This window comes from Pholis gunnellus, assembly GCF_910591455.1.
Source record: "Pholis gunnellus genome assembly, chromosome: 24".
NCBI lineage: Eukaryota > Metazoa > Chordata > Actinopteri > Perciformes > Pholidae > Pholis > Pholis gunnellus.
The window spans coordinates 5,777,458-5,838,227 of record NC_136551.1 but is presented as its reverse complement, the minus strand read 5'-3'; the positions used below and the strand labels follow the sequence as shown (position 1 = coordinate 5,838,227).

Here is a 60,770-nt window from a genome sequence, read left to right as displayed (position 1 = left end):
AACTAGACCGAAACAGGAAGGGTATTAATGATTATGTAAATACAGCGTATGGCGTTTATGGCAGTTGGCAGTTTATCAGCCTTCGTCCCATCTGTACAGCTGTTATCAGTCAGCCAACAGTCATGTAAAGTCAACTGATACATGGGGCAAAGGCATGACCCGCCTTCAACCGCCTCTGATTGGCTAATACGCATTGTCTTCATTGGTCGGGTTAGTTAGGTTTGGCATGAGCAGTGAAATTGGTTCGCCTAAGGGTGAGACTATCTGGGTAAGCCAATCAGAGAGTTTAGCATGCTAACATGATCAAATAAGCACAAAGAACATTGGACAAACATATTGGACACATTGGAAGTTTGAGCTTTTGATCACAAACTACAATTCATTTAGTGGGGGACATGAATAAATGTCTGGACCTAACTTCTTGCCATTTATTAATTGTTAATTGACACTGAACTCGAATTTGCTAAATGGCTAACGGCAGTGGAGCAGAGATGTAGCCCTTTTGTTTTCCAAATCATGAAGATGGCAATACTGAATACACAAAATAATAGTACTCATAATCTTCTCGTGAAGTACACTGAAGTGGGGAATTCATCACCAAATGTGGTACTCATAAAAGAGAAATTGGCATTAAACTGAGACGGATGAGCAACAATTATGATCTACATCTACAGTATGAATGCTGTGACGTTTTCTATTCATTTGGATATGCGTCCATGTTTTAATTCATCCATTTTTTTGTAAAAATGTTTGCAATAATTCGAATTCAAAAGTGTATTTTATCAATTTGTTGCTGCCTAAATTAATATAAAACATTCAAGTGCATTGAGTTAAAAAATATTCATATCCACCTTTAAAATATGTCTAACTTTAAATTAGCTGACACTGCCATTATTGTATATTATTATATTACTTTATATGAATCTGTTTAACCCTGAACTGGACCAAAGGCATCCCTTATATTCTGCATATTCATTGATTTCCAACGATGTGTTTTCTGTACCCACATAGAATGTTTGTTTTCCTTTGGTCTGCATCTCTTAAGGAGGAATGTGTTTGCCTGTATGACCAGCTGGATTATCATGAGTCACTGTACTGTACCAGGATCTGCTATCAGTGCAACCAATCCAAGCTCTTTACTCAGTAAACATAATTCAAAAAGTCCCTGTTAGACAAGAATAATGCATTTGTTAAAAACGTATGAATGTTGCAGCTTTGAACAGCAAAGCAACTTATTTGAACTGCAGTTTACGAGTAGAATAGTCTGTATTTTGGCCACATTCTCAAATAGATGGCCGTATATGAATGCTTACATGAAGGGAATAGTGGAGAGTTTGGGGGAACGGCCTTAAAAAGCAGCCGCTAACTTCCTCAAACACCACCGGCATGCATTCTGGCGAACTTCGCTCCGCTGCGCATTTATTGTCCCCACCTTTGACACTTCAGTTGAGATAGTATTTACCCGCGTGTCCCATAACTCAAAAGTGCAGGCTGCTCCGCGCGCGCGCGTGCACCGATGGGCTTGTGATTCGGACGGTGATATCGGTCTCACACTTTCACCTCAGCGCAGAAACGATGGTTGGTGGTTTTGTTAATACTCACATATCTGGGGTTAATGTCCGGGGGAGCATTTCTGACTTTTTGGTCCGCTCAACTCTGCGCAGGTTTCCATCGGCCAGGTGCTCCTCGGAGTGTTCGGGGTGGCGGTGGTCGTCATTCTGATAGCGGTACCCACGGCTATATTCTTGAAAGGTGAGTCTTTCTGCTGTTTAAATGATTCACATGTTTGGCACCAGCGCGCTGTTGTTTTTTTGTTGTTGTGGCGCGGCGCGCCGTTTAGTCGCATTACGCGTGCGTCATTACGCATGATCTGTTTGAAATGGCACCGCTTCTAAATAAGCCTATGAGTACATGTAAAGCAATTTATGTTTCCATTTCAAAATAAAACACTAATTCAGGGTGTTTCTCTCATACAACACGTGCGTGCCTTTAAATAGTTTCATTCTCACTCAGCACACATATGACAGTTCCCATAAATTGCCCCAAATACGCAATATTTCTCCTGTCATTATCAGTCACAGCCTTTATGGCACTTGCCTTCCTTTATAATGATGACCGGATATGTGTGTGTATAATATCATATCTGTAACATGTGACCTTCAAGTCCCTGCCAATGTGTTGTCGTTTTTTCAGAGGAGCAGGAGGGGAACAAGAACACGAGATCTTTCACACTGGAGGATGTCTTCAACAGTTCACTGAAACCAAAGTCCTTCGGCATGAGGTGGATCTCAGGTGGGAGGATTACACCCGTGGAAAGGAGTGATAAAGTGGAGCTGGAACATGATGACACTGATACACGGCTATAAATGTGTCCTAAAGGATGCTTTATTATCAGTCAGCTCCAAGATCCTCCTTCATTCTAGTTACTAATTCACTAGATTGATCCCCTCATTCATGTGTGTATTGCTCCACGACTTTATGGTAAATGATAATGGACTTGCATTTATATAGCATCTTTTTTTAGCATTCCGACCTTTCAAAGGGCTTTACACTACATGAGAACATTCACCCATTCACACACTGATGGCAGGGCTCTTGCGGAGCGGAGGAGCCGGGGATCAACTTTCTCGCTTTTGGAGCGAGGTTGTCATTTGATGAACTGCAGTTTTTGGCACTTCCGCGTTGTCCCGCGTTGTCCAGACGGTCCAAAATGCTGAACTTGAGGCTTCAAAAGCAATTCATCCGCTTCTTATATACAGTCTGTGCCTACACCCCCTCCCAGCTCTGTCAGCACCTAGCACTGTTAGCGCCATTAGCTTCTAGCCTGATGAGAGCCGTGTGGAGGCACTGGATATGCTCAGAATCTTTAATTTACCTTTAATGGATCGTCAATTAATGACTGTTCATCTATATGCAAGGGAGAGTGACATTATTCCACTTAATCGTTACATAGCAACTGTATGCTGCTCTATAGATACTCTGCATATGGTATATTGCACTTTTGAGCATGTGTTTCAAACCAATATGATAAAGTGTAACTGTTTAGCTGATGTCTTTTGGGATTTGCATGCTTGTCCTCCATTTTAAATCAAATATTCAATTCTATTTTACTTTTTTTTCCATCTTTCACAGATCACGAGTATCTGAATCAGTCCCAGGGCTCAGTCTTCCTCCAGAACGTGGTCACGGGAGTGTCCTCTGAGTTCTTGAGCAGAGACAAGTTCGTAAGTCGTCCTCCCCGAGTGCATCTGTGCGCTTCTTTTGTGTAACAACATGAAGTCGGCATGAAAACTACATACCCGTCCGAAACAGTCGCAGTCGTGTCTGTGAAGTCATGAGCAGGGGTCTGTGAAACTCTCACAAAAGTTTTATTTTTCCCGATACAGAGCGAAAAGGGCGCTTATGATTACCAGCTGTCCGCTAACCGCAAATGTGTTGCATTCATGAGCAAACGTTCCAAGGTACAATCAGCTTTTATTCACATAAATTGGACGCATATTTAAACTGCTCACACTACAGTGGTGTTGTTCTTTTGTCTCACTAGCTGTGGCGGCATTCTTTTACTGCTACATATTCACTCTATGACCGGGAATTAGAGTAAGTACCCTAATTCTGAAAGTATGTGGTTACATGTGCATGTTACATTCATGCACTTATAATAATGCAATGCACGTCAGTTAAAAGCATCCACCACATGGTCCATGTTTAACATGCAAAGTACATTATTTTAGAATATTTCTTCTGAAATAAAAAAAAAATGGTACGGCTCGTCACAGTTTCACAAATCTGTTTGTTTTTTTTTCACTTCATCTCAGAACATTTTTACCACCCACTGACATGCCTGAAGAGATCCAGTACTTTGCCTGGGCTCCTGAGGGGAACAAATCGGTAAGCTTGGACACGTAAATGATTGCTGTTATGTGCATAACTTTGAGCGACAGTTCGGCTTTGAAGGTTGGTGATTGATGAGGTGATCGACCTTTCACAAACACTTGAGCAGAGCATAAAAGGTTCAAACTGGCCTTTGTTTAAACCCGCATATTTGTGCTTTTATTTTCAGGCCTATGTTTGGAAAAATAATGTTTATATAAAGACCAGCCCTGAGTCACCCCCGAAGCAGGTCACTGACAATGGCGAGGACAATCTGATTTTGAATGGGATCCCGGACTGGGTGTATGAGGGTAAGTGGCACATGATGTCACACACGAGAATTCATGTCAACACTACAACACCCAATTCCCACCTGGTCTTAACATGTGATCTGTATCTGGATACTTTATAATGACATCTGATCCACAGGTTTTGCCTTGTAGTGTATTTTCCTCCATCTTATGTAACAGCATACTTGCATGAATATGTAAGGAGCAGGTGTATGGAAAAAGGGGGGCCCATGGAGGAGGCATGTCCAGATGTTTATATTATCGAACAGGCATACGAGGGGGGGCCGGAGGCCCATGTCTGAGACAGGTTTTTGCTGGGGATCCTATAGAACGGTATGTCCTTTCCTTCAGAGAGAGAGTAAACATCATCTGTATATAAGGAGGCGAGGAATCGCCGGACGGGAGAGCCATTTTTGAATTGACTGAGGACTCTCCGGGCGTGCTAGCCGTCCGTATGACATGTGTTGCTTGTTTGTAATAAACTTCATTATACCAGCAAGAGCAGTGTCCGCGGATCTTCCTTCATCATCACTTCAACATCACTGTCGCTTGAAATATACGACAAAGTCATACAGACTGCATTTTAATATCAGGTGTAAACAGGGTCTAAATCACCTATATCAACTAACTGGGAAGTACCCTAAGTACAACTATCACAAATAAGACTGGTAGGATACAAACACACAAAACATCAGGAGTGGAAGTGCTACTTTTGTGAAACCTAACGCAGCTTCACACTTTCCCCTGCACAGAGGAGATGTTCTCATCCAATCAGGGCCTCTGGTGGTCCCCTGGAGGAAAGTACGTGGCTTACATTGAGACCAACGACACAGACGTCCACACCATAGAGTACTCCTGGTATGGCGAGAACCAGTACCCCAGCACTGTTTCCATTCCATATCCAAAGGTGGGACGTCCATCCACGCTTGTCTGACTCTAACAAGCTTGTACAGGGATCATTGTATTCAATCAACGTGTGTATCTTACATCCTTTTGTTGTGCAGCCCGGTACTCCCAACCCTACTGTGAGACTGTTTGTTGTGGACACCGACAACACAACAAAAATCACTGAGGTTGTTGTTCCAGCCGCCTTCAGCTCGAGGTAATGAATCAGCCTCTCTATTATTATTATAGGGAAGTAAGTCAGAAACAAAAAAAAAGCTGAAATATTTGTTTGTTCTCCCATAGTGAGCACTACTTGGCGACTGTTACTTGGGCAACAGATGAACGTCTTGCTGTCCAATGGCTGAAGAGAGTACAAAACCACCTCATCCTTCAGATCTACAATTTTAGTGGAGTCAGCTGGGTTCCTGATGAGGTAAAACAAGATATTATGAAGAAGTATTATGGTTTTTCTACATTATATAGCATGCAATTGGACACTGGTGTTACACAGAGATACTATGCAAGCCCAAACCATGTAAACATTTCAATACAAGTTAAACCTTCAGAGCAACATTTTTTACTGAAAGGTTTGAAATACCTGTACTTTGTTTGTTCTGTCTTAATTGCCTTCATGTCAACTGCTAACCATTCGCCAAGCATTGCTAAGTTAAATGAAGCCAAAGGATACAACATTTTTTAAGTCTGTCTTTAAACAATATTCACTTTTGTACATAGAGTAATTGGCAGATGTGAATTTTTCTCTTATTCATACTGGCCCTCGGCTCTGTGAGGCTGTACTTGGACACAGTGGTGTTTTGAATGAAATGCTAATAACAGCATGCTAACATGCTTGTGGTGACAATGCTGATGTTTAGTGGGTGTAATGTTTATCTCATTCACCATCTTAGTTTGGCGTGTTAGCATGCTAACAGTTGCTAATTCGCACTAAACACAAAGTACAGCCGTAGATGCACACGGGGAAGCCCATGAGGCCTCATCCTCTGGGGACCACAGATGTTTGTACAAACTTTTACGAGAATCCATCAGTAGTTCTTGAGATATTTTGGTCTGGACCAAAGTGGTGGACCAACTGACGTTGCTATCTATAGAGCCGCCCTGCTAGCATGACTACAAAATGCATTCCAATGTATGGACAGGAGGGACACTTGCAGCAACCAATAAAACACCGCGTATTGCTTTACGACAGACTTAAACAAGTTATCCTTTTAACTACCTGGAATATAGCAAGACCTACTTATATACTTAACAATACTGAATCATGAGCATTTTGTTTTCTAAGCTCCATGTCACAAACTCTTGCTGTTCACATTGTTCCTTTTATTACTGATCATAGTGAACCCACTGAGAGTCACAGTTGTTGATTGCTGGTTGCAAAAACATGAAGACATTTTTGCTTTTGCTTGCTTAGCCTTGCCACTTGGAAATTTCCCATGTTTATCAAATTTAGTTCTGTGTTGCAACATCTCTTTTAGCGAAGACTGATAAGGCTTGTATGTTGTAATAAAATCTAGCTTAGTGCAGCTATAAAAACTAAGTGTATTTCTTTTTACAGCACCTGGAGGTGAAGAGTCTCAATGGTTGGATTGGAAGGGTATGTCCAGTGCACAGTTAAAGGATATTCTTTATATTTTGTGTGTGTTAAAGCCTGATATTTGTGTCTTAGAGCTCCATAGTTGTCCAAAAACCTACCATGAATACACACACTGTTGTTTATTTTGACTCAATCCCACATTCGCCCCCCTGCTTACCCAAATACTCACTAAAGCACGAAATGTGGATAATTCTGCCGCTGAAAATAGTCCCTAACAACTGCACCACTTCCTGCTGTTTGAGGAATGTGACGATAACAACTACAGTGCCCAGCTACCAAAACCTTTCCTTTTAAATAAAACTGTATATACTATATTTTGTTTTCTAAGATTGACACATCTGTTCTTTTTAGTTCTCTCCACCAGAACCAGTTTTTGACGAAGACAAGAACAGCTATTACCTGTTGACGAGCAACACCGAAGGGTACAAGCACATCCATCATGTGGTTGGCGTAGGTTGAATGATTTATTTTAGTCAGTAGTCCAGTATAACAACGGCAAAATTGCTCTTTTTTGAGAATTGCACAATATCACCCATGTTGTGCAGTATCCACTGTTTTTCTGTAGCATGTTACCACCCACACACATTCTGCTCTGACTCATCATGCAGGGCACAGCTACAGCAATCACCTTTGGAAAATGGGAAGTCATCGACATTCTGAAAGTGACTGCAGACAGTGTGTAAGTTGCTGTGTCATCTGCATACAGCTGTATACACGTGCACACTGCATGACTGTACAGCTTCTTGTATTCTGGAAATGATCGGAAATATATGTGTCTCTAGCGCATAACATTATGCCTATGCTATATTTGGAGTTTAAGAGAAAATTCCTTCTCACTCCTTCATAACATTCATTCCTCAGATATTATTCTAGTAATGAAGAGGGCAACAAGCCAGGTGGAAGGAACGTTTATAAGTAAGGGTCTTTTATTTGACAATTTTAATATTTTTGTTTGTTATTTCATCATTTCTGATACAAAGCATTTCTTCGGACTTAAAGTGTGTGTGCGTGTGTGTCTGTGTGTGTTTGTGTGTCAGGTGGACCAAACAAGGGCCCAAGTGTCTGACTTGTGGGTTCCGCGGAGAAGACTGTCAGTATAACTCAGCCTACTTCAGCCACAATGCCTCCTTCTACCGGATGAGCTGCAGTGGTCAGTTATATGTCATTTTTTTCTATCCCTTTCTGATTTTTCAATAATACATACAGCGGCATATTGCAAAAAACAGAGATATTATTATTATGTATACAGAATATATGATATACAATAATAGCTTATACTATTGTTGTCATTTTTACGCACAGGTCCTGGCATTCCTTACCATTCTCTCATGGATAACAGGAATGATAAAGGTGATCCAGAAATTTGAAATAAAATCAGAAATAATATCAAGAAGGAGAAAATGTTATTCTAATGAGCCATCTATATTTGTTTTAATTTGTAGAGCTCAATGTGTTGGAGGACAATCAAGCATTTAGCAGCCTGATAGCTGACATCCAAATGCCTACTATGCGTCGCCGCTCCATCACACTCGAAGGATACAGTAAGTGAATTCAACAAACACGAATACGAATTAAACGAAGAGTTACTGTTAAACCGGGCCAGGCCAGCTGTTTCCCCCTGTTTCCACTCTGTGATAAGCTAACAACCCAAGAACGCAAAAATGTTCCCAAAATGTACTATTATATAAAAGAGTATGTCTTCCACCACTGTTTTCAACTCACCATTACTGATTATTCACACCTTTCTAATCTGTTTGACAGATCTCTGGTACCAGATGTTTTTGCCCCCAGGTTTTGATGAATCCAAGAAGTACCCTTTACTAATAGATGTGTAAGAATTCATCAAAAATAAAGAACTAACATTTAATTATAAATGCTTTTCAATGGCCAGTTCGTACGCTGATACTAAATGTTGCCCAACCTTCCAGGTATGCCGGTCCCTGCAGTCAGAAAGCAGACTACGTCTACAGAGTCAGCTGGTCCACCTACCTCGCCAGCACCGAGAAGGTCATCGTCGCCAGCTTTGACGGAAGAGGAAGCGGTTACCAAGGCGACAAGTTAATGCACGCAATCTACAAAGCTCTGGGAACCTATGAGGTGGAAGATCAGATAACAGCAGTCAGGTAAGGAAAGCGAGGACCGCTTTAGACAAGTCAATGCGTCCCCCCGCTCGAACAAACAGCTTCGCCCTCCGTTTCCCAGGAAAGCTTGATCAAACTGGATTTGACGTGTTTCTGTGGTTGAATTGCTATCAGGTGTACACAGACATACACACGGGAGTTATCATGAGCATCACGGAGTGACGGTGATGATCAGAAGGCCCGTCGACATCCTTTTTGATTACTGCCCCATGTTGAGATAATTGTCTTTTTTTGTATTTTAGGGAATTCATCAAAATGGGCTACATTGACAAAGACAGAGTTGCTATTTGGGGCTGGGTAAGTTGTCAAGACTTTGTATAGAAACACTTTTCCTAAAACACAAAAGTGATCAAAAATTAAACATGTTAACTTTAACGTATCGCTCTTACGATCTCTATTACAATCGTCCCTGCTGTTCATTTATACCTGCTGATAATGTTTTTTAGTTTTTTAAATACTTATCTATTTATTTATTATTTATTTTACTTTATTTATTAATATGAGTGTATATATTTATGTGAATATATGTGTGCGTATGGATGTGTATATACATTTGTGTGTATATCCCTCTGTATAACACATTGGTCCTTTATGTCTCTGAAGGAAACAATAAAAATCATAATTCCCAAAAAATTAAACACATTTAAAACAAAAAAAAAGTAACTTTTTGTTATACGTGCTCCGGCCGGTGGGCGGTGCTTTGTTTTGACCGGACTGTTTTCAACATGGCTGCCGGGTCATAAACTTTATCATTTTACCGCTGAACAGTAACTAAAATATGTTTCTGAAAACTTTTGAGGCAAGAAATGGGCAATGCAGTAACAGCATCTTGATTGACAGTTGATCGGTATTCAGTTACCGGCTGTAGCTTTAAGAAATATTGAATAGTTCGGGTGGCAATAAAGGGCCATGAACAATGAGTTAATGTTGCATCCTGCCGTCAGTGTGCTTTGACTTTACTAAAGGGTTTAGAACGAGCTACAGTTCTGTCTTTCTGTCACAGTCTTACGGTGGATACGTGACGTCAATGGCCTTGGGATCTGGAAGTGGAGTTTTCAAATGTGGAATGGCGGTCGCTCCAGTGTCCAAATGGGAATATTATGGTACGTCCTTCATGCTTACAACCTCCTCAGACCCAAACACACTCACTATACGACACACAATATCGGCAACAATCTGTCTGTTTATTCCAGATTCCATCTACACGGAGCGCTACATGATGGAGCCCTCACAGAATTCTCTGGCCTACATTGTGAGTTTCCCACTCAGCGATATCACGATCGTCTCTCGTGTCTGACGGTCTTTATTCGTCATGCTGTTGCCTGTGGTCACCAATAACCATAAATCTGATTGTGTGCAGAATTCCACAGTAACTGCCAGGGCCAAGAATTTCCATTCAGTGCAGTATCTTCTGGTTCATGGAACAGCTGACGGTGAGTTATGCAGGGCTACTTTATCTATTAATGATTTAAGTTATATGTTGTACAGTGATGCCAATCAGGCATCTGCTTGTTTGTTAAGGGGTGAAAATAAAGTGTTGAAGCGTTGTATTCTGGATACTCCATGAAGTGCTAGCTAAAACTCCTAATTAGTATTAGTGATACTGAACAAGGTCAAACATGATGACGAAGTAGGAAGTAGAAGAACAAAACCCCGACCCCGAACGATTGCCGAATCGTGGTAGATCATTTTGCGGGGTGAGTTTACTTGATAAATTACAGACATGGCAGATACACAGTTATTCTGTGCCTTTTTATTGGGCATCAACCTCACGTTTAAAAATAGACTTGAAGCTTAAATAAACATTTCCAGTCTTGGTTACAGACATCTGAATCGATTAAAATGAGAGCAAAGCTGTTGTGTATGGCGTATCGATTAAAGTTACCTTTGTTTGTAACCTAATTACATAAAATCCTTCAGTTCAAACTCCCAAAGGCTTCAAGAAGAAACAAAACTGTTTTATTTTCACTGTTACTCTCGACATCATCAGAGTAATATGAGTGTGACATGAGCACAGTTTAAGGTGTAGTGATGGACCGTCTGTCCCAGTAACTCACCGTTCTCTCAGACTATTTTTGCTCCGCTCCAAAATGAGGTTGATCATGTCTTCAGCAGTCACCTGAGATACAAAAACGTACATTGAGAAAACATATACAACAGGCACAGTGAACTGCAATAACCACAGAATGTATTGTATAGAAAGGCACATGCTTTGTGCCACCGGTAGATCAAACTCCCTCTATGACTAACACTTCGGGCCATGACGTCAAGTCCGCGGTCATGTCCCCAGTGACCTTTTCTAGACCAAAATAGGCCCTATGCGTTGAGAACATTGTTAATCATTTCGCGTTGTTGTTTTTCTAGACAATGTTCATTTCCAGCAGGGAGCCGAGATCTCTGAAGCTCTGGTGGATGAGCAGGTGGACTTTGAGGCGATGGTGAGTAATGTGGAAAATCCAATGACTGGAAGAGTGCGGCTTAGTGTCATAAAGTAATACTTTTCTTTTTTTGCGTCTTTTAGTGGTACACGGACAAGGATCATGGGCTCGGCGGCTCGGCCTACCAACACGTCTACACACACATGAGTCACTTCCTACAGAGGTGCTTTGCATTGCCTCATGTGAATAAGTAGTGCTCCAATCGCCAGAAAAGTACAAAATGTCATAATATAGTTCTGTGTCTGAGAGGTTTTGTCTTGCATATATTCAGTCAGAAAAAAAAGCTTCTCTGTAAATTTTAACTTACATTTTTACTTGTAACACAGACATGAAAAATGTGACTTATTTTGTAATTTTTTTTTTTGTTTCGTTGATTTAAGTTTGGAAGAGGTTGTTATTTGACTCAATGAACAACATAGACATGATATGAAAGTGTACTTGTACTTGAAGAGTTCTTACAGTAGGCCTGTTGTATTAGGTTATACACAGAAACCTTCAGCACCACAGTACGTTTATACAGTTTTACCAAATGTATGCCATTGTCTGATTTTGTAAAATAATAAAGAATTAAATAATTACTGTTTGAAATATGTTCTTCATTCAGTTCAAGGGAAAACCAGCATAACAATGATAGCATTTATTGTTTAGTCTATGCTAGCAGGTCGGTGAGTACAATACTTAGCACAGTGGTGCGTTGAGCTAAATGCTAATGTCAGTACGCTAACATGCTCACAGTGACAATGTTAACATGCTAATGTTTAGTTTGTTCACCATCTTAGTTTAGCACGTGAGCATGTGTTCATGACCGAACACCAGCAAAACTATTGCTGTACTTTGTGTTTAGCGGTAATTATTAGCAAATGCTTACAAACAAAACAAAGACGGTCAATATGGAAAGTCTATCTAAAATTAGCATGTTAGCTTTATCCTTGTGATTATGTTAGCATGCTATAGCACTTAGCAATGGACCGGCATATTTTACTTTATTTTAAATCCCTTATTTATAATAAATCCCTTATTATTCCCACAGTGGGGAAATTTGTTCCCATACCTCGTATATAGGGAGCAGTGGGCTACCCCTGAGAAGCGCCCGGGGAGCAGTTAGAGGTTCAGTGTCTTGCTCAGGGACACTTCGGCACAGGACATGTAGTAACCGAGAATCAATCCGCCAACCTTGCAGTTACCGGTCAACTCTCTCTACCCCACGTGCCACGGTCGCCTCTATGTGTGTGTGGCTGATGAGCCAATGAGAGGCAGGTGAGGAGGAAGCTGGGGAGAAGTGATTGCAGGTGTGTAGATGGGTGTGGCAAACAGGCAATGGGGAAAGGAGGGAAGGAAAATGACAATGAGGATGAGGACGAAGAGGAGGGACAAACGGAGACAAAAGACAATTTTGGATGATAACATTTGAGTGTACGGTGGCTCTGAGTGGACAAACAACTCTTGAACGTGTCAACTTGATAGACACAACTTGAGGTCCATTTAAGTCAATTTCTGACAAAAAAAACAGGCTTGGTGTGCAAAGGCCTTTCGTCCTGTGGGAAATAATAGCCTGTTAGACAAAGGAGAAGAGTAAATAAGTTACATTTCTGACAGTCAACCTCAGTACTCTATCTCAATAAAGACGCTATTAAAAAAAACATACACAGAGTGACAAGGGGAAATAAACCATGATAGTCTTGGAAGTCCACGGGGGTATAAAATACAACTTTGGGAAATTTTGGAAATAATAATTGAAAAATATTGTTTTTTTCAGCCTTGCCACTATACTATTATTTCTTTTTCAATGGATAAAATACATGGGGGACTGCAGCCTATGTGAGAGTCTTACAGAAATATGTGAACATTTATTTTTATAGAGCATCACTCTTTATCAAACAATGACCCTTGTAAAATAGAGATAAAAAAAGCTCAATATCCCCCATCTTCTAAATTTGATCGGCAAGAACCCACAAATAACTGACTCACCTCCCAGATATGACAGTACACGTATCACTTCCCATCATGATGACACAGTAGCACATTAAGGCATCTTCCCTACTCTCTGCTTAACAGGATGAGCTGCGTGTGTTTGATCTTGACACCTAAGTACCAGCAGGCAGCACGCATGAGCGGCGTCTTTCCCCTCTGAGCAAACGCTCGGCTTGTTGATTCGGGGCCCGTGTGTCTAATGGGTTGAGAGTAACAGGTGGACCTGGCGGAGTGGCGAAATGGGCCCACCTGAGCAGACCCGTCCTCCTTCCTCCTGTTACAGTATATAAGAGCACAAAGTAAGAGAGGACGGCTAGAGACAGACACCAGGAACAAGCAGAGGAACTACCAGCACCGTTCTTTGGAAAGAGAGAAGAAAAGGTGAGCCGGGTTTTGTTTGCAATGGTTGAAACCACTTTAGCTTTGTGATCCAATATGCAAACTCTTTCTTTATGTGTGTGTGTGTGTGTGCTGTTCTGTGGTGTAGGTCATAACCATGAAAAGCATCCACTCCCTGGCTGGTATTCTTCTGGTCCTCGGCTTTGTCCAGAGCAGCTGGCAGGTTCCTCTGCAGGAAGCTGATGACAGCTCACGGTACAGACATCCCTTTGAAACAGATGAGGTTTTGTTTAAGTCTCATGGACCACAGGTTTTCGCTACTTTTCTTTGCGTTAAAACATCCTACCTATTTCCTGCAGAAATAGAAGAAACCGTGTTCAAATCTGACTGAATCACAATTAAAATTGTGGTTTTATTTTTGATTGCATCCCAAATAGCAACATTCATAAGATAGCCTGAGTGATGTGACCCGTATGAGATCCCAAAGAGGCCAAATCTTTTGTGGTCAAACTGCAGGCACGATGATCCAAAATCTGCAAAATGATTGGGACAGTCGTACTAAAAGACGCATTGTTCAAAGGATCATGGTCATGTGACATGCTCATATGGTGTGTAAACTCAAACTTGCTCCATGCTGTGCTGTAGCTTCGAGGCAGACGAGACGTTAGCGGAGGAGGCGAGGCAGCTGTCGAACACCAAGAGACATTCGGAGGGGACCTTCTCAAACGACTACAGCAAATACCTGGAGGACAGGAAGGCGCAGGACTTCGTTCGGTGGCTGATGAACAACAAGAGGAGCGGGTCAGTGTGGGATCCCTTCCAAAAATCACCACGAGAATTTGTATTGTGAAACGATTTGACTTGTTAAGCCAATGAAACACTGAGATAAATCTTAGGGGTCGTGAGATGATTAATAGGAGAGGAAAGAAGAAAAAAGCGGTTCTGCTATCCACAAATATACATTCTTTTTGTTTTTACTTTTTACCTAATGTTTTGTTTATGTGAAGTATTCAATAGTAGGCAAAAGGCCAATAGCCTATAGACAACAAAGGTTAGAGACGACTGGTTAATTCTTTAAAAGAAATTAGTTTTTTTATGTCAAAACTTAATCAGAAGAGTAACTAGGTGGTCGCAGATAAATGTAGTAGTGGAGTAAAAAGTACAATATGACCCTTGAAAGTGTAGTAGTGTAGTGTGTAAAGTAGCATAAAATTGATATATTTCAGTGAAATATCTTCAAATTGTACTTATTACAGTACTTGATTACTGTAATAATACTTGGTTACTTTTTACCACTGGATAACAGGGATGTGTCCCCCTGATCGAGTTTTTTCTTCAGACTCTGAAAGAACAGCTTTTTAAAATAATATTCAGCATTTCCCCCACTGAGTGTCTCTGTGTGTCCGCAGTGCTGAAGAAAAGCGCCACGCGGATGGGACCTTCACCAGCGACGTGAGCTCGTACCTTACCGACCAGGCCATCAAAGATTTTGTAGCCAAGCTCAAGTCCGGGAAAGTCAGAAGAGAGTAGGCTGACCGACCCTCCCTCCCTCTCCTCCTCCTACAGTACCTAAAAACCCTACCGGCCTGTGTCTGATTCCACCGTGACGAGAGAGACAGAGACAAGAGAGCTAATCAACTGCTTCTTGTGCCTCCTTTTCCTTTTCCTTTCTTTTGTTTTTTCCCCCTTCATGTTCCTTGTGGTTGTGCTCAAATAAATCACATGAACTTCTTGCACTGTGTTGATTGATGTGTTACAACCCGTGTGATGATTGATTGAAATGATTCGTTTTGAAACAAAAAACATCAACTGTGCAAGCGGACGCTGAACGAATCACGGGACGATCAGAGCGACACAATGTATTCACCTCTCGGGAAAAATGATGAGACAAATTTCTTGGTGAAAACTGCACCGGGGGCCAAATATGACAGATGGATTGGCGGGTTTTTTCCACATTGCGGGGCCGCCGGCCCTTATTGGCCAGTGTTTACATTGTGTGCCTGTGTACATACTCAGATCTGAAACGGACAGGCGGGGCGAAGCGTTCAGCAGGAGGCATGTAGATGGGAGCTTCACCAGTGATGTGAACAAGGTGCTGGACTCCATGGCTGCCAAGGAATATTTACTCTGGGTCATGACCTCCAAGCCGTCAGGGGAGAGGTAAAGACCCAGTTGCACGGCTGAGCCGATAACTGCCAGAAATGCTAGACTCGGCGTGATTGTGGTTTTTCTCTCTTTTGCAGTAAGAAAAGACAAGCGGACCAATGAGACACTCCTCAAGGACTCCCCTCTGTGCGCTCCGCACAAAGCCATAAACAGGAGGAATAGAAAGCCATACCGCTTTGCATGTTGTGACGTCAGCACTATATTTAAATTTGTAAGTCTTTTTTTTTTTTTTACTCACCGTTCGTGACGCAAAGATACAAAACTACGACTCTTCCATAGTTTTCACGGTGCACCAGAGAGAAGACAAGGAATCAAGGGCACATTTTTTTCTACAAATTTAAATTATTTTCTATATTTATATAAGAACACAAAAAGTGAAATCTCAGGTAGGCCTATAGAAAAAACGTGTAGCGTAGTTGGTTTTCATTGATTATTTATCCGCTCTGCAAAATAAAGTTCTTCATTGTGCGTTTGTGGGATTATTTTTAGATAGACATTATAATCACTTTTCAATAATTGTGGCTCCCAGACATTGGTTCCTACTGAAGATTTTTTTAAACAGCTCACAGGTATTGAATATCGGTTCCTTTAAATATGTTTTCAACATTTTTTTATATCTTAAGACCACAGAAAGACACCACAGTGACCTTTGACTACCAAGATCAGTTCATCCTGGAGTCCGAGTGGACATTTGTGACAAATTGGATGAAGTTTCCCCCCAGGTGTTCCTGGGATAATGGGCTCACCAGGAAAAAAAACATCACATCAAACATGTATATAAATTATTTCTTCATGACTTATTCATTCTAAATCCGCAGTCGTTTTAAGTAAAACCTAGTCTGTTGCAGTCTCCCACATCTCGTGGCCACACAACACAATTCAAAACAGGCCTTCAGGAAGTGCAAACTTCACAGACTCCTCCCACTATTTCTGGGGGAAAAGGATAGTGATACCGTCGTGACCTTCTGCCATAAGGCTAGATGAGCTTCAGCAACCCCCCCCATCTCCAGTGGAGCCAAAGACGTGGAGCTCGTCCTCAGGTCAGAGTTCGAAACAAGGAAGCATTGAATAGATTAACTCAGGGGCAAAACAGGACGGTGCAATGTTAAGTACATTTACATAAATATATAGCAGTACAGTGAGAATATGTCTCACTAGCTGACCTCTGACCTCCCTGTGGACAAGTAAAAGGATCAATTAAGTACCACATCATCTTAGCAGGGCTTGTTTAAGATCTTTATTTATGCTCTCACTCACCCACACTCTCGTTCTCATGAAACAAATCAGAAAGTGTACAGCTATCACTACCAAATGTAAGGCAGAATTTTGCACAGAAGTGGTCAAAACATTTGATATTGATATAATTCTGACCACTTATTAGTTTCTCTACTCAACTAAGAACCATCACTTAGACAATGGGGAAAAAAGAACATCTACGACAAAAGCCTGCCTTCAACACTGACTTCATATTAGTAATATATTAGTAACATTTTACATGAATAAAATATACTATGTATTGTACATTGTTAAGACTCTTTACCGTTTATTACATGTTGCCCTTCCCAGAAAAAAGGTAGCCTATTATTGCATCTCTAGAAGTAACCATTGGTCCTGCAGCGAGACAGTCAAGTCTGTTCCCCCGTCATGCAGGTCTTTTTGTTTTTAAACAATTAGCTTCAGATGCTAACACAATGAGGGTAATTTGGATAGGAGATCACATGTCCATGGATGACACTTACTGACGAGATGACAGATTGATGCAGGTGGAAAACATAGAAGAGCTTTCTGTGCAGTCACCCTAGTTCAGCGTTGGCAAACTGGATGGGTTTTTAAAAAGCCAAGGCCAAGTAGCTAGAGGTACTGAAAATTGCCGGCCTATTCTGAAATTGCTAGCTTGAAAATGTTTCCCAATAAGTTGCCCACAGAGGAATAGTGTATTTAAGTTAATATGCTTATTGCTGTGAGTTAGATGAGAAGACGAAAACCCCTCTCATGTCCAAATGCTAACAATGAAGCTATCGCTAGCTCCCGGCCAAGAAACGGCAAAACCAAAAAATGGCTTTTTCACATGTCGCCTTTTTTGTACAGATTAGAACACAAGATAAAAAGTACATTATGAGAGTCTGGGGGATTTTGTTACATTTTGGGCAGAGCCAGCCGACCTGTTTCACCGTTTTCATTCTTTATGCTAAGCTAACCTAGCCGGCTGCTAGCTCTAGCTTCATATTTTAGCGTACAGACATGAGAGAGGTGTCGATCTTCTTCGTCTAACAGAAAACTAATAAGTGTATTTCCCAAAATGTCAAACTATTCCTTTAACTGGTTTTTGGGGGAATGCTTGACTGGAGGAGAGACATACGTTTGTAAAATAGCCATAGAGAGGACCCTGGAGTGATATGAGCTGTCACTGTCACAAAAACATTTAGATATACAGAATATAGAAAATGTATATTTAATACTTTCAAAAAATTACTACTAGATTCGCTATATATCCAACTCTTTTGGGTACTAGTGAAATAGATTAGTATTGGCAAATATCTACTTTTTAGGTTTTCTATAGTGAGGTGCATCAAAGTCAATAGCGGCATTAAATGCTGCACACAAATTCCACACATTTGCAGTTTGCTGTGGCAGGTTTCTTAAAGGACAACTCGTTGTTGTTGGAAAAATATAAAAACATACAAAATACAAATAAAGTAGATTTAAAAATTGTTTAAAATTGGTACTTAATTGGCCCATTGAAACAGCAGTTACTGTAAGTGTCATATAATTCCGGCTTCCTTCTGTTGCTGGTATCACCAAACACTGATATACATAGAAAAAGAACACAAAAGTGTCTCAGTTCCTTGTATTAATACTGTTTCTAACAACTTCTTTGTTTTACATAACTTGCACACAGACTTACATGACAAAAACACAGTGTAGCACAGTACAAAGGTGGTTGAGTGTGGCACGGCAAAGTTTTTTTTTTGTGTTTTTTGATTTTCTCATCGACAGCACAGTGACACCGTCAGTATATGTCATCACAAACTTGTCTCCCTGTCCAAGCTCTTGTCATGCCTCCGCCGCTTGTGTCGCTTTTCGCCGCCACAACTGCACGGGGAAAAAAAGAAGAAAATGAAATGAAACCAAGCAAAATACTAAATAGAGAAAATGTATTGGTGTTCATTTCGGACTGGATTTTCAGAAAGTGAAGTGCAGAGTGCAAATGCTTTGTCAACAGGCTGACAATTAACCAATCAATCCAGATCACACAGCATGCAAATAGGTATCTCTAAGCTTAAAGGGACAGTTCACCCAAAAATCCAAAATGTGTCCTACCTTTAGTGCTATCTATCAATCTAGATTGTTTTTGGTGTGAGTGTTGGAGATATCGGCCGTAGGGCTGTCTGCCTTTTCTCCAGTATACTTGAATACTATATGGCAATCGGCGTGTGGTGCACCAAGCTCCAAGAACATTCTCCTTGGTTGAGCTAACTAGCTCTGTGGTGCGCTAGCAGTATCAGGTATAGACGCACGCTTCCCTCTGCACGGTGATATGCTTGGCGGGTGTAGTTCGGTAGAGAGAAAAGAGTTCCTATGAAAGTGCTCACAACGAGGTCTGTGGATTATCTTGGAGACGTTGCTGTTGAGTTTTTTTCAAATGTTTTTTTGCTGTGTCCTATAGTTCCATTATATTGGTGAGAAGTGGTTTTATCTCCAACACTCGGTAACTCACACCAAACCAATATAGATTGATAAACTCTACTATAGGTGGGAGGTGTATTTTTAGTTTTGGGGTGAACTGTCCCTTTATTAGCAGTTTGCTCTACCACTTCAATATCCTGTGACATTGAAATATACAATTGGTCCACGGCTCAGTGACACATAAAGCTACTTATTTTACTACTTTTACAACATGCGAAGGACATCATTAAATGTGTCATTGACGTAACATGCACACTCAGGCCATGCTGCGTAGTCAATCCACCAACATTCATTTGATTGATCTCTCTATTTATTCAGTAATCTTCTCCCCAACATCGAATCGTGACGTACAGCACAGATCTACACCGCTTTCATCATGCAACAAATAGCAGTAAACAGAAGACACAGGACAAGACTCTCCATGCCGACAGCGACTGGGAACAACTCACCTTTGGGATATCAGCTTCTGGGAGGTTAGGAAGGGGAGCTATGGGTTGGAATGGAATAAGAGAAGCAGGCGGGAGACACTATGTTAGTTTACTCTGTGGGACGTCTGTGAGGGCAGGGCTGCTCTTAGATAAACCATTTTTATCTAAACACACTAGTTCCTCAGTTTCCTGGAAAAATAAGAACATTTCAATAATAAACACCTGCCACTGCGTGCTCTTACACCCAAAGACACCATTATAACCTTTTTCTGACCCTTTAAAAATACATTGGAATCCCCTAGTCGGTATCATCAGAGATACTGATCTAGACACGTGAGAGTAATGTGAATAAGGAGGCTAACCTTTTAGCGCTTGGCTCCTTCTTCGCGCTCTCACCAGGGCTGATGGTCTTCCACACACCCCCGAAAGATCCTTTAGACATCTCGTCAGTGATGTTCACTGTGGCCGGGTCACACCTTCAAAATCACACGCAGAGGGACAACAATGATTATTCCACTTTGCATGGGAAGTTTTCTGCAAAGAAACATGCACACTTAAAAGATAAAAAGATAAGATAACTACAGGAGCCGCTTGCATCAAACTACCCGTTCTGGGAACTGTTGACCATTTTGGGAAATACGTTTATCCACTTTCTTGCAAAGAGTTAGAGAAGAAGAGTGATATCACTTTCATATCTTAAAATGAAGCCAGAGCCAGAAGACTGTTAGCTTAGCTTAGCATAAAGACATGAAACGGGTAAACAGCTAGCCTGGCTCTGCCTAAAGGTAACAAAATCAATCTACCAGCTTCTTTAAAGCTCAGTTATTAACATAAAATCACGCGTGTTTAATCCATACACAAACAGAAATGTGAAAAACTATTTGTGATTTCATGAGGTGTTATGTGCTACACTGTTTCATGATTAATTCTCTACTGGGTGTCTCTGTAGCTTCATACTTAACCTACAGAGTGGTATCCTTCTTCTGCTGTGCTACTAACGTACAATTTGTACGTTAGCCGTTTACAGGAATATTTCACTGCTGACAAAATTGCTTTTAAAGGACGCTTGGGCACCTGATTAAACATCAAAATGACTTACTTGTAGTGTCCCTCCAGTGGCACTTGTACAATGCCTTCTTCCTCTGCAATAATACTGTGCTCCTCCTGGAGAAAGAGACAAAAGAGAACATCTGAACCACTGCTTAAATAGCAGCTTTGCCACCACAATGGTGGAAACTTTAAGTCCTGAGAATGGTGGTCTATTACTGCACCTCTTCTTCAGCATCTTCTAGTTTCTTCTTCTTCCACTCTGGCATCAGGTCGTCCAGCCAGCTCAGCTCCCTCTTGGTGAAGATCAAGTCCAGCAGCTTACGAATGAACACCAGGGCCAAGACCTGACGCAGCACACAGAGTTATCAACCAATCATACGCGTTAAGCACATAAGTACTTCACAAGAAAATGCAACCCGGTTACCATCATGGGGAAGACGATGGCGGCCTTGGAGGTCTTGATGACCCAGAGCAGGACCAAGCAGCTGAGCTGGACGATGGTAAAGAGGTGCACCTTCCTCAGCGGGACGTGACGAAGGTAGATGAAGTCCGGCTGATGTTTGGCCGGCATGCTGAACAGCCTCAGACGGTCAAAGAACTGCACAGATACGAACAATTCAAGAATTCCTCCTGCATCTTTTCTCCATTGACTCTTCGAATAAAAATACCAGCAGGCAGTAATCCGAGCTCACCTGGATGCCTCTGAGTGAGGAAGCCCCCATGTACAGAAAGACTCCGTACAGCACAGGCATGGGGATAAACTGGAGACACACAGGTACACATAATGAACAAAAATAGTTAAAATTACTGCGCGGGTGTATATTTTGCCGGTCATCCCCTGACCTTTAGCACGGAGGTCATGAAGACGGAGCAGCCCATCAGGGTGAAGATCATGAGGCCGGTGAAGCGCTGCTCTCGGATGCCCAGGAACTTGGGCTGCTCGCCGGGGGCTGAGCACTCCGACTCCAGCTTCAGGCTGTTCACGTGGGAGATGGAGAGCACCGTGGCCGCCACGAACCACGGCAGGCCCATCACCGAGCACACGCCCAGCATCACCCCCACCACGAACAGGTCCAGGTGGTAGCCGCAGCCTTTCTGCAGGACGAGGAGAGTGGGGTTTAGATACAGCAGAGTTTGGTTATTGGCTGTTATTTTTGTGGCTTTGTGATTTGAAATGAAGGTCTCGGGATACCTTTAGTTTGTGCTCCTTCCTGTTGATGATGACGGCCGTGATCTGCTGGTCCATGAAGATGAGGATGGTGCAGAGCAGAGCGGGGAGGAAGGTGATGATGGTGGTCCACCAGGGGTTGGGCCCCACGGGGTTTATGAGCCAGCCACGATCGTCCCTGGTCGGCTGGGGAGAGAGAGAAGAAAAGGTAGAAATGAGCTTGTGAGCTAAGACGAATATGTTGGATTACATCTACAAACTACTTAAATGGCTTTGACTTAAATTCTTCAAATACTTCTTTGAGCAACAGGAAAGAAACTTTAAGTCCTTTGTTCAACTATTTATGGACTCTAACAACCATGGGATTGACAGAATTTTGAAAGATGTACAGGACATAAAGAACAGTGTGAAATTATCCCAAAAGGATTTAGATGGTTTTAAAAAAAGACTCTCTGGAGAGTTTGAGGAATGTTATCACCCCTGAAGAAAAGAGTGAATCATGGCAAGTCATGAAACAACTGAAAGTTGACAAAGTTGAATATGCACACTGCAAAACTAAAGGCGACAGTAAAACTTTATTAGCATCTGCCAAATTTAAAATAACATGACCATTGGCTGGCTTCAAATCTAAATTACATTCTCATTGTGCATTCCTTTGCCTTTTGGGATTTCAGGATCTAAAGTCAAATGTATCGAACAGATGCACACAGCGGCTTTCGTGTGGACTTACTTTGAACTTGCTGGGGACCTGCAATTTAGGTGAGGGGATCCCCAAGGCGTAATCTACTAAAACCATAGTCAGGATGGTGATGAAGACAGCGAAGTCACTGATGATGGCCCGCACCTGGAGGGAACACAGACACACGCACGCTCTCTTCAGACAACAGTCCATCTTACATTGAAAACTGTAGACCAGAGGTTCACAAACTTTTCAGACCGTGTACCACTAAGTACCAAACCAGATTTCCCAAGGACTGCTTCCCACTGCAGACACCAACTATGTAACAATATAAGAGCCACCTCGTATATATATATAGCTGCCTGCTAACGTCTTTTCATTTTCTTCGTTCGCCAGAGTCTGAACTGTCAGGGCCAGCATAGTCTCTCTTTTGGACCTTGTTCCAGATTTCCATTTTTTCTGCTTTAAACAGACGGGTCCAAATCTGCCCCTCAGTGTTTAGCTAACGCTAATGTTACCAGCTCAAATACTTAAATGTTAATTTTTTTTTATAATGGGATGTGTGGATGTAATAAATAACTGTATGTAGACAAACCTTCAGGTGCACTTTACAGATAGCTCCTAGCTATTCTAAATTTACATATTTTAAGATGAATATATTGTTACTGTGTTGATGCAGCCCCGTTTTTTATATCGTCCTTTTGTTTGTTTTTATTACATTATACATTTAAACAGAAAGTAATATATTCTATTTTATATTTTATATGATCAATGTTTTCTTTCTGTGTAATATTTAGTTCTTCTTCTTTTGTACATCCTCAATTCCTTTCCTCACCTCCTCTTCTCGCATCTTAGTCCCTCAAGGAGAGAGGAGTCGAGGCAACAGGCAATTAATAAAAGACATGACAAGAACGTGTCACGCCTCTTTTCATGTCATGGGTGCCGAAAAGATTTCAGTGAAGGATACAACTGTGCATCCTCGCTCATAGCTCCTCCAGCCAGCCTCCTCTTTTCTCGAGATGCATTTTAGGAATTGAGTAATCCCTTCCAGATGGCGCACTGAGATCAATTTGCAGGACGGAGCGATGAGGAGGCACAATACAGTGAAATAAATAGAGTGCAGTCAATGTCTGACAAAGACCTCTGTTGAATTGAAATATTCCTCATTTAAACTTTTTAATTATCAAAAAAGAAATTGTTGTCGATCTTTTGACATCTAAATATTGCAACCACAGCCAGACTACATTGTAGCATTCATCACCACAAGGTGGCGCTGGTAAACTACAGATTAGTGTGCCAGCATCACGCCACACATTCGCTCACCCAATGATGAATCATAGAAATTGCACACATAGAGCGTAGAGCGGCCACACAGGCTGAAGGATTTTTGCTGCGCCGTGAAACATCCAATAGATGGCAGCATAAACTAAAGCGACACAAGACCGAAGCAGAGCCATGTGAACAAACTGCAGTCCCATAACAAATTGAGAAGTAAATGGAAGACTAAAACCGTGTCAAACAGGAAGCCTTAAAGAGTGTGTACTTCACAAGTGATACAGAGATTTTAAAAGACAATGGTAGTAAAAATCCTCTGTAAGTGTAACACTCACACTGAATCTAAAAATATGTGTATTACGTGTGTTCACATTTGAGTTATTGTTCCAAGAAGGAACTTATGAAGACAATGGGTCCCTGGGCACAGACATGTACAGGGCCCCCATTCGAAGACCCACATTTTTGGTCGTTTTTGCACGTCTTTGTTGACGTTTTGCATTTCTTAGTGGTCCATCTGTGTCTCTTTTTGATTGTTTTGCGTCTCTTTGTGGTCGTTTCTGTTTCTCTTTCTCTACGTACCTTAGTGGGGAAGTAGCGGCTCGTCTTGAACTCCTTGAGGAAGGCGGACATGAAGACGGTGGAGAAGAAGAGGACGACGCACCAGAAGAGGACGTCGGGGACGTAGGGGCCGTGGGGGCCGCAGGCGCTGCCATCGAACTCCCCGTGAAACATCTCGCACTCCTACTGGCACCAGAGGACACGGTGATGATGATGATGATGATGATGAAGATGGTGGTAATAATAATCAGGTTGGTGATAATAAAAATGATTAGAATGTCGGTGGAAATAATGGCGATGATGGATGTCGGTGTCAGTGGTCTGAACAATCTGGTAGGTTCATCTTTGATTTATTCAGCGCTCTATGCTTTAAATATCTAAATAGTGTGATTCATCTATTTCCATACAATCCCAGTGGCCTCCCGTGCCTATCTAACTATTTGCGGCTATTCAAGCGTATGTGGGAGTGTCGCCACTGGCACGACTTATTTGTGTCTGACTGCGAGAGAATCCAGTCTTCACACTTCATCTCCATGCTCATTCTGCACGGCTAAATCCCGTGAAATGCTCTGCCCACACGTTCCTAATCCCCGCCTAGACTTATGACGCTTAATGATGAAGCAAAGTGTGGGAGACACGACGCGGTGCCAGAGACTGCAAGAAATATCCCCAACAAATGTTGATGGTGTGTTAATTGAAGGCTGGCTTTAGAATTACCTTCTCGATCTTCTTTGGATCATTTAACCATGATTAGAAGTCCACTTGAACGCAAGATCGAAGCATCTCAAGGCCTTAGACGACCCTTATTTAAATGCAACTTATGTACAGCTATTTCTCTCCAAATGTCAAGGGTGCCTTACCTTGACCTCCAGCATGGTCCAGTTGACCTGGGAGGCTGTGATGTTCTTCTCCTCCCAGAACCGCAAGGTCTCGTTGCTCGGGTTCATGGGCTCCACACACGCACACCTGAGGTGGATATTCTGTAGTTAGTTTTCTTAAATACTTATAAAAGAACAAGGTGAATATACTAATAGCTAAATAGAAATACATTCATTCATAAAGACACATTTTTGATACAAACAAAAGAAGTTTGACTTTCATGTCCTAAATACTGTATCTAAGGTCTAAGACATCTATCGAGGTACATACTGTTGTACTTCTCAAAAGATCTGAAGCTAAAATTCACTGTTGTCAACTTCTAAAATGTGAACGTTTTCTGGGCTTCTTATTGTTCTAGGATATTAAAATAAATACCTTTGGATTTGGACTGTTGGTGGCACAAAACAAAGAAAGTTCAATATGTCTACTTGGGCTTTTTGAATTAGCTTTTCCAATATTCTGACATTTTAGAGACTAAATTAATTTAATGATCGAGAAAAATAATGGGCATTACACACCACTTTCAACATGTTCAGCCATCAACATGACATCAAAATGACTGATTCTGCTGGTATTTTACAAAACTAAATGTCAGCATAGCCTGCTGTCCACTACACCAGAATAGAAAACCACAGAAGGAGCTCTTGGCCTGACAGCCACCAGCCAGCTTATGTGGATAATGCATGATGCTACTGACACACACTCAACATGGGATTATTCACCATAAAGCAAAACTCTTTGCGAGTCTACTATACCACGGCACCATCTGCTGTTTGATGTTGCAAGCATGTGTGTGCAAATGCTGTGTATGCAACAATGATGATGACATCAGTACAGTGCTTCACGGGTTAGAGTGGATATCAAAAATGTGTAAATCACTTCTATACTGGAGATACTGAATGGTAGTAGTTGTTTTCATCCAACAGTCCAAAACCATAATTAAACAAACAAAAAAATCAGCACTTGTGGATTTGAAAAGAGCACTTACGAGTACTGTGTGAGTTTCTGAAGGTCGTTGTTTTTATTGATGGGGTAGTGCACCCCCAGGTGGAGCAGCTTCTCCAGGGCCTCGTAAATGAAGATGATGCAGATCAGTGCAGCGAAAGCTTCCTCTGTGAAGCGCGTGATGTAACAGACAAGCGAGCTGGCGTCCGTGGCCACCAGCAGTAGACACAAGAAGGCCGTCCACAGGCCAATACAGGCCCTCAGGGAGAGGTAGGAGAGGCCGTACTCCCTGAGAGAGACGGGACACACACATACACGGGAGTGAGGGGGAGAAGCCATTACATATGGCATCCCCACTCACGCAGAAAGCACACACATCCACCATCAACACTGAAATATTCTACTGTAACAAAACACAATTTTTACTGGAGAAAAAGAAGACAACCTACTTGCAGAACTTGAAGAGGATTTTCTCAAAGACAAGAACAGGCCCAGTGCTGCCCAGGATGGTGAGGGGCTGACCGGCAAAAATAGAGTAGGCTATTCCAGTCATGGAAGCCCCAAACAGGGACTCGATAGCACTCTGGGAACACAGGAAACAACATTGTTACTTCTCTCAGTTACACGCTTTGCATGAACACCGTGGCACTTTGAGCTAATTGCTAACGCTAGCATGGCAACGTGCTCACAATGACGATGCAAATTTCTAAAAATCCAAATGGATGTAATTGATGATTAAGCGAGCGACGCTAAGCACATTAATCGCAATTTTGCTCTAAAACGTAAGTAAGATTATAAAATGACGCAACGCGCAACCCTTTAACAAACGCCATTTCACATAAGCCCTAGACAACAGTGGACAATCTGTTCAACCAAACAGTGTCGACGCTTTTAGCCAGCAGAGATTACAACTACAAAGAAATGACCTTTGAAGAGTGTTGGTGAGCTTCATGGCTTCATGACTTGTGACAAAAAACACAAAGAGGACCTGAGGCTGATGGGTATGTCATTAGATTTGCAGGTATTTGGTCATAAACCAAAGTATCATAAACCAAATATGGCAATCCATCCAGTAGTTTTTAGACATTTCACTCAAAACAAACACAAATATTAACCTTATGGTGACGCTTAATCGGGTCAGGGACCATTGCCTTATTAGGATTCTGGGGACCACGAATGTCTGTATTAAATGTAGTGGCAATCCATCTAATAGTTGCTGAGATATTTCAATCTGGACCAAAGTGGTGAAACGACCAACCAACTGACAGACATTGTCATCCCTTAAGCCTCACCGCTAGCACGGGTAAAAAAACACGGCGCAAGCTTATTGTACCATATCAGCTGGTGATGAAAAAAAAGGTTTATGGAGATTAGAGGAGCAACATCGGAAATTCAAGGGAGGCTGTGCGTACGCTTCACTCAGCAACTAGTTTCAAGGTGCCTTTGAGCGAGACGCAGCAACCATTTGATGTAGTTGTACTTATGTTCTGAGTCACATCCTCCCCAGATGCTACAGCTATCTATTTAAAATTGAAGAAAACTTCTGACTTTGGTTGTTTCAAAACTCTCTTCTCACGAATATGACGTCAATGACTGTACAAGGACGGGGTGATGAAGTACACGACTAAAAAATCAGTTACAGACAAATGACGTGCGCTCATGTCTCGGGAGCAGTAAAGATGTCGCCTCTTACCACTCGTCCCTCTGTGGCCTCACCCAGGAGTCCTCCGAAGGTGATGACCGGCGACATGCAGGCGCAGTAGAGGAAGAGGAACGAGGCCAGACACTGCAGGCTGATGGCGTCTGTGAAGTCGGAAATGTAGTGAGGAGCCTTTCGCTTGATGTCCATGAAGAAGCCGCCGAATAACCTGTGGTGAAAAGCCCGCAAAAATAAAGTACACGTGTGCTGTTCTGGGACCACAAACGGCATCTCTGAACAAAACCATTGTAGCGCAGCGTATCGATGCTGTCATCGAACTTACTCAACAAAGCTTTGTGCTTTTATCAATGTAAGTGTGTGCACATTTGTCGACTCATGCTTCCGTCTGAGTGACTCTCAGCCAGAGCGAGCAGGCTTTTTCTGCTGCAGCGGGCCGGGGCCGCGGTGAGCCAGCTGGAGGCGGTTGCTATGGCAACAGCGGGTGGGACGTTATGCATATTTCGGTCTGAGGCACCGATGCCGAGTCCCGGGAGGAGGTGGCGGTGGTTGATAACTGAGACTGAGCTTCTGTACTGCAGCATGCCACAGCATCCACAATCCCCTGCTTGTCATTGGGCAACATGATGTTTAATCCCTTTTACAACTATTAATAATAAAATGTTATTCTTGGCGTCGAGACTTCTTCAAGGAGGTATGAACAGAAATTGCTAGACGTACATTTGGAGTTTAACAAAACAAAGACCTCACACCTTTTGTCTGCATGAATCGTTAGCGTCAATGACACAAAAAGAAGCAAAACAGGAAAACACATCACCGGCTACCTCATACCATGAAAAATACAAAATACAACACATGTATGTACCTCATGTACAGTTAAAAACAACACACAGTGATGTGTGTCATGATTAAACAAACTCCAATACAACAATGTAAATATGCTTCATTACACTTACTGTAAAAGTATTACCAGCTAAATATACTTAAGTATAAACCAGTAAAAGTACTTGTTGTTGCCGAAATGGTCCATGTGACTGATATGTCATTATACGTGACATAATTAGATTGTTAATACTGATGCATCAGCATTTTAATATGTAACTTCTCGTGGTGGAGCTGGTTTGATCTACTTTATATACAGTTAGATAGTTTAGTCCAGTGATCGCCAGCCTAGGGCTCGGGGCCCTCTCAAGGGGCACAAGATAAATCGTTGGGGTCATGACACTTTCTCCAATCATTGCTTTTCTTTTAAATTTGGGATAATTTAACCTCATTGGGCCTCGAAACAGTTATTAAATGAAACCATGTGAGAAATTGAGCTGGGAAATGTCTCTTTGGTGTAAGTGCAAATAACTCATTAGTCAAGTTTCCATCCAAACGTAGAGCAAATTTTGATTGAATTTTCAGAAAAATGCAAATTAATGCAGATAATCTGAAAAGTAACTCGTTACTTCTGCTGTCAGATGAATTTAATGAGGGTGAAATAAAAAAGAGAAAAGAGTTTTTAAGTTAAGTACTTTAGTAAATGTAATAATAATGATAATAAAAATGTTGCAATGTGATTTTATGTTAGTGTGTGCTGGAGTATCTAAACTCATCATGAATTGAAAGTCAACCAACAGGTCTTTGAGGAGTTGAAGTGTGATGTATGATAACGGGACAGCAGGGTAGTCTGCCTCTTCAGAAAGGCTAAATTTATAGTTTGGGGACAGCGAGAGAGCGAACAGGCGACAGGGAGACGGCGTCAAAGACGAGCACTTACCTCCCGGTGCGCTGCAGCTCAGGGCCGCCGTGCCCTCCGTGTTCCTCCGAGTCTCCAAGATCTGTCACTCCGTTGGGAAGGGGGGGGATCTTCCGCTTTTCCTGTGTCGTTAAGATCACTGTCAGTAAACTGTCTGTTACTGGCCATCATCATGACAATAAGCGTCTGAGTCAGACATTTGTCGACACCAGATGTTACAGTCATTCCAACCTAAATACCAAATGATTGTTCTCTTATGCATGAATCGTGCATGTAATTGCACAGCGGTATCGCATTAATTCACCACATGAGCCTAATGACAAAAGGCGGAAAAGACTTTTTGTCATCATCTGGAGCAACTTTCTGATCGGTATCTCTCCCAAACAAGATGACGGAGTTTCAAAGTAGACCGAGATAACTAATGGAGGAAAAATAGAGAATGTTTTGGAGAGGATTGAGAGCAGAGCCCTGGGGAGCGGCATCAAAGCACAGAGTACAACGCAGTCGAGATTAGAGGAGAGCGCAGATGCTTCAATATCTCTCAGCAGGCAGTGTGACGCAGGGGGTGATACAGATACGTCAAACTCTCAAACGGTTTAGCTTAGTGGTTGAGTTTTTTGAGTGGCGGCAGTGGAGAGGATTGAAAAAAAGAAATAGTGTCACTTTTCTGTTCGTTACGTTAACGGTTTACCTGAGACGGCACGTTTTTGGGAGGCTCTATTCTGATGGAGGGGTCCCACTCTCCGGGGGGTAACACTGTCACCTGGTCCAGAAACTCATCGATGCCCGCCACCAGGTCATTCCTGTCTTTGGCCTTGTAAGCGACGTCATGGAAAATCTGTGGAGCAGATGACGGGAGTTACTTTCTTTCATAGTCTGCTACGGGAGCTCTGAGAGGCAAGTGAGAAAAAGAAATTGTAGTGATCCATTTTCTAAGTGTGATCTGAATGTGGTTTGATAAGTCTGATCTAAAGGTGATTCAAAAAGTTGGTAGGTGACAGGATCTTTTTTCTCTCATCCTGTCACATGAGAGAACATTTTTTTTTTTCTCTCACTTCCCTCTCTGGGCTTCCGAACTTCTGCACTGAGTCACAGAGTACATTTCAATAGATTTACAGAAAGTCATATACCAGTGCAACAAAATGTTTATTCAGCAGAGGATTATTACTATCTCCATACATAACATTAACACAACAATGCGAAATAGCCTATTCAGCATTCCATTGTTTTTATGGAACACAGAATACGATTCTTGTTGGCTGAACAACAGATAAGAGTGATGGGTACAATTCATTCCCAATTATGATGAATTAGGCTGACATCCATACACGTCTATTTCCATACATCCCAGAGGAAAAAAGGCAACATCTGGCTCTGATGATGTTCAGTAACATCAGCTCATTGCTGCACTGTGGGAAATCCTGTCACTGTTTTCATGTCTGCGGATCCCCAAAGGCTTCTCCAGCTTTTAACAGAGGTCAAAGGTCGGGTCAGTTACAGAAACGTAGAGTTGGTAGGTGGACTTTTGATTGATGGGATAGTTTTTCGGCTCCATTAACTACATATATAACCATAAAAAACAAATATAGAAAATATATGTACTTTTGACTTTTGTCTTGATGCATTGTTCAGTGTAAAAAACATCTCTTTTATCATTATATATATTACACTTTTCTTATAAAAAGGGAATAAACCTTTCCTTAATAAGATTGAGCTTGTTAGCAGATTACACAATATTTTATAAATTAATCAATTCCATTTTAATAATAATTTTAAATATTTGACAAAAAGGAGCTCTTTAAATACCTTAAAGCAGGAACACATAAATACATGACTTTTATGTCAGAATCACTTGCATGACTGCAGGAAGGAACATTTTGTAAAAGAGGGGAAGCTATTAAACTTCTCATTTATGTGTATCGACAGATTTATGTGATAATAAAAGGTTCATGTTTTTCATCAAAATTTAGAGTTTTCTGGATAATATTCTGGTACCAGCAGCTGCAACTGAAAGAGTGCACTAGGTTATGGAGACGGTAAAATCAAGTAAGTTGCGTCTCACAGTACAAGTCCTCATTTTTGTGATATTTACATTGTTGTATTGGTTTTTTTACTACGTCCTCCACCCCTGCCAGCATCATCATACAGCCAGAATTTGAACCTTAATAATGTTGTACTTCGGCCTCACCTCATCTGTCATCAGGGTAGCAATAGACCGGCCAATTTCATGATACTGTGGACCTTTTCCCAGAGGGCCGAGCAGGATGAAAAGAAACCTGTGTAACACAAAGGAAAGCAGGTTTGAGTAAAAGTCAAATCCATTTCTAATGAAGCATTGAGAGGATTATCAGCTTATCTATCCAGATTTGAAACAGTTGACAGAGAGAAAGAGAGGCAGAGGCAAGCAGGGGGCTTTTCCAGCAGTTCGTGTATGACCTGGTGGTGATGGGAACCTCAGCTAGGCCATTGAGCAGCACAGCAGGAGCCAGGCGGACGAAGGCCACAACGGGGCGGTCTAGGAATTCCAGCTCCCCTACCAGGACGTTAGACGCCTCAGCACCAGGAGGGATCTTCTTCATGAAGTGGAGGTCAATCTGTGAGACAGAGGGAAACCAAAACAGCACAAAAGATTAGTATAAATGTTCTGCTTTTAGCTAAAAGACAGATTGAAAGTGGTTATTGCAGTAAATCATCTATATCCAAAACACTGGCTGGATCTGAATCTGATGGTCCACACAACAAAAGAAAACAAGCTTTATCCTGTTAAATTCCAGTCGGTTTCCCAGGGAAAGGTGACCATTTCACACGTAACCCAACCTTGGTTAAACATACAGCACTAGTTATGTGTCCAGCTATCAGTGCCTGTAGATAAACAGCGGGACCAGCGGTAAGTCCGGTTGCTCACCTTGCTGAAGTCGACGGCGCTGTTTTCTCGGCTGACGTCCTGTTTGCCCTCATTGTTAGCCGGCTGGGACTGGGGTGAGACCGTTTGGCCTGTCGGGCAGAGCAGGAAACATCATGTCAATTTTCACGGAGGCTCGGCCTATCACAACACTACTTTCCCACACAAAGACAAAGGTCTCCAGTGAGTGACTAGAGGGTACAGTTACATTCTCGGAAAAATATGATACAATAGTAGAGCCTTTTGTTTTGGGCGCTGTACCTGAAAAGGTTCAGCCCTCGTGACAAAAGATAATATTGTACCTTGTTTCAGAGTGTACCTGGTGAGTTAGATTAATATTAATCTGAGAGATGCTCAGTGGTGCAGTGGACATAGTGATTTTAGCAAGAACATAAACATTATTTCTCCAAATCAAGTGAAGTAAACTAAATGAGGTACAATCTTTAACTTCAGTGTATCAACAAATAGTTTCCCATTCAAAAAGCTTTTTTAGTTTTAGTTTTGCGGAAAACAAAGTCAAAGATTGCTCCTTTTAAATTTAAATCTCAAGCAGTTTGTGATGTGAATGCACCAGTTGCAGCTGTTTGAGCAAATCCCAGCACGCACAAGGAAACGCAAGAAATGTGGCTTGCTCAAAATGTCACAAGGAGTGTTGCTACTAAAACTAAAGGTGTTGTTCGACATTTAAGGAAATGCTCTTTTACGCTCTCTTGCAGATAGTTAGATGAGAAGATTAAGACCACTCTCAAAGCTGTCGGTTCAATGTGAAGCTACAGTAAAGCCAGCAGCGGGTTAGCTTAGCTTAGCTAACTGGAAACAGCTAGCCTGGCTTGGTAACAAAATCTGGTAACAAATCCTCCTAACAGCATCTCTAAAGCTCCCCATTGGACAGAGCCAGACTAGCTGCTTCCAGCTGTTGCGATAAGCTAAGATAACTTGGGCTGCTGCCTGTAGCTTCATATTTTAGCATGAGAATGATATCAATCTACTTGTCTAACCCAAAATGTAGAAATATTCCTTTGAAGGAATATTTTGGCAAATTCATGTACTCACTTGCCTTAAGTTAGATGAGAAAATCGATTCCACTTGCAAAGTGAAGCCGGTGCCAGTAGCTGGTTAGCTGAGCTTAGCATAAATACTCCAGAACATAACCCCCATTGTCAAACCCCAAATAGTTTTACACTTACCTTATCATATAAATCAAACAAACTAGACTTTAAGTGTTGACCTTATTTTATTACCCGTGGACAAAATCTGTTTCTACCTTTTTCCAGTCGTTATGCTATGCTAAGCTAAGCTAATCAGCTTCATATTTACCATAAAGACACAGGGGTGGTTTAACTAACTCTGTGCAAGAAAGTGAAAACAAATGTAGAACTATTTCTTTGAATAACAATCCTATAGGTAACAAAATGAAGATTAGATTTTGTGTTATGGAGTTACACCATGGATTTTAAGAAGTTAGCTACCGCTATTAGCAATTAGTCACTGTTATGAGTGAAGAACATGAGTCACAGATCTTCTATGGTTTCTAGTCATTGAACACATTGTTGACAATGACAAGAAGTGGAGAGCATAATCATGACAACCAGTACACTGCACATGCCCTGTTTCTGCAGAATTGCTACCACTTACTCAAAGTTGTTAAAAGTACAGAAAAGCTTCTGCATACTTAAAACCATCTACTTTTCTTTTTATTGCCTCACTTGAGAGTTTCAAAAATAGACCAGCTTAAGAAGCATCACGACTGTGAGTAGAATGCAGAGGTTTTTTCTCTCTTCTTGACCGCACATAACCCATTTCTAACCTCTCATAATGATGCTCTCCGCTTTAATTAGTTCCTTTTTATTCTATTGCTACTACTATCTCTGGGCTTTTAGTGTTTAGAGCATCAGCCGAGGCGCTCTGGTTGCCTGTGCAGATTTCCTGCTCTGTGTCGTCATGTGCGATGGGACAGTAGCCTTGCGCAACTGCCTGAAGAACACTAAGGCGTTTAGTGCTGGTATTGTCTGGGGTCATGTGGCCACTGGAGGAGCTCAAAGGTGATGGAGGGGTGGAAAGACATGATGAGCAACACACACACCGCGGCCATGCCGCACGGGAGAGGGCCTCTCTGGGTGGTGTATTCTTGGGGAGCTCGGGCAAACACTTGTGAGGTTTTACGGGTTGATAATAGAGGCCGTTTACTGGTTGAGTGAATGACACACGTGCACACGCGCATGCAAAACCCAGCAGACGAGAACAAACACGTACACAAACACGGAGAAACACAAACGAGAAAGGAGAAAATGAGATATCAAACAGCAGTAAAACAGTAAGTCACAGATGGACAGACTTTGGAAAAATGCATGCAAAGGATTACAACATTATACATAAATGCCCTATATATTCACATACAACAATATTTAGGGTCAAGGATTGGCCCATTTGCTCACCATTCTTGTCCATGGAATGAGGCTCGGACTGCTTCTTGCCAATATCAGCGAAGGAGCGTACGATAGGAATGCGGTTGGCCAGTTTCTTATGGTTTTGGTGGTGGTGCTGTTTGAGCAGGGCCTCGCGGATCCTCTTCCTGGAATCCTGACCTACAGGGCCCGACAACTCGTGCTGATCCAGAACCATGTCTGAGAAGTAAAGACACACATTGGGTGACAAAGAAAAATAGGTTTCCACATTACTCTTTTAACACATGTGAATCTCACAAAGGCTACTCCTGATACTCCTGCGTGGCAGCCAGTGATTTCTAAGCTGATTATTCCGACAAAAAAAATTACCCGCTGCTGCTGATTTAATCGCACCAAACCAGGTTAAGTTCACACAGCACAGATTTTTTCCACAATCAGATAAACACTCTCTTTGGCTGCCCTCAAAAACCAAAGCCCAGTTTTCCTGGGTGGGCTTTTGTTCACACGTTATAATGTCAGCCTAGTTGACCCGGCCTCTGCACTGCTGCAAATTTTGAAAATGTCAACTTTAGTTTGTTTGTATAGCACCATTCAGCAACAAGGCAACTGTGCAATGCTAAGACAAGACATATAAATAACACAAGGATATTTCAAAACACATAGATAAAAGGATTAAGAAATAGTTGATTTGTATGTGTGGAGTCTTTTGTAAAAAGACAAAACCGACATTGTTATCGACTTGCAATGCTAAATCAGTCTTCTTTTAAGTAAATATGTGTGTTGTCTGCATAAGAATGTTAATATATTTAGTTGTTTTCAATAATCTGAGCTAGTAATTGTTGAAAAGAAGAGGCCTGAGAACAGAGCCTTGGGGAACGCCACATCCTTTTTGTTTGCTCAAATGTGGCACAAACAGATTTTAGTTTTAACCAATGAGACCCCAGGATATTGTCCAGCCCCAAGCGGTCACCTGCGATCTCCTCCAGCGAGTTGGCCCTCATGTCCAGCATCACGGTGCCGTTCATGATGCAGCTGCGGAGCTCGAAGAGACTGTGCAGAGACAGAGTGGCTACGTAGGGTTTACTCCACCGCTCACCACCATCCTCGACATCCTCCTCAAACTTAAGCCACCTGCACGGATAATAAACACAAATCGGTGGTTGGTAAACAGTGTATGGCGCCATAACAGCGATAAAAGCTTGCAGTCAGACACAAACAGGATCAAAATCTCAGGTGCAACAGAGGAAAAAAGGCACAGCTGGCCAGACCCAGCTCATGCGGCCGGCCACAGCGGTGTACCTGGCTGTCTCTTTCCATTCGGCGTCCTCACCCTCCCTGAGGCAGATTTCGTCCAACTCGGTGAACAGGGCGTGGGGGATGTGCTCCTCGTCGCCATCCTCTGTCCCCAACAGAAACTGCACCCTCTGAGCTGGTGTGTCTGCTGCAGCCAGTGGGACAGGCGGAGGACAAGTGGAGATGGAGAAAGGAGGAAGGAGAGCATGCGACAAAATTTGAACAAGAAATAAAATATGATGTGCGTTGGCGGAACTGGTTCGGAGTGAACTGAAGCTGGAGTTAGCGTCAGTGCATTTTGAAGACTTACTGTGCGAGGGGGATTCTCTTCCATCATCAGCTGTGGAGTCCCTCTCCTTGGACCTCTTCCTGTGTTTGTGTCCGTGGTGACGGTGGCGTCTGTGCGACCTCCTGCCCAGGGGAACGTGAACCCCGATGTAGAGAGTGCGGTGACCTGGAGACAACATGCAGCACAAGTTAGATTCTTCGGTCTGTCCTTTTGTCCAAAGACTAGTTTGATCTTCCCACCTTTTTACAATGGCATCTAACTCGTGTTTTCTTCGACCTGACTTACTTCACGTTGCAGTGTATATCCATGTCTGTACAAATGCCAGGAAATTGTCATAATTAGCCAAATAATTCTTCATTTATAGCCAAAACCATTGACCACCAAATTTGAGCAGTTCAGGTGGACATTTGTGACAAATTTGAAGAAAAGTTTCAAGGCCTTCCTTGGATGTATCAGTCTTTCACAATGTTCCTCACATTTGGAATCAGTAAAGTAGATAAAAATCCTACTGTGCATTATCCAAGTGTAATTTCTTTCCCAAAACATCTCTCAGAAAAAAAGGGTGTAGCATACCACTGGCTCTCTGGAGCCAGCTCACTGAAAGAAAGAACCAGAGGTAACCCTCATAATTCACACAAGGTATCATGTGGCTAGGAATAAGGTGGGCTTTCAGAGCTTCCAATATTGGCAATGAGAGCAATGAGATTGGGCGTGACTGAGTGACTGAGTCAGTACACTGAAAGTCAACTATGGGAACACCAGGCAGTAGCGTGTAGTCAGATAGAGTGGAACCAGAGAAGCAGCACTTAGCAAATGAACTGCTAGCTCCAGGCCCCGCTGTGCCTGCGCTTGAATAAGGAGCTCTTGTCCTCTCTGATGCTGAAAATCAATTTTGAAATTGGATGACTTTTACAATTAGGGAGTTTATTTTTATTTTTAATCAATATGGGACAAATAAAGAGACTGGGATTGTGAGAGGATATTGTACGATGTGAGCGCTCTCTCTGATGTGTGTGCCTGTGCGTGCATCCACAGGGTCAACGCGGAGATAATGGAAGCTGACTTTCCCCTCCTTCATCACGGTCGAGCCGCCGGGTCCTCGGCTCGGTAGCCGGACACGGACAACTCTTTAGGACACCCTGTTCGCCTGCGCCATATGAGGCGCCACAGCGTCCGGCATAATGCAACTCTGAGGGCAATTCGATGCTTGAGAGCTGCACACTGGGATCCATCAGAAGGCAATAAGTTGGTTCCCTATTTCATCTTTTACCATGAAGAAAGCACAATGAGCGATCATAAAGGGATCTCTGTTAATAATACATTTTGCTCTCTTGTGTCACATTGTACCGAGTTAAAATAACATTCCCAGATGACATTTGTTAAACTGTAATTCAATCAAAAGCGGCATTTCTACTGGTGATTGTGGAAACTACTACCACTACCCATTGGTTTGTGGACTGCCGTTTTGAAGTTTTGAGTTTCCCGAGTTTGCCGTCGCCATTTTGGATCTCAGCCGTCATCATGTTGGGTTTTTTCGCAACCAATGAACGGAAGTTACCATATTTGGAATGCGGAGGAGTGACGTAGAGACGCCGTATACGGCTCTGGAAGTGACCTGTCAATCACAGTAAGCCGGCCTTAAAGCATACCCTGCTTTATGGCCTATTTGACTCTGAATGGACCATAATTTACTAAATGAACATCATGCTGTATAAAAGAAGACTTGAAACTAGCGATTGAGACCATAAACTCATGTTTACAATGTTTACTGAGGTAATAAATCAAGAGAGAAGTAGAGTCATTTTCTCATAGACTTCTATACAATCAGAGGAGTCGCCCCCTGCTGGTCAGTAGAGAGAATGCAAGTTTTAAGACATTTCCGACATCTTTTTTAAGGATATCGGTTTTATTTAGTTTCGGGTAACAACACATTTTTTACTGCTTACTTTCATTTCAGTTTCAGTCTTAGTTTACTGTACGAAAATAACCCTGTGAAGAAGCTCTGACTTCATAGTGTTCCTTCACCAAACCTAAGCCCTTAAATCTTATCTATTATAGAAAAACGTTGGGGAACCCCTTCTGCTTTCAAAGTTAAATCCTAGCTAAAGTTAAGCCATTTATGCAGGTTCAGAAATAAATGAGCTTATTCTGTTTATTATTGCCAGACCCACTGTTTCATTTAGTCTGAGGGGAAAACATCCCACATGAATGCCTTAAAGTTTCACTTGCTTTGCAGACATGACTAATCACATCATAGCGTACAAATCAGATTCAAACAATGCACAGTCATTAAATGAATCACCTACAGTAAGAGCGCACTGACATCCCAGCATTTGAAAAGAGACACTCACTCAATGCCTTCCTCCAACAGGATTTCAGGACAGAGGTAAAGTGAGGTGTGTCAGAGAACGTTAACGGGAAAACTAACTGTATGTCACAACGTGTTTGCAGTTTGAGAGTTCATTTGACTCTGTCAGCATGTCGTCTGAAGGCGCATTCATCCAGAGCAAATCGCTGTTAGCATTGTGTAAATTATGTATGTCAGAAGCAGAGGAAAGACCGACTTTGCACATAAAGCAAATTTCATAATAAAATGCACATTCCAGCAGTCAGAAACAACACAGTATATGAGGAAATCATAAGAACGGAGCACTAAAGCTTTAAGGTTCATGAGTCAAGACTCATGAGTGGAGGACATAAATAGCTTGCGTCCTCTAGGCCTGAACTATTGCTGATGTCAAACAATGTCTTTTCTCTTATTTTTTTCAATCAGTCAAAGCTTGAACTCATGCAGCGGTGTGTGACGTGCTGAGTTTTGGTGTTTTTATATCCTTAAGACGCTGTGTGTGTATTCATGTATGTACTGATGTACTTAGCCACAGAATTTAAGCAGTTCTGAGTGGTTGTGCATTCTCTTTCCCACTGGCTCTGGCTATGCGGCTCTGACGTTGCAGCACAATCGCTGTTCTAAATTTATTCTCGTAGATGCAGTTACTGGGCTATGACTTCTCCCACTTGAAGGGGTTTTAAAGTCAAGTTTATTACAAAATCTACAATATCATATCATACAATACTAATATTTTGATCACAGGAAAGTGGCTGTGATAAAAAACACTTTAATGAATGCAGTTAAAGGTGCAAATTACAAATTCAGAGCACATCTATGATTGAGGGATTGCCTCTACGTGGCTCTCAACATGGTGACGGCTGAGTCGGCGACCAGAAGCTAACCGTACAAACAACGGCAACAGTGCTGACAGAACTAACAGTGTTTGACAGGACAGTGTTATATCAGTGTATCAGTCATTTTTCAATATCAACAAATCCTTTGAAAAGGCCAAAATCGATAATGTGTTAGTGTGTAATTCAATACTTCCCTATCTGGGGCTCTCTAACTTCCTAAAACAGCTGGTCACTGTAGTTTTTAGTAGGGAACGGTGCATTTGTTGGGGGCTACTTTCAGCGGCGGATTAATCCACATTTGGTGCTCTCATGTGTATTTGGGGCAGCAGGTTTTGTTGTTTTCATGGAATTTGTATCTTATATCACCAGACCTATCCTTTAAATCCCTTGCTAAAAACCATCTAATATAATTCAATTTGTAACACGTAAACCAATCTAGGATCCCGTAGAAATTCCAGATGTGAGAGTGTATGAGAATGAGGACGCAGGTGAGTGTTGAGGCTGAGAGGTATCAGTGAGATAACTTCAGAGGATCTCCGTCTCCTCCTGTGTGCTGCTGACGCACAGCATCAGACAGAGAGCTAGTCATCCGAGGATGAGGGTCCTTGAGATGAAAGAACCATCTCACCGGCAGCGTCAGAATCAAAGGGTGACATCTTTGCCGGCTGGCTCAGCAAACGTTGCATGGCAACAACAATACAGTGGATACTGACACTGGAAGCAGTTCTCTGCAATTCTCTAAAAGAAAGATTTTCTCCTTATATATATTCTAGACTATACTTTTTTTGACTTACACAAAAATGCCGTGGTCAAGCTGGCAAAAAGAAGTATCAGTAAAAGTATTAGTGGATGCGTTAGTTGGCTAGCTTGCCAAATGACTTCTCCAGCTAACGTTATCCATGATGCTAAGATTATGACAAGTAGTGGTGATTTTAGTAAAGAAATAACAGATGTAACGGTACAAAGCAAAGGTGTCTAACTAACAATTGCTTTCTACTAGCCAAGACCAATGCAAGGCTAACTAGCTAACTGTAACCTAAGGTTAGCCAGCTAGCTGTTACTTAGCTACGTGGCATGGATCTGGCATTGGTTGGCTCGTAACGTTAATTTGCAAAGGACAAGCTAGTTTGTTTAAAGGAGCCAATATTTAGGAAAATTACAGAGGGTAACATTATTCTAAATATGATATATCATTGTAATGTAATGCCACTGTTTTGGCCGATGCCCAGGATCCTCGCAATGGAGAGTGTGCATGAAAGAAGCAAGGATGCGAACCTTGATGCAGTTCACCTAACGTCCCCTGGTGTCATTATGTGATAACAAAGATTTTTTTAAAGTTGCACATAGTGCCTTTTAAAAACTGTAAACCCTGGTTGGAACAGCTTGTCATCAGTTTACGTTCTAGATTTCAGAGGAATTCTGTTAATTATCCAGCCAAGTAAAACACTCAGTAAAACCTGAGAGACTCTGTCAATTCAGGATGCTGTCGGTGCAGAAATTGGCCTCTCCGTCTCTTTTACGATGGACGAAAGGCTGACGCAAACACACGAGCAGAGAATAAAGCCCTCGCTCTTTGATGCTGCAGGACTCACATCAAGAATCCATTTGCAATGATTTAGACAGGTGGACAGACAGGTTTTCTGCCATTAGTAAGCTCCCATCAATTAAGCTCGACTACAAAGGGAAAGAAAATAAACCTCCGCATGACAAAACGGGGCCAAAGATACAAAGAATGCCAACGATAGCTTTTTGTATTTTGATGTGTTTTACTTAAAATCAGTCACTTGCAAGTCCCTTAACTTTATGGAAATGCAGTGATAAAGTTCCTATTTACTTTTGTCGTCACCACTAAAACCATTTATTATTCATTTTATATGTTGATGATCACTTATGGGTGTTACCTTCTAGCTCTTCCTTCTCAAAGTTGGTGTTGAGCATGGAGCGCGTGCCCCCGCGGTCCACCACTGCCTCCTCATCGGCTCTCTGAAAGAGACACACACACACACACGAGGAGCATGAACAAGTTTGCATGTTAACACCCACATTTTATAATATTATACTCATATCAGATTCACACATGCAAAAATAAGAAGATGTCGCGCACTAAGGTGAACGTCAGCTGACACATGACGCCACTTAATCATTTTTCACGTTCCCCAAAGCCACATGAGACATGCGGTCCTTCAGAAGGAGCCTCACTGAAACAAAATCCACATTTCATGGAAATGCTCCGAGTGCGATGTGATGTGTCCTTAAATGAGAACGCACACAGACTCAGCATCGTAACCATGCATCGTTGTGCGTGAGCCTTAAATCATGGAAATGTTCCTCCGCCCACACCTTCTCGGGAACTGGAGCAGCAGCAGATGCTGGATGCGTAGACAGGTGGGGGATCGTGGACCGGTGCTAATGGATGCGTCATAGCGCTTTCCTGGTTTACTCCATGCTATGAATAGCTCCTGACCTTGAAAAACGAAGAAAAAGGGGACGGGTCTTTGAATGTCTGCTCTGCTTTTTAATATTTAATGAAAACACTGGCTGGTAATTCGTGGCGTTTTCATTTCAGGATGGCAATCTAAAACCCAAATGTTCACACAGAAACACTGCAGAGCTCAGCGCGCTGTAAGAATCACCACCGCGTGCGCGTATGTCCACACAAATCAGTTACTTTAGCTCTTTTCATCGCTTTGAGCAGATGCTCTCATGCCCTATTAGCTTTATGAGTGGCTCAACAGCTCCCCAATCAACACTTATCAACTCAAAATGATTAAGTAATAACAAGAGGCTGCATGTATCCAGATCATTAAAGCCAGTGGACAGCGATATTGACAGTTTTAGCCTTGGAATAGAGAGATGGCTTCCTGTGGTTGTTCTGGCTGCACGTCAATACCTCCGGGTCATGAACAATTATGGTGACTCCATAACCTTCTCCCTCCTCTCCTGACTCTGTCTCCCCCAAATCCAGGTGTGTTGTGTTTACATCATGTGCCCTCTAGACGCCGTCCATGAATTTGCTTTGTTACTATTTAGCGGCCTCATTATCTATCCTACTGCCATCCATAAGCCAACCCACTACTGCTGAAGCTCAAACAGGAATGGAGGAACAATAAGCTAAAACCACTAAGTTTTGGACGTTAGAAAAAAAGATCCACAGTAGGACATGTCCCATAAGTAAGCTTAAGAGATTACTGCAAGAGAGAGTCTGCCCAAGCCAAGCTACACTGGTCTAGAGTCTGGCATCTACTTTGAGTGTAAAATTCACTGTCACTGATTGTTTGACTATATTTATCTTACTCTTATTACTATTCTATTTTGCACTGGTGTCAGTATTACTTCTTACGAACTTAATATTCATCCCTCTTTTGTTTATATTTTTACTCTTATTGTTTTTTCTCATTCTTCTGTTGTAATCTTTGATACATCTTCGGGATTAATACAGTTATATCTAATCTAATTTTATCTTATCTTAAACCCCATTATTTTTCCAATCTTACACAGCTTGCCTGTGTATTCTGACAAAGATGCTTTTCACATGAATTTTTTTTTATTTTTTGCGAATCAGACACAAGCTTAAATAGACATGCAACAGCTGGTGACCACATGCCATCAGTGGCATTACGGAAAAGGTTAAAGAAACCCCTGAGTTCATCGCAATTAATTATTCAGCCCCAAAGAAAAAGGGTTCGACATCCCCTTTGAACGTGAAACTAGACTTACTAGCACTAGCATGTTCCCAGCCTGCTAGCTTGTTAGCTCTTAGCTCGTCAGCTACAGCAGTTCACCAACTAGCCCGAGCCTTTCTTCTATAGGACCACATATTGTGTCTTGTTGCTTTAAAATGAACTCAGGAGTGACTTTAACTTGTTGATGATATCACAGGGTGGTGCATGTCTCTTTAAGGCTGTATCTGGCCTTTGCGTAAAACTCGCCATTAGACGTGATGAAATAAAATCAGAATTTTTCAGTCAAAAATCAGAATTTTTTTGCCTCTAAAGAAAAAGTAATTAACAGAAAATGTAAATGTCCAGCTCTACAAGCTGGAGGTGGCTGATGCTGGCCATCAGTCTCTGATCCTGGGAGATTAAGCACGAACACTGGTGGTACAACACTCAAGAGACACACACACACACACATGGACAACCACGTGAGAGACAAGCCGAACCACGAAAGGAGTGTGTGGACAGATGCTGAGTGCTGACATGGCGGGCTTACTGTACAGAGGGACGTTAACAGACCGAGTGCTCTCGTAGAGAGTTTTGGCCCCTACAGGGACCCCAGGGAAAGTCCCTCAGTCTCAGCCACACACTGTCTCCCTGTGCCCGAACCCATGACAACTACACACATCTGAATACAGCCAGTATGCAGCTCAAAAAGCCCCAGCATGAGTATCTGATGGCAAGACGATGAGGATTTTGTTTTTTTAAAACAGCATTATAATGAATCAGACAAACCTGTGTGTAACCTCAGTCCCATCTCGCGAGATTTCAGAACGAGACTTCTCGTTGAGCAAGACTCAGTTTGACGCAACAACAAACAGACTGGATCGAGCGAAAGGTCAATAAAAACATGTTAGTTCTCTGTCGGGTACTTTCCATAAACTTTGGCGATGAGGAGTTGCCGCGAGTGATTACATTAGAGCCCGTTTAGTGGCTGTCGGCTGCAGCGTCCTTCAATTCTGGACCAGTTTCCAAAATTGTTATCCATTGAGCACATTGATTGGGCACTGGATTAAACACGTTGGATCTTTTACACAGAACAGCTATTGCACTCACCGCTGTGAGTTATATGAAACGGTCAGAGGTCATCGCCGGCGTACAGAAGGCGTGAAACCACATCACAGGTAAGCTGGTTTCCAGCAACACCTTCCTACTGGACTGACCTGCTAAATAAACTGAATTTACCACGTCTGTGTGGGTAATAACTGCTTTGTGAGACTGAACTATCGTGTTGTGATATGTATGTAATTTGTTGTTTTTAGATGTGTCTTGTAAAAGAGATCTTAATCTCTCTAATGTGACTTCCTGAACAAATTAAACCGACAACATTGAAATACCTTTGTTTTCTGGCCTATTTTCTGATAAATATTCTGATGCTATGCTCCTCTCTGCTCCGTCCCGCACAAAGCTGGCTCCCTATGAGCCAGAATCTCCCGCCTGGCTATTTATAGAAACCAGTTTCTCTTCCTCAGGATGCTGACCCCAGACCAGCCGCGAGAGTCGCATCTCTGCTCCCCAATCTGGGTTGAGATTAATCTGCCGGCCGTTACGGCGGGATAAAACCTTGTCTCTGACCGTGGGATCAGTGATGGAGGGCCCTGCGTGGCGGAGAGAATTAAATGAGCCGGTTCTCCGGTTGGCCCGCTGGTCGCTGATGAAGGCTTGGCGGGCGGGGGGGGGGGGGCTGAGCACGTGACCGAGACTCTCCAGGGGAGTCGGGATGCGAGAGGTGGAGGAGGGGCAGACACGTGACCGGCATGATGAATAGAAACACGCTAACATAGCATGAACACACCATGTCCACGTTTGTCCCCACACGAAGCTTCATCATAAGCCTCTTTCCATCACTGGGTATTGATTTGCTTCTGTGTACTTCTACACGCAATAATCACATGTGCAGCAATGCAGGCTGCACATGCACCGTACAAACCATCATGCATAAGGCACGCTGTCCCTCTGCAGGCAGTGGTGTGATGGGGCGGAGCCGTGTGGATGAGTGAGCGCATACGGGGGGGTTGGGGGGGGTGGAAGAGGAGCAAAAGGCTTCGGGCCTCGGACACCAACCGAGGACCAGAGGATGTTCTAATGTCACACTGTGTTAAGAGGGCGCGTGTTCATGTGTGTGTGTGTGTGTGCACGCGAGCGTTCGTGCAGCATCACGACCTTGAAGTGACATTGGATTCGATCTGATTTCGATTGAACATCCGATCTGTTGATGTGTGCAGTATAGGTTCAAAGTCAATATCCTGCACTGACATGGACATGCTTACAGTATAGGTGCTTAGTTTTATTCATTAATTAATCATAATGTATTAGGGAGAAACACCTAGTATTAAACAATACTTTTGAGAATAAGAAGGAACATAATCTCCTTCTTATAAATGAAAAGTTAAATTCATAAACAATAAAACGTTTGGTCCGGTATGACCAGTAGCTTATGGCGGCTAATGTTAGCCAACTTTAGATAGATCCTGTACAACTGACATTAAGGAACAAATTTGATGACTATATTGCTCTTGGTCCTGTTACGCATGTGTAAAACAAAGATATGACAGTCAGCTCATTCAAACTCGACAAATGTTGCTTAAAACTTTTCTTCAACATATTTCATAAGCTGAATAAGCAACAATTAAAGATAAAACCACAACTTGAGCGTTGCTAAATCCTGATTGGTGCAGGGAGGTACAGTGTGTGACTCCTCCCACTTCAAACCAATCTCCAAATCCAAACGGAAAGGAAATACAGAAACCTCTCATGTGTAAAGACCAACTCTGTTCCGACTTTGGCAGAAAATTGTACCGGACCCCATCGCTCGGAGTACATTACATGTAAGAAGGTGATTACCACCAGTGTGCCCGGGTGTCTGTGGAAGTACTGGATCTAGAGTTACATGTTTCCCACGGGTTGATATTAGTTGTCATTGTCATAAACAAGCTGGGTGTATGTGTGTGTGTGGGAAAGGATGCAACAGGCACCGTTCTAGCAGACTTGTTAATCAATCTGCACTTTGAAATTGCATTTTCAGACGGGAGCCTTCCTGATACATTCTACACTTTACCAGTTCATCCACCTGATTCCACTTTGCCGGGCTGCAACATGTGCGGTCCATGTCCCGACCACTCTTCCTAATGAGTTTCATGCCTGACATTGTTAAACGGCGCCCGAGGAGGATCGAGTGATTGACCCGAAAAAGGGCCAACAAAAAGCCGGTGTGTCCTCGGGATCACCAGGCGACCAACTACTGCGACTTTTGTCAACACATCTGGTGACCGCTGGTGAGCGGGGGGGCGGGGGACCAACCGTTAAAAAGCAAGAACTGATACTCATACTCATGAATATTCATTGCATAATTTTTGACCTGACATTGCACAAAGGATCACAAAAACATTTCAGTCCAGAAATAAACCCAGCCAACAGGGAAAGTGACCTGAGCATCCTCTGACGAGACTCACCTCGCCTGCATTGGCTCACATGTAGACCACCCTGTAAACCAGCGAGCGGGTGGAATCCGGCTTGTCGTGGCAGTGTACAGCCCGGAGCTGCTGTCCTGATAATCAATGGGAGTCTGACTTTGTGGATTGAGGCCGTTTGAGTCAGTGTAGCAATTGTTGGAGGGTACTTTTAGTGACCTTCACCGGCGCTTTCATTTAAAAAGGAGCGCCTCACCAATTTTACACATGAAGCTCACTCGTCAAGAGGAGTACTACATAAGCTCTCCTGTGGCTCTGGTGGGAGCTTCAAGCCTAAATAATTGACCCTCATGATGTCATATGCAGCATCAAAAAGGAAGTGCAGCCAATGAGCCGCGCTACGACGACGCGCTCGGGCATGCAGTGCCCTGAAGCCCCGCTGGTGTTTGTTAAAAAAAAATATTCATATTGTTGTGGCTGTCAAGATATGCGAAGGAAACCCACACATACCCACATATTCCTTGATGCATCATTTCACCAACAAAAACATACAAACTAATGTGTTTACCTTCGACACCGCTCCTTTAAATTACACATTTCTAGATATGAAGGAGTAGCCAAGTCAACTGTCATGTGAGATAACGACACATGTGTTTATATTCCATTATAAATATATATATAACAGACCTATTGATTCTCTCTCTCCTCACCAGGAACCTGTGTACATTATCACGTCGCTCTCAGGGAAGCACACATGTGACCTCCTTTCTCTGTTCTTCTGGGATGCTCTCCTGAGGCTCTGACAACAGCAGGGATGAAGAATGTTTCCGTAACTATACTATGTACTATGTACTATGAACATCATGCCAGATGTAGTACGTTGCATACATTCTCCACAGAAAGCACAGAAAAAAAGCCAAGCAGGTGGCGTTTCATACAAAACCCATAAGACTGGGTCTTAATGAAAATCGGTGTATTTACCGTCAATCCGAGCTAAGAGCCGGAGTGGTTCTGTAGCTCGTAGCTAGCTAAGAGGGGAGACGGATTACCATCTGCTGTACGAGCCCCGCGATTGGCCGACAGCTTCTGTTGTCATGGTTTTCATCCCTACAGATGGCCGTGGTTACCGTGGCAATGGCAGCAGGATCAGCATCGGCAGCATCACGGGGGAAAGAACATGCTACGCACGCTGGGAACATCCCTGCATCGTCACTTCTCTCCGAACCTTGTCGGACATGGGGAGATGAGATGCTGTCCAAAAAACGGCAAGTTCAAAATCTGCTTGGATTTAAACCAGCAGGTAAGGAGAACCTTCTGCGTGTCCTAAAAGCACACACAACAAAAAAAACAAACACCAGGAAGAATCGATGTATACGTGCTCAGACGCAGACAAACCCACCGTCTCCGGGCTTTTGTTCGCCCGTTTTTTTCCTCTCCCTCACAGATCACCAGGGTCAGTACAGCGGGTATAAGCTCCTCTCTTGCCTCAGAAATGACAGTCCCATCTGTCAGCCAACCTCCCCGGGACCTTTCGCATGCACATCAGCACAACTGGCATCTCTCTGCTGGCACAGGAGCCAAGCCTCCCGCTGCCCATCAACTAGACACGCATCGACATTGTGCAGAGCGATCGGATGCAAGCTTTCGCAGTATTTTGCAAATATTTCGTCATCTCAGCGACGGCTTACTATTTGACGGCAAAGTCGATGAAACGCTCGCCCTCTCACAGCTTGAATCCTTTGAGTGCAAGATCAGAGTGACCTACCTGATTAATAAATCCTCTATTGTGGTCCACAGAGAGCATGGTGTGCCTCCTGTGAGGTCGGGGGCAGGATGCCCGCTAACTCCCCTTGTGCTTGCGGCAATGGTAAGACGAGAGGCTAAGGGCTCAGGGCCTGAGCCCCGCTCCGGACTCTTGTGATTGTGTGTGAAAGTCAGAGAGAATAGCGGAGACGAAGATCAGCTGTCGGTCGAAAAACCCTCTCCTCTCTCCTCAGACGCTCTCTCCTCGGACGCTCTTCCCGTGCGGGAACATGGCAACGACCTCACTCCGCAAAAGCCCACCAAGAAGACAACATAAATACAAAAGCCAGGAGCTTGGCACAGCTCCGACTCTGCCTCCCGACTGCTTTCATCCAGGGCTGCATCAAATGTTTCTCACAAACGTCCATCCGCCAATCCCCTCCCTCCCTGGAGAGATTAGCGCTCTGACATCACGGATGCTTCTGCTCCGCTGAGCCTTGTAGCTCTGTGGCTCTGTTACCTAATAGAAGCCTTGGGTCGCAGGGAGTCAAATAACGGCATTCTGTTCGAGGGGGCTCCGCGCAGCCCCGTTCCACCTGGCATGGTCGCCACACACCTTGCAAGAAGCGAGCGAGCCGGGTTGGCGTTGCAGTCTCGCTGAACACAGGATGTGCATCTTTAAGTGCCCGTGTCTGAGCGCGTGTCTGCACGAGCTACCTGCGGCGAAGAAGCTGCTCTCCGGCTGTAGCGCATCGTCAGCAGAAAAACTGCGATCCGAGGCACGGTGTGCTAGAAACGGAGCCGCAGGAACAACAGTTTCTGCGGCAACGCCTGTCAAATTACAATAACTCTTGTCTTTTGTGGTTTATGGCACCGACATCCGACACGTGTAACACTCACAGGTGAGGACTAGACAGAAAAATCCCGTTATGATCTAATTGTCTAGATGCCTCTCTCTCCTCATCTCACCAGCTGTCTCTCACATTCTCCACCCAGCTCCGTACCCCCCTGCCCCCCCCCCCCCACCTACTCTGCTATAATTAACCGTGGAGGGGAGCACAGGCTCCTGGGAGAGAGGGCTTCCTGTCCGCACAGTCGGACCATGGACACCACGCTCGAAAGAACAAGCCTCCGTCCGCTCTCATTGATCTCCTCCGAACCCCCTCCCCCCCCCCGGCCCCGGCCCCTTAACCGGACAGCACTGGCAGACGGCCCACTGTTACGTCACGGTTGTCATTAGGACCGGGACACTCAAGTCCAAGTCAGACCCAGGACCAGGAGTTCAAGTCAAGAAGTGGTTCCCAGGGGGAGTTCCCCTCCCTGGCCAAAGTTGATCCTCCGCTGCACTTATAACACCTGTTTCACAATGAATGTGTGTATTTCATCAGATTATTTGAATTGACAGGCTAATAATAGAGTGGTGCAGGAATGAGTCAGCAGTTTTTGCACTTCTTGTTCCCTCGTCCCGAAGTTAATCTGTTGTTTTTTTGAATGGGTTTTTGGTTAGATGCCAGAAATAAAGACGAGTATCAGCGATCTTAATGTTGGATGCTACCAAGTGGCTCCATGAGAGCACAAAACCTCCTCGCTCGTTTGCCTTCGCGGCCTCGTTGTGTTTATACTCGCGCTCATGCCACCGTGGGGCAGTTTGTTTATAGCCTAGCGTTAGCTTTCTACTTCTGCTACAACAAAGGTGGCAAATATCGATGCAGCCTCGCGACATTCAGGAAAGCAGAAGTCTATTAAGTGGAGGATCCACCGTCGCTGCCACTGGCAGACACTTTGTGCTCGGTCTTGTCCTCAGTCTGGCTCACGGCCCGCGGTTGCGTAAGCGATATTTTCTCAGAGCAGATGACATGCATCCAGAACTCTTCTCCGCGACCGGCTCAATTGTCTCCTTACACTCACATCCAGTGAGCTCCTCCAAAGCAATTGCACTTACTTCCCGTGATGCGTTATTATTTATTTACCCGGCGTGTCCTCGGCCTTGCGTGGCTGCCAGATGCAGAGTGACACGTGTGACAATCGTGATCTAAAAATACACGACATCTGCTAAACAAGCTGGCTAATGAAAGTTATAAAGCAAATACAGCTGTGCAACATTACTGTAGATTACAGATTATAGAAAACATGGATTAGCAGCAATGTGTGATCACATCAGATCGCCATCAGGGAAGTAGAGCAGCCTGGAGGAAATCTACCTAATCGTTTACTTTAAAGAAAACAACTTTTATTTCTTCTTCAGTGGTGGACGAAGTATTTAGATCCTTTACTTTAAAGTAGGAGTATAATAGTTACAATGTGAAAATACTCCATTGCAAGTCAAAGTTCAGAGGTAATCATTCTGCAGTAAAATGTCCCCTGTGACTGATGTGTTTTATGATGCTTTATTTATGCTGAATGATTATTCACATCTCTGGTAAACACGAGATCTACGGCGGTGCTTTTGTGTGATTCTTTGTGGAGAAACTGCATTGTCATATTATCACCTTATAAAGTATATATTATAAACATGGCAAACCTTTTTAACAAACCCTTACACACATTTGTGCCACCTGATGAATGTCAGTCCAACAGTCGCTCTCTCTTTCTCACTTCTAACGACATACTTTGTGACCTAACCTTTGATTATTTCGGCCTTCCCCTTCACATTTCTTGACTTCTTGTTTTCTAACAGGTGCATCGCACTGAGTTACCGCTGTCATAACTGAGCAAGTCGCTGTGACATGTTTTCTTTCTCATTCCAGATGAAGAGAACGAGAGATGTAGCTACTCACCACATCTTTAGTTTCTTGGGAACTTTGCTCCTGCAAGTAATACAAAAGAAAATAAATAAGTGAACAGGACAAAAGCAGGGCACGTGGACACGGAGTACAATAGCATTGTGTTTGTACTTGTCATGTTTTGTACTCAGGTGTCCCCACCATACTAACACCTCACATACTCATACTGCATCCTGGCGAAACCGTGACAACACATTCGCTCGCTGCGCATGGCGGAGGGACATGAGCGGCAGTGAGTTACCACGACGGGGAAGCGACTGCATCGAGTCTGCCCCCCCCGCGCGCGCGCCACATCAACCCCATCCGGCTCCACTGTATACGCCGCGAGCTCCGGAAAACTAAGACCTCGTGTATGACACGTACACAAATAGAACAAACGAGGAGAGTATTGATTCGCCTCCAGCACAGAGCAATATATTTCATCTCTTCTTTTTTTTTTTCTCGTCACAGTCGCACCTGAATGCTAATGAAGGCTGACCGCAGAGACGCAGGCTCTTACGTTTGAGGCCCCCCCACGGAGCCTTCTTCTGCAAGTGGGCTCTCGGGGGGGCCCTTATTATGTTTTCCCTGCCGCACTCCACCGCCAGCTCTCTACCTCGCACTTCTGATGGATGTGGATTTAGTGCACACAATGTAAAATACTCTGATTACTTTCTATAAAACACATTTCCTTCTCTAAAAAAAAAAAAAGAAGTGCGTAGCTTCACACAAAGGCCAAATGGGTTTATGAATAATACATCGTAATAATCCAGGTGAAGCTCCTCGTGGAAAGATGGGAGAGATGGTGAGCCACACACAAACACAAACCCTCTTGGAACCGAACCCGCAGTACTGTGCTCGTAAAGCAACAGCCGGTTTCATACAGGAGAATTAGAAACTGGGTCGAATGGTGGACCATCTGATATGGCTGAAAGGCGACAGACAGCTACGGGCACAACGGGAATAACCGCAGCTCTGCCGCGTAACACTGTGCCAACCTGTACGGATGCGGCACGGGTGCCTTTTGTGCGAAGGCGTAGGCGTTCGTGGCGATAGATGCGCCGCGTTTGAAGAGTGCGTATCAATTCGCGGTGCGCAACGTTCGCCCCGATACACCGGTAAAAAAAAAAACAACAACTCAAAATGTGGGTCATTTTGAAAATAGTGGATATGAAATCACGCATTGTTGGGACGTTTCATCCCCCAGCTGTTTTATTCTAAAGGGACGTCACGACCAACAGTCCGGTTCAGCTTAGATGCACGCGGTGAAAGTGAACGTAAACATAATCGCGTGTGTAGGCTACTCACCGTGGGTAAGAGCGGCTCCATTTGAGCTCCTTGATCCGTGATGTCCATCTTTTTTTTTCTCCTCGGCTCCTCGACAGGCGAGTCGTGACGCGCTGCTCCGCTTCTGCCAAACGCTGCTTGAAGACGGCTTCTTTTCTCTCTCTCTCTCTGTCTCTCTCTCTCTCTCTCTTTCTCTTTTATTATTTGTGCGTTTTCCTTTTATCCCCCCACCAACCACCTCACATTCACCGGCCGGGTTTTCTCAAATGGAGATAGCGCAGCATTCCCGTCCTGCCCCGCATCATTTACGCATGAAGGAGGGAGGCAGCGCTTCCTATTATCGCACGCGTTCGACCCCCGGACGATGAGGCGCACGCGTGTGTGTGTGTGTGTGAGAGAGAGAAACGGAGCCACTGCGCGCGCGCTTTTTTTTATTATCCAGGAATTCATTTGCGAAGGCTTTTCCTTCATAAATAGCAACACAAACAGACACACGCGGATGCAGTTTATAAACAAGGGTCGCCTCTTCAATTACAATTATTTTAATAGGGGCAATTGTGAATTCATCCATAGTGTATCTCCATTGTCTCACTCTCTTATAGGATTCAAACTATTTCTATATGATCTCTTTGTTTCATGTATGCGACCCATGTGCATGTTCTCAACCACTCGCCTGCGCCACGCGAGGCCCCTTTGTATGAACAGGTTGAACCATCTTTATGACCCCAATCTGCTTCGGCTGTTCATCGCTATTCTATGATATGCCATCAAATGTTCTTGGCGACAACAAATAACACCGGCTGCGGTAATGCGCTGGCACGACCCGTCATTCCGTCTCGCTGCAGAAGAGCACGCGACGGTGCGCCGGCATCAGCATCCGGATTACACAAGGATGCTGCTGCTGCTGGTGGTGGAGTTGGTGCACTGGCGCCCTCCTGTGGCGAAACACGCGAAACGCGGAAATTGGATTCAATTAGCGCTGCAAACGGAATTGGTCGCAGTCATTAGTGTGATTTGCTCCCAATGCAATTGCGTTAACGCAATTCAGTTTGCGCACGGTGATGCCATTGCATTAGTATCACAGAGGGCTGCGATGTGAGTGTGTTGCTACTGGATTAACGCAGGTTTTAATAATAAAAAAGTGGATTTTAGTGAGATTACCAGTAAATCAAGGGCAGGGGACACATGCCCCAAGCTTTCCTGTGGTCATTTGGATAAAAGTGATTTAATCTATACAGCATATAGCTATGTAAAGGTGGCTTATTAATAGCACGTTCTCGGGCCACCTTGAGTTTTCTCAGACGGGATTTTTTTTTTTTTTTGGGGGGGACCCTCGGTCCCTCCTGGCATCAACACCGGCGAGGGAGAAACGTTGTTGATCCGGATCCGGATCCGCCCAGACAGGCGTCACAAGCACCGACAAGATGGCCGAGAGTACGGGACGAAAGTGAGGGAGGAAACAAAAACACAGGCGAGCTATCCTTGCCGCAGATGCCCGACCTGTAGCGCTGCTTGGGGGCAAGTTAGTGCAAAGACACAACCGCTGGGTTATCGGGGCATTCGAGGGTCCGTTCTGCGGGTGACATCTGCGGCATGCGGACAAACCGCGCTCCGAGCCAGCTCACTGACGGAACGTTGGTCGGGTTGTCTGCGTTGGCTAGCTAGCTAACGAGCTAACCATGTTAGCTAGCTGACAACACCGCTAGCGAGAGAATACGCGTTCTGTGAGTAACGGTTGGGTCATTTTGAAATAAATAGTCGTCGCTACTTAAATGTGCTGCAGCGGGATAACTTCCCCCAAGTGGGAAAATCCGATTTAACGCACCAGTTAGCGAACTAACATTGCGGATTTCTTGCTGTGCAGCTCCAGAGTTAGCATTAGCAGACGTCTGTTAGCTTGCTCAGCTGTTTTTGGATGACTTGGTGTCGCTACCGCACAAGAAAGGGTGTGTGGGGGGACGTTTTTCTCTCTTCATACCCGTGCCCGAGGCGGTTCTCAGCGGGGCCCGTGTAACCAGGTGTCCGCGAGGATTAGCTGACGTTCACGGCACAAGTCGAGTCGAGGAGACACCAGCCCTGCGTTGTTGGACGAGGCGCAAACCCAGCCGGCAGCACCATGGCCCACTCTCCTGTTCAGGGTAACCTACCGGGGATGCAGGTAAGACAACCGTCTTCTGAACTCTCTCCGCATTAAGTAGTCGAAGTCACTGCCAGAACAAAATGTACACTTTTCTTCTTTGACTCCCCGCTGTGGGTTTTGTGCACGACCCCGTTTTCTACCCGGTGACTTTTGGGGCATCTCGGGTAACTTTCACCTCGTAAAAAAACCTCTCTCTTTCGAGGCCGGAAACACTTTAAATGCTCATAATGCACCCACATTAATGCAGCAATGGCCAGAATGAATAGGAGAACAAGTATCGACTGACATAAACAACCTCAACATAAGTCCATGATAGAAACTATGTGTATGCGACATAATAGCCTAAAGCCAATTTACATCTCTACCATGGCGTCATTAGTATATTGTCCCTCTGCCACTGAATGCCACATCTTTACAGAAGGATGCGCATTGAACGCAACATTCCGATAATTCAGCCATGACTTGAGGAACTGTGAAGCACGCGCGCCTTGTTCTAGCCTCTGCTGCTATCTTTAGGAATTTGCCTAAAGGGGATAATTGTGTTGGGTAGATAACTAGAGGAGATAACTGTTCCTGATGTAAATGCATGCAGACTCTGAATGAAGGAGAGGATGCTTCAGGGGGCAGACAAACTGCTGGGATTTTTGGCCCACAACAAAGACCTAGAGTACAATAACTCATATTAAATCGTGAAGAAGTCAGGTGACACAGAGGCAAGTGCAAAGTGTTAGCTTGTCAGCTGTGCTGCAGTATTCTAGAACATTTTAAGTCGAGTCTACCAAGTGTACTTTTTTAACATCTGGCATAAAAAGCTCTTATTCCAATTCAAACCCTTGTTCCCAAATAGAACATTTTATTGTTGTAACACGATATGACTCATCACTTTATCGCCTCCGTCCCACACTTTCCATCAGCGGAATCACTGTGTAGTTTCTTGAATAAATCTCTTTCATGGCACCAAAAATGGTCTTCATTGGTGACACAAGGGATCCTTAATTTTTCTCTCTAACCGGGCATCTTGACCCGGTCTGTGCTCTGAAGAGGTCATGACAGGAAGTTGTTTTTGTCAGCGCTGTGCTCTAGTGTTTTCCCACACAACAGCCTCTGGAGAGTTCACTTCCTGCAGCGTTTAAGTAGGGTTTCTTTTTCCCGATGCACATGCCGCTACAGTGTGCTGTCACCGACGAGTTGGAGAGCTAAGCCTATTTTCGTTGTGAGCGCTTGAGATCGTGCACCGGCGCTCGATTCGTCCCTCCTGTCCTCAAGAGGAGTTATAATTATGTCTCAGAGTGCCAACAGTCATTTTGGCTGTAACGGTGGTATTGTGTTTCTCCTGGCCAGTTTTACATCGACAGCACCCAATCTGTCCGGTGCAGCCGGCTATAGAGAGGACTGAAATGTTATTTTAATTTTGTGTTATTTCAATTCTTTTGAACCTGCCTGTTATCCAACTGTTACACTCTTTCCCTTTCATTCTCCTGTGTGTGTGTCTCTCTCTCTCTCTCTCTCTCTCTCTCTCTCTCTCTCTCTCTCTCTCTCTCTCTCTCTCTCTCTCTCTCTCTCTCTCTCTCTCTGTGTACACAAACACAAGGTGTTGCAACGAGTGAATTAATGTATCCTGTAAGAATGGCACCCTGCTGGTGTTTCCTATTTACTCCCCCAGCATTCAGTTCTTTTCAAACATTCCCCTTTCTTTCCTTTTTTGTTGTTTCAAACCGCCTTCCCTTTCTCTCCCTCCCCCCTTGCTTTGTTCCCCCTTTTCCCGTCACCGACAGAGCATCAAGGCCGACCCGGAGGAGCTGTTCACCAAGCTGGAGCGCATCGGCAAGGGCTCGTTCGGCGAGGTGTTCAAAGGCATCGACAATCGCACCCAGAAAGTGGTGGCCATCAAGACCATAGACCTGGAGGAGGCGGAGGACGAGATCGAGGACATCCAGCAGGAGATCACCGTGCTGAGCCAGTGCGACAGCCCCTTCGTCACCAAGTACTACGGCTCGTACCTCAAGGTGATGCTGGTACTAGGTCACAGTCTGTAATATGCAGGAAGCGAGCAAATGGGATGGAAGGATTTCCCTTCCTCTGCCCACCTTTCCCCCCCCGATTAATCCTGAATTAAAAAGGGATTTTGCCTCAGGCGACATCCCACCAAGCCCTCATAGTGTCACCATGACTTGTTTACACCTCGCAATGAAACAAATACCCCCCCCTCATAAGCGAGCGGTGTCTCTTTTGCCCGTCGCTGGCAGCTCACTCGCTTCTCTTCTTTCTGCCCCCACTGTTCCAGGACACGAAGCTATGGATCATCATGGAGTATTTAGGGGGCGGCTCGGCGTTAGATTTGGTAAGTGCACGTCGACGCATTCCGACACACTCGAACCCCCTCCGCGTGTTTAAAGAGTCTCCTTATTCACCGGATACCTGCGCTGTGTGACGGAGCACATATTCATCCGCCCTGAGGCCCACCGCTCATGGTCTCTGTTTGCTTGCTCTCTAAAAGATGGAGCCCGGAGCCCTGGACGAGACCCAGATCGCCACGATCCTGAGGGAGATCCTCAAGGGCCTGGAGTATCTGCACTCTGAGAAGAAGATCCACAGGGACATCAAAGGTAGCCGCGGGCGGACTGAGAGCGCTGCAGGCTTTCAGCCGACTAACTGGCATTTACGGAGCACACACACAAATATCACGTAGCGCCTTAATGGTATCGAAGACCACTTATGGGTTCCATTCATTATAGAGGTTGTGTTGCATCGGGGGGATTGAGGCGAACGCTGCAGCGCTCCTCTAAAAGGCTTCTGAAATAAATTGGCGATGCAGATAAATGGTGTTGACAGAGGCGTCCGATGATGTGTGTGTATGTGTGTGTTCTCCGAGCTGCATCACGTCATCCTTCCCTCTGTCTCCCCCCCCCCCCCCCCCCCCCCCCCCCCCCCCCCCCCCCCCCTACACAGCCGCCAACGTGCTGCTGTCCGAGCAGGGAGAGGTGAAGCTGGCGGATTTCGGCGTGGCGGGGCAGCTCACCGACACCCAGATCAAACGCAACACCTTCGTGGGCACGCCCTTCTGGATGGCCCCCGAAGTCATCAGACAGTCGGCGTACGACTCCAAGGTGAGGCTCACAGACAAATGCATCAAACGTATCCGACTGAAGCAGAGTGGGAATAAATGTTACCGCACCTAAACAACCCTGTGGAGCTTTCGACCTCCAGTCGCGCTATGGAGCCGGTTTTTATTCACCGTGTCTCTCCGTGCTGTTCCAGGCCGACATCTGGTCGCTGGGCATCACGGCCATCGAGCTGGCGAAAGGTGAGCCGCCCCACTCGGAGCTCCACCCCATGAAGGTCTTATTCCTCATCCCAAAGAACACCCCGCCCACTCTGGAGGGCACCTACAGCAAGCCGCTCAAGGAGTTCGTCGAGGCCTGCCTCAACAAAGAGCCCAGCTTCGTGAGTAGCGTCTTACATTTTTTTTTAAAAAGTGTCTTTTTGTCTGGCGCTCTCATCTCACCTGCTTCCCTCTTGTTTCCCTAAAGAGGCCGACCGCCAAAGAGCTGCTGAAGCACAAGCTGATCGTGCGCCACGCGAAAAAGACCTCCTACCTGACCGAGCTGGTGGACAAGTACAAGAGGTGGAAGGCAGAGCAGTCGAGAACCACGGAGTCCAGTTCGGATGAGTCCGACTCGTAAGTTTGACACCGACCTCCTTAGAGCTCTCAACAATCACTCACCCTGGTAAACGCCTAACGCCTCTTTTAATGTCCGTCCAATCAGAGAGCAGGACGGCCAGGCGTCGGGCGGGAACAACTTTGGCAGCGACGACTGGATCTTCACCATCCGAGAGAAGGACCCCAAGAAGCTGCAGAACGGGGAGGGGCAGTCGGGGGCAGCAGACCAGGTGAGAGCTTCAAGAACGTCATTGAGCATCACTAGGGACATTTTTGGCTTTTTCGTTTAAAATAGTTTTTGTTCATTTTGGCTGTTTTAATGCATATTGCATACAATTTGGGAAGGGTGTGTGTTTTTTTTAATTTATTTTGGCAGTTCAACCTCAGCTCCTTTTTTTAATATGTCTATAATAAACTGTGTAGCCAAAATACAGACACTCGGCTCTTCAAGGACTCCATTGACAGTGACGTTGGGTAAAGAAATTAGTATTTAAAGGGTTCAAATAAAAAAAAAAAATTATATTTGGTTGTTATGATCAGGTCTGAAAGTGGAAAATAATATAATTTCTAATGTCTTTTTTTTAACATCAAAGCAATCAAAGTTACCGGAAGTGACAGAACAACTACATGTGCACTGTTTCACGAGGACTAACTCGTGATGTTATTTAGGGAAACACGCCGCCCTGATTTTAATAGATTACCCCCCTAAGGTGAAGCTGCACTACTTTAATTTCCCTCCGCCCCCCCCCTGTCCTCTCATCTCCTCCCCTTTCCGCAGACGAAAGACATTCCAAAGAGGCCTTATTCACAGAGCCTGGCCACCGTCATCTCTCCGGCATTAGCTGAGGTAAGGAGCTCCGTGTGGAGAACCAGCAGCCACAAAGGTCACTGAAGTGTTACATTTGGGAATCGGTGCCAACCAAACCTCTGCCTCCTCCCCTCTCTCTCTCTCTCTCTCTCCCAGCTGAAGGCGAGGCAGGAGCAGGTGAACGGGAACCCCATGGTCCTGGATGAGCTGAGGGAGGCCATCCTGCTAGCCGAGGAGGCCTACCCCGGCATCTCCGACTCCCTGGTGGCTCACATGGTCCACAGGCTCCAGAGGTAGCGACCTCACAATCCTTTATCGTGTACATTATGTCTTCTTTTTTTTAAGCTGTATAAGACAATAACGTACCTTTCCTTTTGTTTCTCGCAGTTTCTCCACAAGCAGGACGTCCTCCTCCCCCTAGAAACCGGCTCTCTGCCCTGGCCCTGCTCTCCCAGGCCCCCCACCAGCCCCCCCAACACCACAGCCAGGTCAGAGGGTCGAGACATTCAACACCAGCCGACCACGTTTGACCTCCCTGTGTGTGTGTGTGTGTGTGTGTGTGTGTGTGTCTGTGTGTGTAAGAGGGGGGGGCTAACCCACTCTGTAAAAATGACTGAACTCCAAAGCGGAGGCTTACAGCGGAGCCCTGGGGAGCTTCTTGCAGCCACTGACGAGAAGAGAAGTTGAGGGGGGGGGGGGGGGCAGCGGGATGGCCCGCAACGGGACGAGACTCAACGGTTTTAAACGGACTCTGGGCTCTGCCTGCGCGCTGGACTACCACAGAGTCTCCGCGTGGAACCTGCTCGACGAGGAGCCGGAAAAATCCCCCCCCCCACCCCCACCCCCTCCCCGAAATCCAAGACTTCATTGCCCCCTCTCAATGCAGGCGTCATATCCCCAGAACCTCTGACAAAGCATGCTTGATGAACCTGCAGGGATATTATCTTAGTGTGCTAGTGCGTGTGTGAGTCTGTTGGCACCTGCGAGTGTGTGTGTGTGTGGGTGTGTGTGTCTGTGCGTGTGTGTGTGCGTGCACGTGTATGTAAGACTCCCTGTTAAGGCAAATTTGCAGCATTCTTAATGAAACCTCAGGTAAAGCGCTTTAAGTGGACTTCGAGGCAGTGGGAGGGGGGGGGGGGGGGGGGGGGGTGTCGATTACAAGTCGTCATTGCGGGGGAAAAATGGATCACTGTGTACAAAATGGTAACGCGCATTTTGTAGATATTGACGGATGTTTAAAAGTAGATATTTAAAAAGAAAAAAAAAACAGAGCGAAACAGAAAATGCCTTGCCTTTTTGAGATACACACACATCCGGCATTTCATCGCGGGTTTTCGTTCCTCCCGCTCGTCGAGCTCCGTATTCATCAGTGTTTGTTTTTCTCTCCAAGTG

The 60,770-nt window shown here is 44.0% G+C and overlaps 4 protein-coding genes across 5 annotated transcripts; 3 read left to right on the top strand and 1 right to left on the bottom strand.

Annotated features, from left to right (window-relative positions):
- Window positions 1-1,446: 1,446 nt before the first annotated feature.
- On the top strand, window positions 1,447-11,814 carry LOC306715153 (dipeptidyl peptidase 4-like). Its single transcript, XM_079185422.1, has 26 exons — window positions 1,447-1,578; window positions 1,665-1,752; window positions 2,194-2,292; window positions 3,133-3,224; window positions 3,387-3,461; window positions 3,545-3,597; window positions 3,816-3,888; window positions 4,061-4,181; window positions 4,913-5,067; window positions 5,165-5,262; window positions 5,349-5,478; window positions 6,619-6,657; window positions 7,009-7,107; window positions 7,266-7,336; window positions 7,519-7,572; window positions 7,695-7,807; window positions 7,960-8,007; window positions 8,100-8,198; window positions 8,419-8,488; window positions 8,586-8,780; window positions 9,041-9,095; window positions 9,802-9,901; window positions 9,992-10,050; window positions 10,159-10,231; window positions 11,163-11,236; window positions 11,320-11,814. Exons 1-26 carry the CDS (start codon window positions 1,576-1,578, stop codon window positions 11,428-11,430), a joined length of 2,247 nt encoding a protein of 748 aa, XP_079041548.1. The 5' UTR covers window positions 1,447-1,575; the 3' UTR covers window positions 11,431-11,814.
- Window positions 11,815-13,539: 1,725 nt separating this feature from the next.
- On the top strand, window positions 13,540-15,227 carry LOC306715414 (glucagon-1-like). Its single transcript, XM_079185778.1, has 4 exons — window positions 13,540-13,588; window positions 13,695-13,801; window positions 14,192-14,347; window positions 14,956-15,227. The coding sequence occupies exons 2-4, from the start codon at window positions 13,704-13,706 to the stop codon at window positions 15,074-15,076; spliced, it is 375 nt and encodes a 124-aa protein (XP_079041904.1). The 5' UTR covers window positions 13,540-13,588; window positions 13,695-13,703; the 3' UTR covers window positions 15,077-15,227.
- A 3,508-nt stretch (window positions 15,228-18,735) lies between these two features.
- LOC306715566 (sodium-driven chloride bicarbonate exchanger-like) lies at window positions 18,736-52,918 on the bottom strand (the record flags this gene model as incomplete). Its single annotated transcript, XM_079185974.1, has 26 exons — window positions 52,791-52,918; window positions 51,498-51,527; window positions 41,753-41,834; window positions 36,690-36,833; window positions 36,386-36,527; window positions 36,057-36,217; window positions 35,117-35,305; window positions 32,685-32,773; window positions 32,216-32,373; window positions 31,968-32,055; window positions 30,471-30,617; window positions 29,801-29,901; window positions 28,075-28,249; window positions 26,831-26,964; window positions 26,425-26,670; window positions 25,418-25,523; window positions 24,579-24,740; window positions 22,776-22,889; window positions 22,070-22,231; window positions 21,721-21,972; window positions 21,570-21,638; window positions 21,302-21,475; window positions 21,099-21,221; window positions 20,927-20,991; window positions 20,190-20,303; window positions 18,736-18,805 (listed from the first exon to the last, which is right to left on the bottom strand). The coding sequence occupies exons 1-26, from the start codon at window positions 52,836-52,838 to the stop codon at window positions 18,736-18,738; spliced, it is 3,345 nt and encodes a 1,114-aa protein (XP_079042100.1). The 5' UTR covers window positions 52,839-52,918.
- A 1,267-nt stretch (window positions 52,919-54,185) lies between these two features.
- stk24b (serine/threonine kinase 24b) lies at window positions 54,186-60,514 on the top strand (the record flags this gene model as incomplete). Of its 2 annotated transcripts, XM_079185968.1 has the most annotated exons (11): window positions 54,186-54,927; window positions 56,685-56,915; window positions 57,194-57,250; window positions 57,407-57,515; window positions 57,859-58,016; window positions 58,168-58,353; window positions 58,440-58,588; window positions 58,677-58,800; window positions 59,349-59,417; window positions 59,535-59,671; window positions 59,766-60,514. In XM_079185968.1, exons 1-11 carry the CDS (start codon window positions 54,886-54,888, stop codon window positions 59,797-59,799), a joined length of 1,296 nt encoding a protein of 431 aa, XP_079042094.1. In that variant the 5' UTR covers window positions 54,186-54,885. The 2 variants fall into 2 exon arrangements, with proteins under 2 accessions (XP_079042094.1, XP_079042095.1); XM_079185969.1 differs by lacking the exon at window positions 59,766-60,514 and having other exon boundaries at window positions 59,535-59,675.
- Between the last annotated feature and the right edge of the window lie 256 nt (window positions 60,515-60,770).

Bases quoted from the DNA above. Each gene is read 5' to 3' on its own strand.
- LOC306715153 (XM_079185422.1), top strand. The intron at 5,263-5,348 runs GTAATGAATCAG...GTTCTCCCATAG, and splicing joins CCAGCCGCCTTCAGCTCGAG to TGAGCACTACTTGGCGACTG. The intron at 8,781-9,040 runs GTAAGGAAAGCG...TTTGTATTTTAG, and splicing joins GATCAGATAACAGCAGTCAG to GGAATTCATCAAAATGGGCT.
- LOC306715414 (XM_079185778.1), top strand. From the start codon at position 13,704: ATGAAAAGCATCCACTCCCTGGCTGGTATTCTTCTGGTCCTCGGCTTT. The intron at 13,802-14,191 runs GTACAGACATCC...GCTGTGCTGTAG, and splicing joins GAAGCTGATGACAGCTCACG to CTTCGAGGCAGACGAGACGT. The intron at 14,348-14,955 runs GTCAGTGTGGGA...GTGTGTCCGCAG, and splicing joins ATGAACAACAAGAGGAGCGG to TGCTGAAGAAAAGCGCCACG.